This window comes from Centrocercus urophasianus, unplaced genomic scaffold, assembly GCF_019232065.1.
Source record: "Centrocercus urophasianus isolate 14NV4802_14NV808 unplaced genomic scaffold, USGS_Curo_1.0 seq_15, whole genome shotgun sequence".
Classification (NCBI taxonomy): domain Eukaryota; kingdom Metazoa; phylum Chordata; class Aves; order Galliformes; family Phasianidae; genus Centrocercus; species Centrocercus urophasianus.
The window spans coordinates 46,840,287-46,912,375 of record NW_024884697.1 but is presented as its reverse complement, the minus strand read 5'-3'; the positions used below and the strand labels follow the sequence as shown (position 1 = coordinate 46,912,375).

The following is a 72,089-nucleotide window of genomic DNA, read 5'->3' as shown; positions in this document are numbered from 1 at the left end:
CGGCTCCGTCAGCGGCACCTCGCGGCCCGCCGGCGGCTGCTCCGGCTCGCGGCCCCCCGGCTCCCGCTCCAGCGCCGGACTCTCGGCCTCGCGGCGCCTCACGGGTGACAGGCTAATGAACGGCACCCGGCGCGGCTCCGCCATCCTCCGCCGCCCCCCCGCCCTCTCACCGGCCCCCGCCTCGCGCGAACGGTGACACCGCTCTCCGCGTTCCCTCCTCCCGGCTCCTCCTTCTCCCCTCCCCCCTCCGCCGCCCGGTCTGAGCTGCCCCCCTACGTTCTCCTCGCCGCCTCCGCCATCTTGGCGCCCCCCCACATAAATAGAAGCAGGCCCGAGGCCGCGCACGCGCCCCGAGACCGCCGACACCGTCGTACCGCCCCGCGTCGCGGCTGTTATTGCTCAGCTTCCCCTCGACGTCAGCGCGCCCGACGGTGCCCGCCCTCGGTTGCCATGGCGATGTGCACGCTGCCGCCGTCGGAGCCTTAAAGGGGCCGCCCGCACGCGCCGCGCCGCGCGGGGCAATGGCGGCCGAACCGCTGCCGTCCCCCCCCCCCCCCCCCCCCCCCCGCCTCGCGCCGCACCGTTGGCGCCCGGGGATCACGCGCGCGGGAGGGGAGCGGCCGCCCTGAGGGAAAGCCCCGCCGAGGCGGGAAAGGAGAGGGGAGAGCAGGGGTAGCGCGGGACGGGGTGAGGTGCGATCTGCGCTGTCCGCGGAGGCGGCCCCCACCGCCGACGGGCCTGGGCCTGTGTAGGGCCCGAAATGGCTCCTTGAGGAGCTGACCTCCTTGAGGTCCTGCCCTGGTGGTCCTGTGAGGAAAGCGGGCTCTGCGGCCGTGTGAAGTGCTGATGGCAGTAGGCTGGTGAGAAGAACTGCTCTCTGCACACACGAAGAAGGCAGGGTGTGAGCAGCATGCTTCCAAGAGCTTGAGCTGCCTGCAAGCAGGGTGCCTCAGTCTGCCACCTCCTACCTGACAGACTGATGCTGGCACTGCTAGGCAGGGTATGCCGACAAAGAAAGCACTGTGGAATCTCAGGAAACCATGAGCATCCCCATAACATATTCACCTGCACTGGAGCGGGCAGGAGGAAGATGTTATCATCTTTTGTTCTTCCTTGGCTTCAGTGTTTCTGAGGCAGCTGTGTTCTCCTTTTAATTTAAAATGTACTCACGTTATGCAAGATGAGTGTAATTTGTGTATCTATTTTGATATTTACAACAAACCATTCCACACAGCCCATTACCCACTTTCCAATCTGCCTTCAGCACAGCTTTGTGATGTTTTCATCTCCCTGCATGTGAAGTTTTTTGACTTGTCTACTCTATGCTGCAGAGAACGTTCACAAAATTGGAATGCTGTTCCTGAACACTACAGTTTCACTAAAGGGAATGGAGAATGCTTCAGAATCTTACTTGCAGCAGGAAGTCATGGAGTGCCTGACTAGGTCTAGGGAACATTGCCCTGAAGTCCTTCTGAAAGGCTTTGTTGAATGCTGTAGTCAAAGAGATTTTTTTTGTCTTAAAACCTTTCATGTTCCAGTACAAGTAGGTCTACAAAGGTGGTAAAGGATCACAGAATCACAGAATCACCCGGGTTGGAAGGGACCTCAAGGATCATGTAGTTCCAAACCCCCTGCCTAGCAGGGCCAGCAAACATACACATTCAGATCAGGTTGCCCAGGACCCCGTCCAACCTGGCCTTAAACACATCCAAGGACGGGGCATCCACAACCTCCCTGGGCAGCCCGTTCCAGGGCCTAACCACTCTCCTTGTAAAGAACTTCCCCCTAACATCCAACCTAAATCTTCCCTCCTTCAACTTGGATCCATTTCCCTAAGTCCTGCTGTTGTCAGCCCTTTTGAAGAGTTTACTCCCTCCTGGGTGTAGGTTCCCTTCAGGTATTGATAGGCTGCAATGAGGATCCAGAGGGGAAGATATATAAGGAGTGATTGAGGTCCCTGGGTTTGCTCAGTGCAGAGCAGAGGAGCTGAAGGGCGGCCTAATGGCGGCTGCAGCACCTCATAGGGAGTGGAGGGGCAGCGCTGAGCTCTTCTCTGCGTGACAGCGACAGGGCCCAAGGGAATGGCATGGAGCTGCGTCAGGGGAGGGGCAGCTGGGGGTGAGGGACAGGGTCTGCACCAGGGGTAGAAGGCATGGAATGGGTCTGCCCAAGGCAGTTGGCATGGCCCTGAGCTGTTGGAGTTCAAGAAGAATGGTCTCAAACAATAGGGTTTGATTTTTGGGTCACCAGGAGTTGGTCTCGATGATCCTTATGAGTCCCTTCAGGATATTCTATGATTTGATGAGCTAGCAAGTGTGGCACAGGTATTCCTCACATACATTTCAACTTTCAACATCATAAAACTATTTGTAAATCCCACCTGTTTTTCTGTTGCAAATTTCGTACATTTATCAGATGAGGCACACAATAACTACTTCTGGACTCAGTTGTCACTAAGCTCCAGACCTGCAGATCCTGCTCTGCAGATTCTAGTCCTCATCAAAGTTTCTACACAGCCTGTACTATTAAGGCTTCTGATGGTAGAAGGAGACCTTTCCTTGTCGAAAGAGCAATTTAGTGCTGAGCAAACAGAAGTGTAACTGGGAAATACTGGGCTCTTTTGTGACTCTGCTGAATGCTTGTTTTCAAATACCATATGGGAGATGAGAGCTTGAAGTACAGTATAGTAACAGGAATATAACAATTTATGTTCATAGGTAATGTTTGCACATATTCTGGAAAGGGGTGAAGATAAGCTGTGCACTGGAGGAATCCAACTTGCAAGTTGACTCTGACTTTCAGTCCTGTAGATACATATTCAGATGTAATCAATGTAAGACGTACTCCACAAGAAAATGAAGCTTGCAAGTTATCTGGAACCAGTACTTGAAATTCTGTTGATTATTGTGTAGATACACTTGAAACGACATCTTCGTCAGATTTGTAACGTGCTTAAAAAAAAAAAAAGAGCAATAATTGATCTGATCTTCGATAGGGTTACAGAGGAAAATAGTGCTAGTTCTTGGAAGCAGTAGGCAGCCATTTATTCTAAGTTAAGACAATGCAGACTTTGATATAAGTAGCAGCCTTTCTCACATATAAGGTTTCTGTGGATACTTACTGTTGCATTTATATTCCCCCCTCTTCCTCCTCTCTTCTGGGAGATTAGCTAGATAAATAAATCCTCAGAGACCTGTTTCATCTAACATCTGAGCATCTTGGAGCACACCTCTTTTTTATGAGGCTGAACATTTGTTTATATGGCTAGACAAATAGTGGTTCTGGATGTCTGAATTTAAAGTGAAGTTACCAAAGCAAGCTTGCTGTAGATCTTAATATCTTGAACTAAATCATAAAGAATCTTGGCAGTAGATCCAAGTGTAGCAGGCGCTGGAATAAAGTACCAATCGGTGGATTACAGACTTGTGTACAGAAATGGGTATTGGCTTCAATGTGTAGTAATTGATGGTGGCAACACTGAAATATTGCAAAATTTGCACCAGATGAGTCCTATGAATGCTCACTTAGGGACAGAAAGAACACTATGCAAGTTTCCTGGACCTACTGAAATAATATGAGGCTGAAGGTGACATTTCCTGAATCACGTCATTATCTGTCACGTTACGAGATGTGGTGTCACCATTATGAGCTGGAGTCAAAACAGTATTCCATGGAGTGGCAATGTGAATTTCCATTGAAGAAAGAAGTTGAAGATGCAGCCCTCAGTGGGTAAAATGATGTGCTCTGTCTTTTGGGATGGAAAAGGGATGGTCCTTCTGGTTTTCCTAGAACCAGACAAGCCATCAATTCTGACCAGTATGTTGTAAGGCTGACTAAGCTGAAGGCTCAAACTTCCAGAATCAGAATCTTCCAGAATCTTTTTCTTGCAATACAATAACGCCAGGCCTCACACCACTTTGAAGACCATGGAGCACATTGCCACACCCACCGTATCATCTGGATTTGGTGCCTTCTAACCTCCGTCTGTTTGGGCCAGTGAAAGGTGGACTGCATGAGCAATGTTTTTGTAGCAATTACACTGCCATAACAGCTGTGATACAGTGGGTCACCTGCACTGATGCAGGTTTTCTATGAGCACAGCATGCAGGCTGTTGTTCATTGCAGTTGAAATAGCTAATAGTGGTGACTATATTGAAAAATAGCTTTTTTTATCTGAGAATTTGCTCTATCAAATAGTGCTATTGTGCTGTTTGTATCTGTTGCTGTTTCCATGAAAAAAAAAAAAAAAAGAAGCCTTACTTTTGGAACAACCTATATAAGTTTTCTTGCTTAAGTTTATGTGGCCTGGAGTGGCATCTTTAAGAGCTTCTACTTTGTTTAGGGTGAACACTGGATTCTCCAGTGAAGTAGGAGCGAGACAGAACTCAGCCACTCAAAATTCACCAAAGGACACCTCTGTTCATTTGGGGCTTTGTTTTTGTGACTGCATCTTCATTTTTCACAGGTTGTTTCTTCACCATCTCTTCCTGAAGTCTTGGTTTCTTATAGTCCAACCAGGCATCTTGTTGATTGCTGTGGTCCCTTCACTGAAACTGCTGCAACTTTCTTTGCTGTGTCAGGAGATGCTGCAGCTGCAGGTAGGATGACATTGGTGTAGCTTTTGCTAGAAACGCTTCTGCATCACAAGAATCCACTGCACCAGCAGTGTGGCTGGCCTTGCTGTTTTTACATGTAAGAAGGCTTTCTGAATTTGCATGTTTTTTTTTTTTTTCCACTTGTCTTTTCTACCTACATTTTTTCTAAGTTTTCTCCTGGCTAATCCAGAAAGCAATGCCACAACCAATGCAATATAAAACTTGATCAAGATTCTTTCAATAAATGCAGGAAAATGGATATAACACAGCCCAAGGAGTAATAAACCTCTTTGTTTCTCCAAAGGAAGCGTCAGTGTCATGCAAACCATTTGGAAAAAAGTGTTCTTCCTTTAAACAAAAATACAAAAATCTTGCAGAACATACCTCAAGCTTTCTTTCCTTTAGGAGAGAAATACTATTTAATTCTGCCAGGCAGGAATCAGTCATATGTGTTCAGAGTTGTTACCAGATACCACACTTTTAAAAGGTCCGAAGTTCTCTTATTTAGTGAGGAAGACAGTACTTTAGAAGGACAGTAGGCAGGTGGACGAATACCAGATGTTGAGGGTTAGGAAAAGCTCATTGGCTTCAGGTAATTAGGAAATGCTTTACAAGGGAATTTATCACAATTTCAAGGTAGAGGAATAGTGGTGAACTTTATCCCACACATTGGTGTATTGCACCCTATGAACTGGTCAAACCTTACTTCTTGGAGAATAAAAGTTTGAACCTATGAGACACTCAAAATCTTTCAAGAACTTTAAGAAAAGCTTTGAACAAACTTAGTCAAAAAATCAAATTTTCAATGGCAACGGGACATTTATTCTCCTTTTAAAGTAGCAACGGCTTACATTCAAAATGTTTTCAAAAGGCTACATTCAAACTGCTCCTGGAGCTAGAGATCTCACCCTGAAAATGCTCTTTTCCTTCAGGCTTGGCTTTAGATACATCCATTTCCTGCCATCAATCATGGTCTTTTAAAACTGTGTTGTGTACCAGGACAACACTGGCTGTCTATTAGGTAGATGACCTTCATCAATGACATCGACAGTGGGATTTAATGCACTCTTTGCACTTGTGGATTATGCCAAGCTGTGTGGTGTAACTGACACAGCCGAAGGATGGCTAATACCATCTGGAAAGATCCGGTCAGCCTTGAGCAGTGGGCCTAGCTGAACCTCATGAGGGTCAACGAAGCCAAGTGCAAGGTCTGCCCTTGGATCATGACAACCCTCGCTATGAGTACAAGCTGGGGGTTGTAAGGATCGAGTACAGCTGTGCCAAAAAGGACCTGGGGGTACTTGGTGGCTGGACAGGACCCAGCAATGTGCCCTCACAGTCCAGAAAGCCAACTGTGTCCTGGGCTGCATCAAAAGGAACATGGTCAGCAGAAGAGGAAGGTGATCCTGCCCCTCTGCTCTGCTCTTGTGAGATCTCAACCTAGGGTATCATGTCCAGATGTCCAGTCCTCAGTATAAGAGAGCGGAGTGCATCCAGAAGAGGGCCACGTAAATGATCCAAGGGATGGAACACCTCCGTGTGAGGACAGGCTGAGAGAGCTGGGGAAGAGAAGGCTCTGGGGAGACCTGGAAGTGGCCTTTCAGTATCTAAATGGGGGCAGAAAGAAGAAAAAAAGGGAACAGACTCTTTTTCAGGGTCACTTGTGAAAGGACAACGGGAAATGGTTTCAAAATAAAAGAGGGGAGATTTAGATTGGATGTAAGAAAAAAGTTTATGGTAAGTGTGGTGAGGCACTGGCACAGATTGCCCAGAGAGGTGGTGGATGCCCCATCCATGGAGACATCCAAGGTGAGGCTGGAGGGGCTCCAAGCACCTTGATCAAGCTCTTGATGTCCCTTTTCATTGCAACGAGGTTGGACCAGATGGCCTTTAAGGGTCTCTTCCAGCTCAAAAGATTCCGTGGTTCTCTGATGAAAACATAATGTTGGCATTTATCTCACCAGGGCAAGTCTTCAAGTTAGAAAAACAACAGGATTTACAGGACCTCATGTAAATAGCACTGTGGTTTTCCCAACCAGTCAAAGGGAGAGCCCTACCTACACTGATTGTCTGTAATGTTCACATGTAATTTCTCAAAGTGAACTGCAAACTGACACCGCTGCTGTATGATTTGTGATTTTTGTCATCTACAGAATATTGTAATAAAGTAGCTAGTTAAAAAAAAAAAAAAAAGATTGTTAACTTAGAGGAACTTAAGAAAAAATTGAAAGCCTCAAACGCTGAATTTATGTGGAATAGCAGCATGAACTATGTTAGGAAGAAAAAAGAGTGAGAGAAAACAAAAAGAACTGCATCAACTGCATCTTGGACGAGGAAGAGCAAACTCCTCCTGAAGGGGTGGTGAGATATTAAGTTTTCTAGTTAATGTTAAGCATCAGCTCTTAAGTGGGTTTTTTTTCAAGCAGAAGCTGGTAATTTCAGATAACAGTAGCAAAGTCAATTCTAGCTAGCATTGTAAGATGTAACAAGAGAAATGTTCTTATTTTTTTTAATGTAATAGTTAATAACTGTTTCTACTTCTGCTGTTAAAACTCCTTGCTAGAACAAGCAAGCACCTTTCATCTTCAAAAAATACCACTTTTAGAAAGATTTCCTTAATAGCAGTAAGTCTTTCATGATTCATACCTGCTCATTTCACGGTTTAAAAACACCCACATATTTACTGAGATTGAGAGGGATTATGTGCTCAGAGTTGTCTCATCCTCTCCCCCCCCCTCCTACCTCTCCACCCCCAGAGTTAAAGATGCTTGCTGAATGGGATACTTATCTGCAGTGAAAAGCCTGTTCCATCAGGCCAGCCCCCCTGGAGGCAGCGGAAGATTACCAGCCTGGCCGAAACTCTGGAGTCAGGTAATTGTTTTACCTTCTGTTATTGTCTGCTGGTTCTGTTCTTTCAGTAGTAATTAAAAACACACAAATATCTATGAGTCACTATTTTAAGTAGCTACAGCACCCACCTGTAAAGCAAAGAAAACTTGGCTTTTCATAGAATTCTCAGCTGGAATGGTGGTTTTACACTCAAAGCAGTAGTAACACTGTTTAATGAGGTAAAAGGCTCTGGAAGTAATTCCCAGCAATAGGAAAGCTAATGTGCCATAGATTTGCTCTTCCAAGAGCTGACCTCGGGTGAGACAAATATCCTCACAGTGCCCATAGAAGTGGACCCAGTCAGACCACAGGCAGCCTGGCCTTGCCCACTCACCAGCGTTGCATTTCCCTGTTTTCGTGAAATATTATTATTTTATTGATTATCAGAAAATGTTTCATTTATAAAACACTTATAAATATTGTAAAACATTGTTTTAAAAGTGCTGTCCATGTTCTGGAGACAACTATCAATCAATGTTCACTCTTCCAAAAACCAGAATGACACATTCGCTGTAGATCACAAAGCAACCTTCTAGGAATTGTTTGACATAGGCAGTAATATTTGGCTGTGACCCTGGAGGATTTTTCTTCTTCTCTAGTTTCTCCTTTGGCTTTCAGACTGATTTTACAAAAATTCTAACATCCTCACCACCTCTTTTGGTGCCTCTCAGCACTTTGGAAACTGCTTTGCCTTACATCAAATTCTACATCTAAATAAGTGCACATTATCGCAGCTGAGGATGATTGCATAAACAAATTACCACATTTTTAACATTCATACAAGCTAGAAGTATTCTTTGCATGCGTGGTTCAGCATTTTCATACTTCCATGATTTTATTTCCAAGCCAAATTGTATTCATCAAGCAAAGCACATATTCATCCGCGGGAATTAACGACATACCAAGCTTGCAGATTCAACACAAAGCTGCTTTTGAGTTGCCACAGCATTAAAAATAGCATCTGAAAAATTACTTGTGAAAAGTGATTTTCCATACATGAATAATTTAAACGGACAAATGGAATTTTATTAAAGTCTGTTTTCTTACCACCTCAAGCTGTATTTTGAGAAGATGTATGAAATTTAAAGACATTTTAGAATATTAGGACAACGGCAATAGCGGTGAGAAGTTTAAGATCAGAGCAGCAGCTACATACCAGAAATGCTTGTGAAAACAAGCTACATTTCAAATGTCATTTTCCTGGCCTAAACAGTATTCCTCCTTACATTGATAAGTAATTATACAGTCAGATGTAACTTATGCTGAGTACTTATCTGACTACTTTGTCACGGTTCTAAGAGATTTTAAAGTTACTTCTCAGAGTCGTACTCATTTGGAGTTCTCCATAGGACTTAGCATATTTCACAAATCAGAACAAACGCTGAATGTTCCCTGGAAGTAGGGCAAGGAAAGCAGCGTTCAGAGGTGGGGTGAGGGGAGGAGCAGATACGTGGACAGCTTTATGACTGTGCTGTAAGTCACATGGTAGCGGCTCAATGGAAAGGGAAAACACTTGATAGGCAAGGAGAACATGCAGAAATGAAAAGTGGATGCAGCAGCAGGACCTGCTTGAGAACAGCTATCGAGTGCAAAATCAAGTGCAAAATCATGTAAAACTGGCCTTGGAAATGGTTTTGCTCTAACCTGAAACCAGCTCTTCTGACTTTAAGTAGTGGGGAAAACCACGATAGTTTTATATAACTAAATTATTCCCTGTCTGTTAAGCAATGACTCAAGTTCAGAACTTGTGACCTCATGAATGAGTCAGACAAAAGTATGGTTTAACTTATAGAATACTATTACTATGGTAACCATCAATAACAGGAATATGACAGTTTAAGACCTGGTATAACAGATTTTGTAATCTAATTTTTCTGAAGTTTTCTTAGAAAAAGCTATCACATATAGATTGATAATAATGAGAAATGTTTAAGTCGTGTTAAATAAATTATTTGACGGACTTGAAAAAGACATTGTGCTTCATCACATAATGGCTAACCACATAATGGCCTCAACCTGAGTGTACACGTGCTGGTGAGAAGCAAGATTACCAGCAGCTTTGAAGCAGACATGCATAAAGATCCCACCGTTCCTAAGAAACAAAAAATCAGGTAACAAATTCAGAGCTGTAGCATTACAGTGTGGAATGTGACTGCTGGAACTGAAGCATGCTTCTTTTCTGGATGACTTAAGCCATCTCTACATTATTAGATGTATTATTAGAATGTTATTGCATACCGTGTAACTTTGCATTGCTGTGTGTGGTTTTTCACAGAACTGACCATTCAAAAGTTGCTTACTGTGATCAAGGAACAGATGGTGAGGTCCGAGGCTCATCACTCTTCTGTAGTTACAGGGCAGCTTAAGTGTGATTTGAGGACTCCAAAACAGGCATACAGCTCCTAGGTCCATACAAGTTCAGCTTGGAGATGATGACATAGGCACTATGCCACTTTTCAGTTAAAATTTAGCTGTATCTGAGAAGTGCTCAATCTATCCTGTACAGTATTTTGACAGGAAATATGCTAAGTTCCAGTTCTTGAAGATTTAGTTGTAAAAGCATTTTAAAGACCATTACTTACTTCACTATTATTTGTTATATGTAATTATCTTGAAAAATAATGTGGAACAGTTAAGCACAATAGTGTACAAATACGATCTAAAGAAGTTCTCTTTTTACTTGAAGAGTATGAGTTTTCTCAAAAGTCAAAGCTTTTACAAAAGATAAGACTTTTATTTTTGAATCCATAAATAGATGGTAGTATAATTCAACAATTAAGCAAGTCCTACAGGGAATTTAGGATCTGGCCATTGCCCAGAGATGTCAAATACCGGCTTTACCTGTTCAAAATGAAAACAAAACTTTAGTACCTACAAAACTCAGAAGGAAGACTTTTTTGTGGTTGAGTGCAAAGAAAACAAATAATATCTTTCAAATTCTGCAAGCAGCCTTAACCAATGGGACTCAGTATCTATCAGCTTTTCCAGAATGCTGTAAAATTAGTGTAATAAAGAATGAATGGGAAGATACGTGACTAATGGCATGGATCTTTTACAGGTTTAGCTGTGCAGCAGTTATACAAAAGCAATTTAAGCATTACTAATGTCATGTCACTCATTTAAAAGAATACAGTAATACAGTATCAGCAAAAAAGTGTGAATACAATTTTTGAGTACAATTTAGGAGAATAGTGAGCAGCAGTATGAAAGAACATATTTAATATCTCATCCAGTGATAAACTAAGCACCACAACACCACTTAAAAAAAGTGCCACAAAACCATTAAAAAAAAAAAAAAAAAAAAAAAAAAAGCAAGTTGACAAACTCTGCCAGTTTTCCAGGCTGGAAAACATCCTTAAAAAATTATTTTTACATTTTTTTTTTCAATCACTTGACCACTACCCCTATACAGCCTCCAGCCTACAATTGGTCAGTTAAAGACAGGGCTGATCTCCCTACCTGCAGTAGACATGCTCATTAACTACGTGTTTTCTCAAGATGCTTCTACATTTTTAGTCACTGCACTGAGATTAAGAGTTCCTCCACTCAATCACTTCAGCAGTTTCAAGGGTGGTCATCCTGAATTAGATAAAACATGTATTTGCTATATTCAAGGATACACGTACAAAAACTTGTACAAAGGTTACTTCTTACCGACAACATTGCTGGCAAATATTTTCATGGAAAGTCAAGTTATGGGATTCAATACAAGGATTAGCAGATGAAATTTACTACCATGTAGTATGAGGAAGTTGTGGTATAAACTGGCAGCAGCTCAGCACCACATGGCCTGCGCTCACTGCCTCCCAAGTGGGATAACTGGAAACAAAATAGAACTTGTGAGATGAGATAAAAGCTATTTACTAAGACAGAAAAGGAAAACGGAAACAAAAATGCAATTACAACTATATATATATATATATACATATATGTATAAGTTTTCATATATATAGCCACAGTGCAATTACTCTCTACCTGAAAACCCACACCTAGCAACAACACAACTACCTACCAACCAACTTCCCACTGACTGACGCCCAGCAATCCTCTATAACTATACTGCAGTAATAAAAAGCACAGCTGTCCTCCTTGTAGAATACTTGGATGTTACTGGCATGAGTGCTCAGGTATTATCAAGCTTATGATCATAATCTTTATTTATCAGGAATGGGTCAGCGCCCAATTGAAAGCAGTTACAATGTTTTTTCTCTGTCGTTGTTAATGCTATGATGGCTAATGCTGTACCTTTTTTCCACCCTCTATATCATATTTTCCATAATGAGATGGTTACTGAGAGTACAAAGAAATAGCTGTATTTTCCACATTCTTCCTTGTAATTCTAATGATGCAACCATTTCTTTTTGACTAAGTCACTCTTCAACTACTTTATCTGAAATACAGCTGTTTTCAATTTTATGTCCACTTGTTACTGACCCATTAAACTTACCATTTCCCTGACTCTGCGCACGCATTCTTCACTGCCTGCTAGTTCTATGTAGGTCCTTTTTGTTGTTATGGTTTTTTTGCACATCTCTCTTTGCTCCCAGCTTTCCTATTTAGTGACTCCTTAAATGCCTACATTTCAGGGAATTTGGAAATGGGCAGAGATCAAGTTCTGCTAACTACTAGAGAAACAACTTTAGATGTTTTCCACTCTCCTTCTGTATCAACTAAGGCAACTTCTATCACATTTTTGTTCTTGAACATACTTCTGTGGTAAACAAAACATCAATATTTCAGCACCTTTCTTCTGCATTTTAGTAGTACCTACACGTCTGTTCCATTACTAGGACTTTTGAGTGCTAGGACAATACCTTAATGTATTGTCCTGTTTTGTCACCATGCAAGGCAAAAGCCTGCAGTCCCCAGTTCCTTGCAACTTAAATGATAAGTATTATCAGTCAATAAAATGTACTGTGCTAAAAAACACATTCTTTAGCATATTAAATATGATTTTGTAACTATAGTGAACAAAGGCAACATTTTCAAAAACTCCACTGGTCACAGACAAAGAATTTTATGAGTCCCTGAGCCCTATGCAACAATGCCAACACACTTCCTTCAGAAGTTTCATCCAACATGTACAATGGTCTGCAATGGATTTGGATGCTCTTCAGCTCTCCTACAGGTTAAACTTCAATAAAGGGAGTAATTAGATGCATTTAGCATCTGTTACAAAGCCACTAACACGATTTTTTGAAGCTTTGTACCAAGACTTGAAGTAGTATTCCTGGTCTGTCTCCAAGTTAATTAAATTGGGAGGGAAGACAAAAATGCCTTTTCCAAGTGAAATGTGTTTTGTAACTGCTTTCAGGGAAAATACTTCATGCTCTTTTCACACCTTCTCTCTTGAATCAGTATATTGTTGCCATGACCCTTGTGAAAGCCTCTATTATTGTTGCTTATCTATCCTCTAGATTCCAAGTAAATGCAGATGACCACAATGATCAGTATATTTCCAGATACCTGAGCGATGATAACCACAGTTTTTGCTTTAAGTGGTAAAAGACACTGATGTTACATGGCCGAGAACCATGTATGCTTCATAGAAACCCAGCCTCCTAATTTTCAGCTTCAAAATCAGGGCCAAGGCGACTGGCTTGCCTTTGTATGACTACTGAACATACATTTAACAACCAGACATAGATCTATCCTTTTCCACAGCTAAATGAATATACTATTTGAATTCCTTCAGCATGAAGCAACACAGACCGACATTCAACTGTAAATTCAATTAAGAGCTTTAATCAAAGCACAGACAGCAGTGAATACCACATCCAGACTCCCCTCCCTCCAAAAAAAAAGATACAAAAATACTTCAAAAGTATTTTACAAATTTACAAATTGTAAATTTTACTTTTACAAATAATATACAAATGTTTTCCACTGCAAACCATATAATACATTTCTGTGTTACAGCTATTGTCTTCTTTTAGAATTGTGTCCAGAATTGTTCTCCTCAGAACACGTTAGAGTAATTACCTCAAAAGTATAATAGATTTATTTGCAACTAGGGTAGTAACAGCTGAAGAAAATTATTCTAAAGATTCAGCTCTGGTTCTTTTGAACATCAACAAAGCAAGATTAAACACTCAAGTCAGTCAAACCTCCATGCACTGAAATTGATGCTATCATCATGCTTTGTTACTAACCTAGAGAGCACATAAGCTAATTTGAATCTCAGCATTTGGGACTGATTAACCCTCATCTTCAGATTTAGTGTTAAGAGAGATAACAGCTCTTTAACAGCTCAGATATAAGAGACAATTTATCCAGAAAAGGACAGTGTTCAGAATGTATTTTTACCCTAAGCTGGTAGTATATAGAACTCTTTACATAGAAAAAAACATCAATAATAATGGTTTAATGAAACAAAAACAAGAAACAAACAAACAAAAAAATCCAATACAAAACCAAACAAAATAAAACCCCAAATTGCTGGCTGTTTTGCAGTCTCATTGAACGACACTGTTGTTCAGCTTGGTCAACCTGCTTCATGTCTGAAGGTCCTGCAAAGAAGGAAATACTCAGAATGCACAGGAGAAACCAAACCCCAAGTATTAAAGTCACCCAGAAAACAGTAACTGACCCTGCTCATTTTGTGGCACTGGCTTAGACAGGGACTCGGTTCTCCTTGGCCCACTTTTTCATGATGCGGATAATGTATTCCACTTGAGAATTACCAGTGCTTCTCAGGAGATGCAGTACTTCCCGCAGAGTCTCTCTACAAAGGTGAAAAGCAAAAATTTAAATGAAGGTAAGAATAAACTGATAAAATAAAGAAGCACTCATGTCCAAACTATTTTGTACAAGGTGGTTTGTAGGCAGAGAGATCCATTGATCTGCAGAGTAGAAACAGGCAAAAATGCACAATAGTTTAGATACCAAGGGAAGCAAAACAGTGTCTTGTATGCAGTTGCAACAGGGAGAGACTTTTCATATATAAATCCCTACTCTTACAAGATAGTTCTCCAGAACAAAACAAACCATTTTTCTTTAATGCTACTTACTTGCTAGTCTGGGTAAGGCAACATCTAGTTTAATGCTACCAAAGCACCTTACAACTTACTAATACATAAATAGCATGGAAACAAACTTACCAATAGAACAAACCAGTATGAAACTGCAGTTTGCTAGCTACTTTACAAGAACTTGTGTGCATAGAATAAAACAGGCAAGCTATGTATATTCTACTGCATCTATTGCAGCACTTGCCAAAAGGACACTTGAAGGGTGTACTGGTTAATGAGACTATTCCAGCACAGAAGGAAATACAAAGAATGTGTGGAAGCCAAGATACACATCTTCCAGTCATGTACAAAATGGCAACTTTGGCCAGGGGAGAATGGCCATCTGGCAACACAGTAGAATATTCACAAGGGAACAGTTCTTAAATACAGCCTCACTGCTCTCTTTCTTCCGTTCAGTGAAATGGACCAAAAGCAAAATTGTCAGTAAAGCTGATTGTTTCCTTTAAGCTTTCATCAAATAAGTTCTTTTGACTGTCAGTTTTCAGAAAGTAAAGTTTAGCAAATTTTTCAGTCTCTCACTTAGTCATTGTTTAGAGAAACCACATCCTTCCTCAAGTGCTGAGTAACTGCTCTCTGATTTCTGTTCTATGAATCTTAAACTTTCATGGGACAGTTTTCCATTCTTAGGCCATCAACACAAAATGAGGACTTTTCCCTCAGGACAAATACATTGCATTTATAACTTAGATCTTACTATCATAATGACCAGTATACTTTGGCTGCCTGCATTTAGCCATTCACTGATAAGACATTCTCTACCATATATTTTCTACCTGTTGTGGAAGATGCAATTCAAATTGAACACTTTATATGGATCCACTGGCCAGAGTTTCTATTCTCCAATAGGCCAGTAAGTATTTGAAATAAATAACTGCTCCCAAAACTAAGATTAAGATTTTAGCTTACAGCTAATTGGAATTAGGAAAATTGCAAAAAAAAAAAGAACACTTACTTTGCTTCTCGGCCAGCTAAGATCATTTGAAAGACACCAACACAAGCACCTCTCTTGCCTTCCCAGTATTCAGGATTACTGTCCAGTCTCTCCAGCACATCAAATGCTTTGGCTGCGTAGTAAAACTGACGCATCTGCACAAGAAGAGAATCACTGCACATTCCTGGCTATACGACCATCTTTCGGAAAAGGATTAAAACTTTTGAGTTCAGCTTTCTGAAATCAGCAGTAAGCCACAGAAGCAATGTGCATATATTCTTCCATTTTTCTTCTGGCAGCAAGTGACAGAACAGGTACATTTCAGTTCTATGTATGGAAATGGTTGGTATTAACATTACTGCTACATGTCTTTGAAAATATAGACAAATCGCACTGTGAATTTCTATTAATTGGTTATGATCAGCACTGTTCTTCTTTCGATCATATACATTTAACAAAAGCTAACAGAGTTTCTTACCCACTTTTACTTTTTCCCCCCAAATCAGCATTAACTTTAAAGTATGAGTTGCCCTATATACAGTAATATCTACTGTACCAAAGTCCTTGATACAACATCAACTCAAATTAGAATAACAGAATCATTAAGATTGAAAAAAACCTCTAAATTAATGAAGCCCAACCACCACTAGTCCAAAACAATCCTAATATTTTAAAACACAACCTGTTTTTCTCACACAGAGATGGTCACAGAGGTGGATCTGTATGTGTTTTGGGTTAAACTCAGAGCTAAATTTTACATTTCACTGTACAGTATGAATTAAGACTTGGTGATTCTATACAAAAAATTTTTCTTCAGCATAGGAAAACTGACTACGCACCATATCTTTTCTGCCTTAGACTCTCTACTTGTAAGTGGGAACAAGGAGCAAGAGCCTTATCTATGACTGAATATTTTTCAGTTTAGCAAGCCTGAGTAGCAATGTTGTTTGTGGCTAGCATCTTTCAAGAGGAGAACACAGAAGATAAACATCCTTTGGTGGCAGGAAGCCTGTCCTTTTTTCTCAGCAGATGCAGGCTGTGGGAGTTATATTGGGATACTTAGAGAAGTATAGGTACTGCACAATGAGTAATAATTCCTTTTTCTTCAGGCACATGGTAATGTTAACCACAGGTGACTGGCAAGCACTTAAATGAATGGGAATAAAGATAGTGAGTATAAACAGACATCTCAGCTCAGAATACACTGAACAGTGATCTCTCCAAAGTGGCATCTGATGTAGTTCCATTAAGCAGATACCAATTTAAAGTCCTATTTCTACCTCACATAAAAGCAAGAATTGCTTCAATTCTTCCAAATTCTCTGCTGCTTCCCATATGAATGGATAAAATGGTATATTCCATGAAAAATAAGTTAGAAATTAGCCAGAAGTCTTGCATACTAGATTCCTCAAGCAACTGCTATCAAAACAGACAGCAGTTGGGCATCTAGCTATATCTAGTCTCAGATAGCTGTTAGCCTTGCTAAACCATATTTTTTCAGCATTCTGTTGAATGAAGTCTTGCATGACTGCTTAAGTTACAGTTATGATGGAGTCTGCAGACCGACCTCCAGTATAATACAATATTTCAGAAACAACTGGAGAATGTTACATAAATTCAACAATATACTGCAATTGCCAATTAGTGGGAGAAGTGGATGCAGCTAATATTATAGAAAGACAAGTTATACTGCATTAATTACATAGCTTTTGAAATGAAATTCCTTGCTCATTTGTGGCCATGTGTAGCCATAAATACCCTGAAAAAATTTAGGCAATTTTTAAGAGCTTTAGGTAAATCCAAAGCATGGAGCTGCCTCTCCTATAGTACACAATATGGTTTTGAGAAGAATTTAGTAGAAGTAATCAACTGATAAAAGTGAGACTTAATATAGCCTAGAGACAAATTTTACGTAAGATATGATTTTCAGCTTGCTTTGATAAATTGCAGCCAGGGGAAATACGAGAGGTGACAGCCACCTGTTTGAGCAAAAAAAGAGCAGACTGTGCCTGACTAATCTGGTGGCCTTCTACGACAGAGTGACAGCACTGGTAGACAAAAGAAGGGAACTGACGTATCCCTGTCTTGATCTTTGACAAGGTTCCATACCACAAGGCCAAGTGCAAACTGCTGATGCTCAGAAGGTTAGAACATCATATGAAGAAAGGTTGAGGAAGATGGCTTACTTAGCCTGGAGAAGAGAAAGATCCATAGAACCTCACTGCGGCTTTGCAGTACTTGAGGGGAGCTTAGAAGCAGGAGGGAGACTGACTTTTTACATGGTCTGATAGTGATAGGACAAGGGGCAATGGCTTTTAACTAAAAGAGGGGAGATTTAGGTTAGGAGTTAGGCAGAAATTCTTTACTCAGAGTGGAAAGGCACTGGCACAAGCTGCCCAGAGAAGCTGAGGGTGTCCCATCCCTGGAAGCATTCAAGGCCAGGCTGGATGGTGTCCTGGGCAGCCTGAGCTGGTGGGTGGCAGCCCTGCCCACAACTAGCACAGCTAGGTTGGAACAAGATGATCATTAAGGTCCCTATCTAAGCCATTCTATGGTGAATGAAATGCTTAGAGAGTATCCTTTTCGTTTTAGAGGAACGCTTACAAGACCACAAAGTTGATTTTCTGATTTACAGTTATGAGTTGTTTAGGATTTTGAGAAATGTTACTTTGTCAAATGAAATAGCAAAAAAGAATGTTATAGAGAGCATGCAGGTATTGCTGCTCTTTGGAAAGCTTGGTTGAACTGAGTATTTTTTAAAGGTTTTCAACAAGACTCAGTTCACTGTCCTCTATGACGCCAAGTTTGGTCACTGTATTTCTAATAAGCCTACACTAACAGCAACTAACTCTTATTCGCTCACTTAAATTAGGAGTCTTCACTGAACAAATTCCTCAAGAATTGCACCCATTCTGCTTTTCTCACATCTGCCTTAAAGCAGTGAACTATTCTGTTTTCCAATCATAGATCATTTTTTCTTTCTTCTATGGCATCATTTACAACCCTCTCAAACCAGCAGGTCCCTACATTCATCCTGCAGACAAAGCTCACATTTTCTATTACGCATTTTGCAGAACAGGATCAAACTTGAATCCGAGCTAAGTCTCCTTGTGTAGAAACACCATCTGAAGAATTAGATATTAGGAATTGAGACAGAACTGTAATCAGCTTCCCATGTTCTCTTCACTACTAACACAGCATTTTATGAACTATAAAGTGTGGAATAAACTATTGTTATCAAGAGATCATGCAGTAGTTTGCTGGTATTTTAGTTACTGGATTATCTACCAAGAAGACCCATAGGTTAAAATGCTGACTAAGCCTTGCCAATTTATCTACATTAATAACCATACCCCTGTTATAAGTGGAAGTTCAATACTAATGACAAAGATGAGAAGAATTAATTAAAAAAAAAAAAAAAAAAGGTTGTTAATGCAATTGCCTAATTAACATGCTGTACACTAAATTCCAAAGCATCCAGATGCAGAATCATGGAAAAGCTCTGATCCAGCTTTTTTTTTTTTTTTTAAAAGAAGACTCACTTTGTAGCAATCATTTGCAATGAGCTGCAATAGGTTAAAGGATTCTGCTGAGGTCTCCATCTTCAGATAGAGCTTCCAGGCCAACTGTGGTTTCTTATTCATAATATCTGTAATAATGACAAAAACTTGGGATCATTAAAAGAACCTGCCATGCACAATACTCAGTGCAAAGGTGGAATAAATGTTTCTGAATTTCATTGTCAATGTAAATGCATTCCTTGCCCTGTAAGCATGAAGTTGGGAAGAGAAATGCATCCTTATCCTTTCCCTTCCTAGTGATAACAGCAATTCATCAGAGAACATTAATAATTATGGAGTATACATCTCACTTTGTATTTCACAGGTATGGCAACAAGCACAGCTCATATGATTTCAGAAGTGAATAAGCAATAAAACAAAGTATTATAGAAGGTTTTTATGCAGGACAATTAACTGGGCAATCAATTTAGATGTTGAAATTTAGTATTTTGTGTTCTTATGCACTTAAAGATTTTAACGTGCTGAAATAAGGTCTTTGATAATTGGTGCCCACCTCAATCTAAACAATGAATTCCCATGGTTCACGGAAAACCAAAGGACTGATAGAATAAAACAAAAGCTCCTATATCCTACAGGCATAATAAAATGTGTCATTATGATCTACTAGAAAAAAAAAGAGTCCAAATTCCTGAGATTTCATCCTAGTTTTAAATCTTAATTTATGACTGGGAATTTTCATTGGCTTTCAAGCTGTTCATACACAATTTGAAACAAAAGAAACCAAATCTTCCATCTCAGCCAGTGAAAATGTCTATTAGCACATTTGAATATAAAGAATTCTAAAAATTGATTTTATGAAGATAAGGACCACGCTGTTAATGTGAGGCTTACATTGTTACTTCTGGACACATCGAGTACTAGGAGAAAAGAAAAGGAAGTATTTCTTTCTTTTTTGTGTCCCATCAGCTACTCACAGAGTAGATGGTTGCTTGTACATGGAGAACTCTCTTGCTTTTTCAAAAGAGGGATTGTTCAGCTTTTCATATTTGTTCCCACTGTGCCAATACATATGTTGCAGTAGAATGAGCAGGAATCATCAACAATAAGCAGCCAATATAAAAACACAGGATGTTCTTATTTAGGAAGCAGTATAAAGTTTCATCAGCTCTGGATAACATAGGCAACAGCAAACAGCCAGGACCTAATTTCCACATACAAACCCATCTACCTGGAGAAATGGACTACTGTGCTCATTCAATGGCTTTTTACCTCCTCTTCAGGAAGAATTTGATGTAAATGGAGCAACAACCTCAAACAAAAAACCTTATTGTCTAGCTTCCAAAAAAAGATGCATCTTCAGTGCTTTCTTTCCTTTGGAGATATTTCAGGATTGAACTGTGTATGACTCAAGACCTAATCATGCTCTGACATAAATGAATTAGAATGCCCTGTAATCTCCTTTCAGCTTTTATCCAGAAGGATATAATAGTAATTTATAAACTCGACACAAAAAGATCAGTATACTCTGAATCAATGAATCAATGAACAGTTCCTTATGCAAAAAATTCTAGAAGCTGTTTGGAATGAAAAATGAAAAATTTAACATAGTTATGAAGAATATAGCACCTCTACTGAAACTTCAGGAGGAGTTCAGAACGCTGAGGCACACCTGAGAATAAACAGCAACTTTTATGAAATTGCCACAAAATTTATAATTGATATTATAGTGTTAATTCTACCTCTTGTAGAAAAGTTTGTGTATTCAGAGTACTGCACTTCCAGAGGAATGTCAAAGAACTACTGTAGCACAAAATCAAAAGGATGAACAGTCTACTGAACAAGCATGAATTCCCTTAGCCATGGGAGTACATGGAATTGTACAGACCCTTGTGTCTGACCCAGTATTGCTGCTCCTATTTTATGTTTTACTCTGAACATTTTAAAGTTTTAATGCAGTCTTTCAAGACAGGAAATCCTCACTCAAGCAACTGAGTAGACAATTGAGAAGAAAAATGTTTGCTGGTTAGGACAAAACTGCATGGACGGAACCATAACAGCATTGAAGCTGTAACTGCTTAGTGAAGCCAGACATATGAAAGGTGCAACAACCACCTACACTATAATGAGTGCACAGCTTTTCACTTTTAAAGTCCTGAATCCACCTACAACATTACATTCAATTAGGAAAGCGGATTGCCAAGACTGATGCAATAGAGGAGGATCTGTATTCTGTTGAGAGTAAAGTGACTCACAGCAGCGAGCCAGCCAGCTAAGGTAAACAAAATCATTCTTTATCTTCTCACTCTGGATCAAAAGGAACACCTGCAGGAAGAAGGAAAATAAAAGATTATATATATGCACGTACTTTTAAACAAACACAAAGCAGACCTGCCTAGTTTCAACATGCAGGTAAGGCTTAAGCCATGCAACAATGGCTTCATGAGAAGACTGAGTTTGCAACTGTAGTACAGCGGCATATTGCTATGTTGGGTAGGTGGAGGACTGAAATAGTGCAGTGCTTATCAAGGGACTGCTGCAGCTTCGAAATGCCAAGCTGTGCAGAGGGTGTGGACTACTCTGAACAAGTGCCAATAAGTGGCCATGAAACTCAGAGAGCACAAAGGAACACTGGGCCTGTGGGAAAAAGTATTTGGAACTTGTTTGTTTAGAAAGCAATGCATGCAATTTAATTAGCATCATCCTGAAATACCAGAAGTTTCACTGTATATACGAGTCTTTCTTCCCCATATGTGTCAGAGTTCATTTTAGGTGAGCAAGAAGCCTTTTCTTACCCTTTTGCTTTCAGTAAGGTTCTGAGGCAAAACATTAGTCTTTTGTAACTTACTTACATGCAAACACAGGCTTATTACATTCTGCATCTAAAGGGGTATGTGTGGCAGAAGTGATGCATTTTGAAATGTACTCTGGCTTTATGCACAGAAAAAAAAAACCCGACAACTATGTATGCCTTTTTGCAGGTGTATCTGGGACGATACTTGGGATGCTTCTGGCAAAAAAAAAATAAAAATCTTTAAAGGAACAGATGTAATATGTACTGAAATTGTGAGTTCCACAGAAATAAAGAGCTCTGTTGCGAAGAGACTCAAAGAGTTAGAAAAAATTAGAAAGGAGAAAACCAAAAAACAAAACAAAACTAAACCTGTATGATCCACTCCAGACTATCTGTTCTATTTTTTTCTGGTTTGTATTCTGATAGCCTTGGGGAAAACATAGCTTCCATTTTCATAATAGCTATTTGCTTCTGCATATTTTTGCTGTAATTAAGTTTCTACTGCACATAGACAAAAAAAAAATGCTCTGTGTAGAAGTTAATCTCTTCCAGCTGTATCTGGATGCTGCTGAATAAGATAGTGAGCACTTCCTCTTCTCCTCCCACATCTCCCCAAGGAAGAAAATGTGTTTTTTGTTGTTGCATGCTTTTTTTTTTTAAACACAAATTTCTAGGGACACCTAGCAGCTCTTAACTATACAGTGTCTTTTACTCAGAATGCTCTTGTCGGGAACAATAGAACTGCCTGAGATCCCAGACAAAGTGTAGGAAATCTAATTAAGAAGGCATTCTTTGATCAATTAGAGAGAGCTGCAAGCACTCTTGTGACGCACCGCAAGCTGCATGACTCTCCATACACCTCGTATTACAAGATTAGCAAGATAATCTTTTTTGAACAGTGTTCACTGTGAGTTTCAGTTCCTTTACGAATGTTCCACACAGTCTAATTACTGGCAACCAAAATTAAGGTGTAGATGGAAAAAAAAAAGAAGAAAAAAAGGAAGAAAACAGGAGTACGAGGGAAACATTGCTATTGTCATTTTTTAAAGAAAGTAAAAACATACCTCTTCAGCTTCACTAAAAAGGCCCATGGAAGCTTTGGCTTGGGCGTAGTTGAAGTTAAAAGTGTCATCATTGTAAAAGTAACTCTGGTAAAAAAAAGCCACACAAAAAGAAAGAAAAAAACTCAAATGGCGTAATAAGATTAAAAATAACATCCCACCCCAACTCTGAGTCAACAACAATCAAGAACAACAGGAAGGATAAAAGAAAAACCCACATTATGAACATACGACATTTATAAGCAGTGGGTAGAAAATTATGGACTGGATTTCCATCCTATATTTGTGACTACAAACACAGCTGGAACATTCCACAGTATTAACCATGAGATATCTGGAAAATACTCCATGCTCTAAATTGCAGTGGCAGCTTTTATGGGCGTAATTTTCACTTCGGTCATGTGAAGACATGCTGTGCTGCCATGGTCTCTTTCACCTCCCAAACACTTACTTCACCACGAGAGCACTAAATAAGTAGCTGACTCCCTAAAGGCTTAAGGAGATGAACAGTTTGTTTTTCCAAGACTACTCAAGAAGTTCAACAAGACATCCTGTGGATCTGGTTATGTGACAGATGCTAATCTGAAACACTGGATCACATGAAAGAGGTGGAGATGCCGTGCCAGGCTGTAGCCAGAGAGCATACGTTGTAATAGGGCTTTCCTAAGCTCAAGACTTGCTTACAGGGAACCCTTCTCTTAATGCAGTACTAAGCTGTTCTCTCCTGTGATATCAGACAGGACACACTTGGTTAATGAGAAATCAGGTTCATCTGGCTGCATCTCTTCTGAAACACTGCATAGGCCAAAGCAGGAAATAAATTTCTAGATACAGATTAGCCTGATGTTTGGATTTGACCCAAAGAGCTTAGATTTGATCATAGTCAGATGTCCAGATTAAAGTATAATTAAAATGACCAAAGTTAGCTGAGGATATTCTGCATTCGGTACTGTCACCACACTGCCTCACAGGCAGATCTGATACAGGTAAACTGGATCACAATACCATAGCAACAAGCAGGAATGAGACTGAGGATCTCTGCCAAGCAGAGGTACAGTGCTTGTGAAAGAACCTAGGAAAAAATGAGGATGGTTTATCCGGTGTCCATGGTTATCACAAGGAAAGCTTTCTGGGTACACAAAAGCAAATTGCTGGAAAAATAATGTTTTTCCTTATATAGCATCTATAAGAGAAACAGTATATTAGGAAGATTAGCTAACTTTGGTTTGCTCCCTCATTAAGAGTGAGGAGGAAGTGAAAAGCATAGCTAGGACTGTATAAAGATATGTAAAGCAAGGGACAAGACCCTTTGCCAGGGCTCTCTGTCTTCTGTCTTTATGCAGAGACGCTTGAGGAGCCTCATCCCTTCCCTGTCACAGGCAGTCACAAAGACCCAGCCCACCCACATAGATCTAGCCACCACCTTGAGAGAAGAGGTGAGAAGTTGTCAGCAGTTGCCAGATGTCTAGCTTTCACCTAAATAATCTATGCTAAGGTCCAAAGGAGCTGGCAAATACAGCAAGCTATGTGAATGCACGAGGATGAACCAATTGGGGGAATCTCAAACTAAGTCTGTGCAAACATTTCAGTACCCTTAGGATGAATTAACTGGTTTCACCAAATGAGAATTACAACACTTCACTGTATTTTTCCTCAATGATAGTTTTGTGTGAATCAGCACAAGTCTCAGGTTAAGCAAAGCTGGTAAGCAAGATGCTGGTTTTACTGCATGAATAGCTCCTTCTGTTCAAATACCCTCCATTGTATTTTTGAATTAAAACTGAAAAGAAGCTCTGTCAGCAACCAAACTCAAAAACTGTCATTCTATCTTGGCTGTATTAATGCCAGAGACCAGAACTGCTGCAAAAACAAGACTAGTAGAAATGGACCCGTTTTGCAAGATATTCAGGGCAGCTACACGGTTTTGGTTTTTTTTCAGTCATTGGACTTCACTCTTTTGTGGTCTTTTTACTGGCCTTCACTCTTTGTATTAAACTGTGCTCTGAGTGACATTTATTCCAGTGAGGCGCTCAGATACTCAGCTGAACAACGAAGCATTCGTTGTGGCCAGAACTCAGCTGAGCTTGAATTATCTTGTCTTCTCAGATGATCTTCAGTGCTACGTCATTCCCAGAGCAGCTGGTCATACATTTATAATAAGTGTCCTTTGAGACACTCTCATGCCTTAAGGTTTTTTAATCAATCATAGATGAAGGTGGTATTTCCCATAACTGTGATGCAAACATGTCTTCAGAGAGTGCACAGCTCTACATAAAGAGTAGCAGAGATTTTACTGAAGTTTATTTCTGTCAATCAGAAAACAAAAAGGTGACTGAAAAGCCACCTAATCCTGCTCTGTAAAATGGTACAAGAACTACTTGCATTCCCATGGCCTAACTAAATCTGACCAGTGGCTAGATTCTGCTAGAACTGATGAGTATCATCTACCCTCAAATGGACCGTGCAAGGAAAGCAGTAGTAGGCAGAAGGCATCTGTCCTTAGTCCTTGCTTTTTATCAGCACCATTATGCCTGAGTGCCAGTATCTATAAACCCTTCCAAGAACTTAACAGATACATTTTTTACTAGGCTTGATCATTTTGATACAATCTATAAACCCTTCCAAAACCTTGCAACTCAAGGATGAGCCATGACAATAAGTTTGATAAACCATATGCTTTAAGGGACAAAATTAATTTGCTTAGAAAAGATGTTGTGAGTTTACTGTAATTCCAGCAAGCCATATATTGTTTTCAATACAGATCAAATACAGGTTTCAAATCTACCTGGTTTATTCTAATCTTCATTTTGTATCACTTTGGTTTCTTACCAATCTTCATTATGACTAATTTCAGTTTCTTACATTTCTATAGCAAATAATACCTATCTTCTAAATCTCTTAAGACAGTATTTCAATTTCTAAGAATTCCCTGAATTCCTTTTCTTTCTGTATTGCAGAAGGGAGGGTCCCAAATATTTCAAATAAGAGTAAATTGTATACCACCATGCAACTAAATGCATCAATTGTTTTGCTATTGACCTTTCTTTTCTAGCTTAATATTTTGTTTAATTCTTATAACACATTCACTTTACAATCGTGAAAACTGAAGGAATGCTAAGAAAGGTTATCTTTGCCTAAAAATGTTTCAAAACAGGGATGTGGTTAAAAATAGGCATGGACAACACTGTTCCTGTATGTAGAATATACTGCTGTACACTCTTCTTCTCTGATGATTGATTCTGGCAAACTACTATTATGAATGGAAAAGTTCAGTTGCAAACAAAGATCCACTTACATATAACATGTAACAGTAGTTTTCATACTTTCAGTAGAACAGCTAATTTAAAACAAAAAAAAAACACCAAAAACACTGAATATTTTGTTCTTCCTTTTTTTCCCGTTCAGACTTTCTTTCCAACCTTTTCTATACCATTTTCCTTTATACCCTCACAAACAGAACTGCCTCACCAAATGCCCTCAGTTTAGTACTTCTCTTATCTCATGACTTTGTCCTATCCATTCATTGCCCTATTGCCCACTTTCACCCTCTTAATTTCTGTTTAGCGTCTTGCTCACTTCTGACACTTTCCTTTACAAATGCTAACCACGCTTTACTTTCCAATATTAATGATTACTCCTTTTGCCTCCCCAGATGCTAGTATACTCTCTTTTCTAAGCTTTCCCGTATACACTGACAGTGATGATTAATCTCATTTAACTTTGGCCTTTCCAGGTTAGAACTAGTTGTTAAAGAGCTGTGCATATCTTTGTGGTGACTCATTCCGTTTAAGATAACTATAAGAAATACACGAGATGAATTCTCCTCTTAAAGTTGTCATATGTCCATATTGGCTATATGCTGACACAAGATGATCAGTTTCAACTAGAAATCTAACTCTTAGATGGCCTAAGTTAAGCAAATCTCACTGATAGTTTCTACTGCTCCTTTTCTTCAATTAAATACACACTTCAATTTAGGGTAATAGGTATCTTTTCATCCCACTATAGTGGAGCCATTCCACTTGCTACAGCCACTTGGGATTTCCTCATTGACCTCGCCCCTGATATAGTTTAAAAACATCACACTTCTGTCATACTTCACCCATGCTTTGGCATGATTACAACCACACACGTAATCCTTAGGTCTCCCCTCCCTTAGAACATCATAGCTCTCTTCCCATCTAGTGCATTTCCCACATTGCTTCTTTTCAGATTCTCATTCCTCTTCTTATCAAATACAGATTTCTTACTACTCTTGTATACAATCACTGGAACAAGACTGCAATTTGGGGACATCTCATTGTGGCCTTCCAGTACTTGAAGGGAACATATAAACAGGAGCGAGAATGGCCGTTTACAAGAATGAATTGTGATAGGCCAAGGGGGAATGCTTTTAAATTGAGACAGGGAAGGTTTAGGTTAGATATGAGGAGGAAGTTTTTAACTCAGAGGGTGGTGATGCACTGGAACAGGTTGCCCAAGGAGGCTGTGGATGCCCCATACCTGGAGGCATTCAAGGCCAGGCTGGATGTGGCTCTGGGCAGCCTGGTCTGCTGGTTGGCGACCCTGCACATAGCAGGGGGTTGAAACTAGATGATCACTGTGGTCCTTTTCAACCCAGGCCATTCTGTCATTCTATGATCAGACTACAACCTATCTCTGGACCCTCACATCTGATTTATAAGTAAATAACTGTAAGTTACAGTCATTTCAATCCATTGAATGCAAGAGATGTGACAGCATTGCATTTTCGTAACTGTAAATTCCTCTCACTTTGAAAAATGCAATGCTACTTACAGGATGCCGCTCAAATTGTTTCTGTAAAAATAGCACTCTTAGCTTTCTGCTTTGGTAATACTGCCCTATCTTAACCCATCAGTGACTGCTTTCTCTTTAAAATTCAAGCTTTATTACTTCCACGATCCTTCTTGTCTTATCTTCCTTACACACTCATGCTCATCATACTTGCGTTCCAAGTTAACTAGTGACAAAAATCTCCATCACTCATTTGATAAATATTTAAACAAACATTTGTTTTTTAGTTCCACACTGATACAAATTAGTTAATTGCTATTTGTTAATATTTTGTTTAATTCTTAGTTAGATAGTTAATAGCTAACTTTCTCTTCTCTTGTGATGCCACCAGGAAGTCTGATACTGGTTAAATTGTAGGTTGAAACCATCTTGTCCACCATGCTGCACAATGCTACCTTATGAACTGCTCCCATACATTTGGATCCATTTCCTGTATTGACCAACTATGTAGCACTGTTCTGCATCTTCTTCTGTCTTATGCAGTATAGCATAATTCCACAGGTAGTGATTCTATGTATTATATTACTACCAGTGCTACATAATAATACTAACCTTGACTGAGTTGAGGTAAATCAGGACATTAGCAAACTGTCTAAGAAGAAAGAAGCAGGAGGCCATGCACTGTCTCCCTGGAATGGTATCTGAAATTCAAAAGAGAAACACAGATTAGTAGAATTTAAAAATTACGTGGTAATGGAGGTCGCTGCCAAGATTGCTGGCAGCTATGAAAGCAACTAACTTCTAAAAATAATGTAACTTGCCTTTTCAGGCAAAGCAGTACACTGGAGGTTAGAAAAGCTATTAGATCATCTTGTCAACTTTCTCTACAGCATACAATAACTATCACAGATTGTATTCAAAAGCACATTCTACAGAAATAAATTGCTTAAGCAATAGGACTTTTTCCATGACAAAATCCACGCAGCATTGTTTTACTACGAATTATTCTTACTTTTAGGAAACAACATTTGATCTGAGTTTGTTATTCTGACCTCATACTCTTTTGCTTTAGAATTACACTCTTCAGTTATCTCAGACAAAGCAGCTCTATATATTCTGATTTTAGTTCCAGTAAGAGAGCAAACTTCAGACACCAAGAACATTACCAAAAAAGTTTCAATACATGCACAAGTTAAAATACAGCAAGAATGTTATTTTTCACACAGTTGGGTTACTACATTGCTCACAAGTGATAATGTCATAAATAAGCTGGGCAGATAAGCGCAAATGAGTGCCAGTAGGATCTTTTTTTAAGAGTTTACTAGAACAATTTTTTTTTCCTTAGACTCAGCCAGTAGCAAGTGGTCAGAGATGGATGGATCCAAGTAGCAGCCACGAAGGGAATATTCCAAGGTTGTTAGAGAGCGTGCTGTTCTGTAGTGGTTGGTGAAGTGACAGAAACTAAAATCCTAAGATTACCAACAGCCCTGAAGTCATTGCTCTTTTAGGTAAGTTATCATCAATCCATCCACACTAGAAAATTCTACCTGAAGAACAATACTTTGACTGCAAGACAGCACTACACATAGCATTCCACTAGAATTCCACTGTAAATTTTGCTTTCTGAGGTAAGGTACTAATTATTGCTAGAAAGCATTATAGAAGATCTCAAAATGTATTGCAAAGGAAAACAAAATATTCTTATTTTTTATCTTGTTGCACGAGGAGATACTGGGCTTGCATGTCTTGTCATTTCCATGAAGAGATGGTAATCCCTATCAGTGATGGCTGAACGACATCCTTCAGTTCTCCAATTTAAGGAAATCATTCAGTTATTTAAACAGTGTTCATTTGGCAGCAGAAATTGGCCCATAAACTTATCAGCCCTTTTTCACGTGCAGGCATAAACACTGTGATAAATATATGCCTGGACAGAACATTAAGATAAACACTTTTTTCTCAGTGCCTCTCTAATTTTTTTCTCTTTGTAATGAGAATGAAAGTAACTCAAGAATCCACTTTTTCCTGTCACACTCAATTTTTGAGGCTCAAAATCTCAGTAATTTAAATAAAATCCAAGAAAATGCAAATGAACATTGAAAGACTTAGAACTGCAAATATATTTTCCACTAATAAGGAGTTAATAGAACCATGCATTTTTTTCCCCATGTATGGGAGATGTCTAAGTTTTAGTATCTAGTCTCATATCCACACTGTGGCAAGAAATTCTATTTTCTCAGCACACTATCCCCCATATACTTGTAATGAAAAAAAAACAAACAAAACCCAAACAAGTAAAAGACTACACCAAGCCCAGACGAAACACTTCCTTCTTTCCACTTAACAGCAGAGGTGCCTGCCTTGGTCATAAGAGGACCACAGAAAACAAATGGGGTGCTATTCTCCATTGTGTCGGCAGTGTAAATATGGTAGTTGGTAAGACTTATGTTCAGCACCACAAACACTGTATTTAATGACAATTTTAATGCTCATTTACTTTCACTGATATCCCTCTCTCACATTTTTCTCCTTAAATTATTTCAGAAATACGATCCTGGTTCTGTTTTCTATCAAGTTGAGACACTACAATTAGATCACTTAGAGCATGGGAATTACCTGCAAAAATCTAGTTACATCCCCTTCCATTATGGCAATTCTATTTCAGGAGTCACTCAGGATTACAAATTCTTTATTAAATAGTAAAACAGAGCTGCTGTTCTGGGTGTTATTTATTGTATCTAACAGTCAAGTACTGACTGCTATGCTTTAAGTGCTTCCTGATTTTTTGCTTTTGGATGTCCCCACTCCTCTTCTATTACATAACTTCTCATAAATCTAAGAATTTTATCTCACACTGGAAAGGACTCTGCTTGCTCTGTTTGTCAAATTTCTGTGTCACAAATGTAATTAAAAATAACAGATTCAATTGCTGACTTCAAATGACCTTGCAAACACATAACACTGTATTCTTCATAAACTAACTTTTTACTGCTTTTCTCTTCATCTAGTCATAGAATTTCTACAGTTAACAAGAGCAAGTCAGAAACACAGGAAGTTGTTTTGAGAAAATATTCCACAAAGAATCATAAAATTGCCAAGGTTGGAAAAGACCTCTAAGATCATCCAGCCCAGCCCAACTGCCCACCTATCACAAATATTTTCCACTAAACCATGTTCCTCAGTACAACATCCAAATGTTCCTTGAACATCTCCAGGATTGTTGACTCCACTACCTCTCTGGGCAGCCCATTCCAGTGCATGACCACTCCTTTGGAGAATTAGTGTTTCCTGACTTGAATCTCCCCTGGCACAAATGTCCAGGCCATTCCCTCTAGTCCTACTGCTAGCTACATGGGAGAAAAGGCCAACCCCTGCCTCACCACAAACCTTTGCTTCAGTACATGCACTGTTTGATAACCCAAGCAAAAAGTCGAGAGCCTTGCAGGTCCACTTCCAAGGAAAGAAAAAGCACAGGATTTCCTCACTGTAATCAGCACAACCTTCTTTTCCTCTGTAGTCTGCAAAGCAACTAAGTAACTTGATGAAGATCTCAAACAGACTATCTGGTGGTTCTAACTCTTTGCTAGATCGGCAGTGGGAAGCGCTGAAGCGTGACTTACATGCTTGAATAGCCTGGCTGGCTAGAAGCCCAAGTGTACAAACAGGTGAGAATTCTGTTCTCCATTTCAAAATGCTGCTAGACAAAGGCAGCATATTAAGAATGACCAAAATATACAACGTAATGGTTAATATGCTAAGCAACATAAGATCATAAAAATGATCATATTGGATGGATTCCAAAGTCTGTCTCGTTCGGAAGCTTGTGTAGTAGGAATACATGGCTATAGAAAGAATATGTTCTGATTTCACATACAAGATATGATTTGGTAAACAGTGCTACTTCCTTTGAAGCTTTTCCCAACTTCCAACAATCTGCTCTGACAGACTTCTTAACTGCAACCGAAAATTTTGCAACAGCCGATGTACTTTTCCTTTATGATGTTCCTCATACCTTTTAGTTCTTGCACGATTCGATACCTAAGAAGTTGCCTTACGTGAAAAAGCAATTTGTGCTGCTTGTTTTTAACTATCTTGCTGATGATTTATTTCACTGCTCTTCAAGCTTTGGATGGCAGAGTAACTAATTCTTCTCCATACACCTTCGCTATGGATTTACAATGTTCTGTATCACGAGTGTAATAAACTCAGTCATCACTTCTGCAGGCTCTGTATCCTCTCAGTTTATCTCCTCTTGTTCAACAATCTGTCCCCTTTCTTTTATCCTTGTTGGGCTTATGTATACTTTCTTGTTCTACCATACTGATTGGAAATGTAAGAATCAGAATTGCAGACAATATTCAAGAAATGGAACTACAACTGTGTACAATTACACAGTAATTACTTCTATTTTGTTCTCTCTTTCCTCATCAGTTCCTAAGAACTCTTCAGTTTTTTCTAGTGCTTCTTACAATTTTGAAAACATAGTTAAAGCTCTTATCCCCAATAAGTAATACTTAGCATTTATCAAAGCTAAATTTAATTTGCATATTACTACCCAGCTTCATATATTCTTCCACAGCTTTCATCATTGTGGAAGCTCCTGCTATGAGTAATTTTGTACCACTGGCAAACCTAGACATGTCTTTGTCTCCTACAGCTAATTAATTATGAATATGAACTCTTTATTTAGGAAGAAAAAAGGTTCTTTCAAGTGTTCTTACCAGCTTTGTTTTATCCTTTTCACTACTGCTTCTCATTTGAAACAGAAAACTTGCAGTGAAATGTTATGTAGCTTCCCTGCTTGAAATTTAGTACTGGAGAAATACTTGAGGTTTTTGTTAGCAAATGGATTTTGAATTTGATTATACTCAGATTACTATAACAGAATTGAATTTTGATCATAATATTTCAAATCAAGTTCTATGCAATAATCTCTGCATTGCTCAGGAATCACCTGTTCATTTGTGTGCTCTCTCTCTAAGAAAGAAGAAAAGTTGTCATTCCAAATTTTTCTTCTGTTTCATGCTATGTCATTTACCAGGCTAGCACAGGCAGAATAGAATTTGAACTATTATTTAATTATCTAGCTAAATAAAATCTCTAACTTCTTTAACATGCCAGCCACTGCTGCCATCTACTCTGGTCAGCACTATGCATCTCATATTATCTGAGCATAAACAGGTTTATACTACTCACCGATAAAGAAAACACGTTTACTTTATTTCAGACAAGGTTTCTTTATTGCTTAGAAACATTTCTTCACTGGCATCATCTATTTTGTAATGCCCTACTGCAAATTAAATGTGAACAATATGCTATATGTTACCTCCTTCCTATCGTGTTTAAAAAATTATTTTAGGTTTACAAGCTCTTCTAAAAACAGGCATTCCACTTTACTCATCTATTTTAAAAACATTTAATATTTGTAAAAAAACCCACATATTTGATTTTCATGTGTATGCTTTCTGCTATCTCAGTTGAACTCTTACAGTTTGTTGTCCTCTGTGCAGCATTCATTTGAGGATACAAAACCCACACTATTTTGTGTTTAAAGGAGGAATTATTTGAACTATGTGCTCTTTTCTGCCAGCTTTTTTTTCCATGAGACACATTTAGTTGTGTTGCTGTCCTGTTTCTACAAAGAAGACTACGAATATAAGACAAGGTGCTAAGGAATCTCTAAGTGAAGACTGGCAGTTTGAAGTATAGCCTCTTTTCCAGTTGAATTCTGGCCAAAGTTTTGGAATAAATGGAGCCTTCTAATTTAAACTTGTAATTTTTATTTTAAACCATAAATTAAACTTCCACATTATAGCAACAAAATGCCTACCACTAGTCAAGCTAATGGTCAGCATTTAGATGAGGATATGAAATACAAACATATACCATAAGAGGGATTACATAATAGAGAAAGGGCATTTCAAACGTACCACATTCACTGGCTGATTCACCCACCAACTGGAAGAACTGCTGAGCAATTTTCAGATGATCTCTCTAGGAGAGGAAAAAAAATTCAACTAGGTGAAATGAAGAACAACATGCAGGCAAACTGGGGTTGAAGTAAAACCAGAAAAGGTAAATTATGCCACTGTATAGGTCTAGATACACTGGAATACTGTAAAAGCAAACAGAATTTGGAAGCACGACAGGGAAGTCAGCTTTAGCTTGATTTACTTTCAGGACTAGTAACAGAAACTTGCAGTTTATTCATTATGGCTTAAGAACTGTATGGAGTAATATGAAGAGACTCAGAGATCCTGCAATGTAAATGTGAGATGACTTTCACTCCGTTCCAGTCCCTACAGATCTGTTCATATCCTACTGTTGAAGATGCTGGAGAACCTTGTGGATTTAACTCACCGAATCCATTTCTTGTCCAAGAGCTGCATTTACCACTCCTTTGAGGATATACTCCTGGAAAAGAAGAGTAAAGAGGATCAAAAAAGGCAATGTGAAGATTTCAGGAGACCTAGAGCAGTGTTCTCGCACATATTTTTCTTTCTAAAGTTAACTCTATCCCAAACCAGTTTAACTGATAGCTGGTTATTACCAGAGCAAGTGTTTCGGTACAGCATCACAGTCACCTCCCAAAAATCTATACTACTTGTTAGCTAGTCACTTCTGCTAAATATTCGGGCTGCAAAGAAGTAGAGTGTTTCCTGATAAGACTTAATATTCAAAGATTATGTACCAGAAGTTACACCATAACATAACATAGTATTATGCCCTCTTCACCACCATTTGGCTAATAATCAAGTGCAATTGTTCCACTAATGCAAGGATCCAATGCCTAGTACACACACACAGGTTAACCAGCACCCATGCTCCAAAAGGCAGTGTTTCTCATCAGGGTAAAAATGTCAAGAGATTTGTGCTCATACTGTTCTACTGAAATTAGGAACCAGAACAGAGTAATCTCTACTCTGAGCTACACAGGCAGTTCTATTCTCACTGAGCAAGATTTTCTTAGCATGTAACAGATTCATTTGTCTTGTTTAAATCTTATAATCCAGCGTTCTAGCTATAAATGTGTTGTAGTAGGTTCTCCTGATAAACTTGGATAGATCCTTCAGATATAAACACAGGAAAGGAGGAAAAAAAAAGGACTGTAAAGATGAACAAAATGTAAGGAAACAATCTGACGGCTAAGTAATCATTTCAGTATATCAACTCCTACAGATGCAAAATTAAATCCTATAGACTCCATGACAAAGAAGAAATTTGATAAGAACTATAGGTGAACTATAGAACTATATGTGTAGTTTTGCAGTCTTAATGGGGAGTTCCTTCCGAGTGTGGATAAGAAAATGGAGAAAAAAATCCACAAAGATTCTCAATTTAAAATGTATCAAGTGGGTGATATCGTGGTATACATATAAGCTTGTATATGGGGAAAATGCAGGGAGAAAATAGGGGCCAGAGAAGCAATATTGGTATAAAACTGTTTAAGGAGGGCATATATAGCTGCTTAAGTATTAAGTATACTGAAAAATGCAAGAACTAGAAAGCAAAAAGAAACAGCAGAAGGCACACCTCAGCACAGAATTACCAGATCTGTTTTTAATGTTTCCCCCCCTTCCTCTCTCCATCCATCCCTCACACACACTCGTGAAAGGTCTCTTGCATGCCCAGTTATGTGATCTTTGGAAACTCAACTGCGAAGAGGAATAAATCAGAGACTAGAGATGCTGGAACAGCCACAAAAGAAAATGACAGTAGGAGTCAAGGGATATTTCAGTTTTCACTCATGGCAGCCAAAGTGAGATGGGATTAGAAGAGACCTACTATTTAATTGAAACGTTGAATCGAATCTGGCTCATTTTTATTGAAATGGCTTCAGGACAAACCACATGAGTGTCTGAGCTAGCAGATCTTGAGGGATGGTGATAACCACCACCGAGGGAGAAGTGACAAACAGCTGTAGTTGGAAGAGAGCTTTCATCTATACAGTAATGGTCAGCTCCCTAGAATCAAATCTGCACAAAGAGTTGCATTTTCAATCGACCCTGGGCAGTATAGTACTAAACGTGCTGGGTACTCATGTATGTATATATAATATTCTATGGATGACTCTTAAATCTATCACTGATAAAAGGATAAAACATGAGAGTTTTAAGGGTGGGAATGGAGCAAGATATCTGCAGGATACCGGTTTTGTATGTGGCAGAATTCACACTGATTTATAGCCTGTCTATGTACCATGACATCATTTTCCAATTACCTGTGGAGCTGTAGGTTCCAAGTCTTTAATCAGGTTATAAGCTTCCTGCACATCATCTGAAATACCAGATGTTAGAATGCATGACAAATCATGGCATGTTGTATTAGAACAAATCACTCATCCTCTACAACATTCCCCTATAGTCACAGATGAAGAAATAAAGCATTTAGACAGGAAGAGAAAGGTACCTATAAATCACTGTGAATTTATATCACAATGGTGATGGTTTCCTAGAACTCGAATAACAAACATGGTGTGAGTAATAGCTTCTTTATTACTACAGTTTTCCTACTAGAGATGACTCGGTTCCTTGTTCATAATCTAGTGGCTGACTTTCCAACAGTACAAGGTCAAGATAATAAATCCATTACTTTCTTGTTGTATCTCTTTTCATATTTATTTATTCCATATGCAGGATAAGGTAAGATGTTTCTGAAGAGAAACTTCATTTTTTCTTATCAATATTTCAAAATCTGTCCAGCACCTCTTACCTGATCCTACTTCTAACAAGCAAAAACACCACTAGCATAGAAGTTTAAATGTAAAGTTTGGATTCAATAGGCAACTTTGGATCTTCCTGAGAAATAGTAACTGAAAATATCCTAAATCTTATGAAGATGCCCTTTGAACTGACAAAACGTTGTTAATACAGCATTATACCAGCTGCTTATAAGAATAAACCTTACCAAACAAAGCTTCCTTTTGAACAGTACATACCATCCAGACAGCACGGTGACAGTACTCCAGGGTGACTTAAGGCAATATGCATTGGAGATCTCGAGCTCCAATTCATCCCTGACCAACAACTCTGCTTTTCTACCCATTCCCTAGAGCAGCCACATAGTAAGCCCGTACATACTATACAAAAGCAATCACTTTTTATAAAAAAACTAGAAATAGGTTTTTGGGTTTTCTTCTTTGACTAGTGTAGCTCATCAGTGTTGGCACAAAGCAAGAGACAAGATCGCCATTTGAGTTTGTCAGCAGGGCATGAGGGGAGAAAGGAACTACAGCAGCCCTGCTTTCTGATCAGTGTGGACCATCAACACAGAATTCTGCTCTTCGGGCTCTGAAGAAGTTCCCTAACAAATATAGGAAATTCAGATTGGCATTCCTGGCCCAATACCCTAAAACTCACTACCTTAAACAGAAGAAAATGGGAAGCACATTTGTGCTTCAGTCTCTCCACTTCAAAGCACGCCTTTATCAGAAACCTTGTAAGTTTTGGAGAGATGGTTCAAATCATTGGGAGTGTTCTTGACTGATCCTGCTGCACTATGCAGATTTTTAAATGAAGACATAGCATAAGCACATTTTTATCCTAACTCTATAGCATTCCTTTATCAGTATGCATGTTATTTGAATAACAAAGAACGGAACTTGACTGAAATTATTGCAAGTTTGGCAGCACAGGAGTAAATGGACTGTTTTTTAACTGACACAAATTTGCTTTGCTTCTGTATAAGTAGAGATCAAGTTGAAGCATAACTTCTTCAATAATGTTGTTAATAATAATATTATTGATAATAATACTAGTACTGCTTTCAATCATATTGATTACCATAATAATGGACACAATGTTTGCCAGGAGCAGCAAATGCAGAGTTACAAATGTCAAGCATACCGACTGAACCAATGGATACCAACTTGTATGGATAAGGAAATAGGAGCACACGCTTGACTTCAGCAAGGTCTTTTGACACAGTCCCTATAATATTGTCACAGCCAATTTCTATCTCACCAGTTTAGCCATCTCTACAAATCCAAGAACCCCCAGTTCTATGTGGATTTATAGATTTATTTGAAGGCATACAATTACAGCCCTTCTCTACAAGCTGTGGGAATTTGTTTACATCACTATTTCTCAGAGATACTGAAAAGCAAATATATTACACAGTGCTGCAAAATAAAAAGCATTTTTGGGAGTGATCAGTTGAGAGCAGATAAATAAAAATCATCCCTGAAGCAATGAGAGAGCCAGAGGAAGGCATATTTACCTTGCCGGAGATAGTAAATCACAAGATTCAGTCTTGCCTCAGGAATAACATCAACCAGAGGAGGCAGCACCTGCAAAGCTCCTTCTCCCCCTCGGAACACCACCTGCAAATAAAAGCAGCATATTGATAACTGTTTATTATAATCTTCGTTATGATTCTTTAATTCCTATGTTAACAGTAAGAAGAGGTCAACAGTACTGTCTTTAGTGTAATTCCTGCTTTAATGTAACAATAAAATTATATGTATGACAACCTTTGTTCTAAAGAACATTTAAGTACATAATTCATCAGCAGAGATTGACTGATCTCAGGTTTTAGCAGCTGAAAGCTGTGACACATTACATACCAAATGTTTTAAAGAATATGGCCCAGAACAAAAGTGAGAACAAGTACAAAATTAGTTTCCTTATGATTATGCATTTGAGAAAAAAATAGGATAAGTATTATAGAATTGTTTAGAATACAATTAGATCTATAAAGGATTCAGTGCTTTATACTTCAGTGTTACATGACAGTTCCTCCAGAAAAAAAAAATACAAATCTAATATCCTGACTCGATAGACTTCTGGCAAAAAGACCAACATTCACAATAAAGAATTTTAACTTATAAAGTCCAATCTGAAATCACTGTTAGGTTTTGTGATCAACGACTGCCTGATAAATAATGGCTATTAACAATTGTTCAGCAAAGTAATAATACCATTGTAGGAGCATTAACAGGTACTCAGTGACTCTTCTACTGCAGAATGCATAAATATTTTGGCTTGTGTTGGTATCTTTTTCCCCATGCACTGCTTGTCAAGTACTGTTTTGATAAAGACCATTTTCCTGAGTTATCTTAATTCCACTGACATCGTAGTCAATTGTAGACAACACTGAGCTGACAGTTCAAGGTCATGCATTCTGGTTTGTTTCTATACTACCCTAGTTGACTAGTCTCTACAAAATATCTTGCTAGGTTATTCTTACAGGCTATGAATTATTTTAATATGCCTTTTGTGTAAAAGCAACAACATTATTATTTTTGTGATACAGTCTCACACTGTCAAAGAAAATGCCAGGGTAAAAAAAAGCACCAGCAATAAACTTGATGGCACATTGATTATACAGGCCAGTTTTCTGGAATAGGACTTATAGGGCAGCAGAGATTCAGATGTTTGCAGATCCCAAAATATTCCCTTTCATAAGTCTTCAAAAAAAAGTTCTACAAACAACTGCAGACCCCATGAAACTCAAGAAGCACATTACTTACCAGATTATGTTTAATGAGCTCCTTCCCAAACTCAAAAGATGATGAGGCACTGTCCGTCAAGTTCTTGAGTTCTGCCTGGAATTACATATACGCAGAAAGTTTAATAATAACACACAAAAAAGCACAGAGACATCAATGCAGGTTCATATTTGTCCCAAAACTGACAGAAACATCTCCACCAGTGCTGGGTCAATGGAAAGTTGTGCCTTCCCACGTTTATATGACGATTTTTGCAAATTGAATAATCCACAGACATAAGGTCAAAAGTGGACCAGGAAAACAGTAAAACCACTGTGCGTGCACCCATGTGTACAGATGGCTTAACGCTAGAATAACTGAAGTAGGTTAAACTCCTAAGAGGACACAGTGATGTGGTACTAGGCCATTATCAACACGATTAACTGACTACGAAAGATAACAAGGAAAAGAAATGCCTGAGGGATGTCTTGAACTAAATGAAGGCAAACTGAAGGGCTGTCAAATAGATACCTCAGCAGCCCTTCCGTTGTATAGTCGGAAATGGTTACAAGCCTTGAGGTTAAGAGCAATGGTGCTGTCAGGAACTTGCTGAAGATAAACAGCTAGCACTTCTTGTGATACATCATAGTAATCTAGTTTATAATAGCATAGAGCCACATACACATTCAGAGCCAAGTACTCCCTGCAGAAAGGAAAAAAGAGCATTTAAGACAACATTTCAATCCAACAGATAGTTATATTACAGAATATTAAAATCAGTGATGAAGCCCTATATCTTCAACAAATATCTTCAACAAACACATCAAATTTGGGATTTCTAAATACTTGTTAGGTATCTTTATACCTCTAGTTCGTGATATAAGTTGCACAGATCCATTAACAGACATGCATGAGTTTTTTTCAATGGCAGCTATTCCAACACAATAACTGACAAAATGGTTGGCTAGCAAGTCTTTAAAAATGTGGTAATTCACACTGAGGAAATCCATAGAAAATAAGAACTTTCGTCCTGGCAGAATAGGATTTTCTGTGCAATACGTGTGAAAACATTTATATGCATTTAAAACTTTGAAAACATTTCAACAGATTCAACATGTTCTATTATCTTAGAAATACTATTTATTTATTTATTAAAGAAAACTAAACAGGCTACTGCAAGCTATGAAAACAGAAGAACGAGGCACAGAAATAAGACAGATATTTGTGGTAACAGTAAGTAAAAAGACAATTGTTACAAAGGTTACTCGCTTAGCTTTCCATGATTGCTTCTACAGATTTAGAATTTCAAGAACTCTTTCCTGAGCATTAAATTACATATGGACATTATGAAGGACACTCAGCTTTCTCTAATGCACTCAAGAAGAGACAGTGCCAAAAGACAGCTACGTATTATGGGGTTGCAATTTCTATTCTACCAAACTGCTTTTCCAGCCGCTTAAGAATTCATTTTGTTCCTTTTCAAATTATGAACTAAGAAGTAGAATATGATAGAAAAAACATAATACTTAAAGAAATGCAAAGAGCTTTCTAAATAACCACTGAGAGCTGATCCGCTTCTTAGAAAGGGTAACAGGTGAAGCAGAAATCAGTGATCAAAAGCAAGGCTCACCAGACTGATCATCAGAATTGTAATTCAATTACAACAATATCAGAGACACCAAAGTAAGGTTTAGAGTAGAAATGCCCACCGATTTTCAAGAAGAATGCATTTGTAGATATCAATAGCTTCTTGGTAGTGGGACCGCATGTAGTGGATAGATGCCAAGCTAAGCTGATCCTCTGTAATGTCTTGCAGATTTTGGTGAGAGCTCATCAGTTTCTTCTCATCACTGAACTAGAACAGAAAGTGAGACATTGTCAGAAGAGTTCAATGAGAAATACATTTTAAGTTAATATGCTGGATTAGTTTTGTCCTTGCTGGCAAGCAGCAAGTGATTCATTTTTAACATCTGGATGTTACTTCAAAGTTAATTTGAACAGTGAAGAAAGCCAAACATTAAGACCAGTTGTAAACAGATTAATTAAGCATGAGTTTTCCTTTAAGTTGTGATTCAGACACAATTATACATCATGTGCCTTGCTGGATAAGAGAGCTTAATTAATCAATTAAGTTATTTCACAAATATAATTCTGCAATGCAGGATTTAGTTTACTATTCAAGTTGGCACTTTTTTTTCTATTAACAAAAGAAATCTTATTTCTCGGGGATAGCAGAAAAATGGAAGTCCTGCCAACACTCAAGCACTAACTTCCACAACACTTCTTTACAACACTAGCAAATTCTCCTTCTTTCAAAATTCCTGTTAAAGCACTGATTTTTAAAATTGCTGTCGAGCACAGAACAAATGCACTAGGCTACAAGAAAGCAACAGAGTTCAACAATCAGCTTGTACTTGTGTAAGTAATAAAGTTGAGGCTATCCAGCAATTATTTTACTCAAAACAGTTATTCCAGTGCTTTTTATCAAGGACATCTTTTAAGTACCGGTGTAGAAACATTTTAAGATTACTCTTCTAAACCAACAGAAATTTAAGGAAGAGAATCTAGCATCAAAGCTAGCATGCAGGACTTGTATTTTATTTTGCCCAAAACTCAGTAGCACAATACTGGCTGGGTATCATACAGGAAGGATGGTACAAAAGCAAATGGAAGGGAAGACAGCCACAGGTGGTAACTGAAACAGTCATTTAACTGTTGTTGAAATTTAATTAAGTCTGATGCCATAAACATGATTACTTTTTGGACAGTGAATGACTTATGAGGATCAGAAATACCTTATGAGCCTTCTTGCTCAAACTGCTAAGCACAACTGCAAATTAGGAAACTTTGGTAACTTCAAAGAAAAAGAAAACAGTGGTGTATGCATTTCTGATTCTGTTCAAAGTCTCAGGTCCTTCATAATAAAAAATACCACCAGGTTCTTATTGTACAACTTGCATGAAGCTGGTTGGTAAGGCTTTTTGTAGATACTTGCTGAGGGCATCCATTCCAAGATCTGGTTTTTACACTTGCTTTCTCCACCACAGTTTATTACAGGAGAGTGGTTGCAGAAAATCTTTATTCTCCTTCCAACACAGACATTTTAATTATTTGCCCAGATTGCCAGAACACATTACAAATTACCAAATTGAAAAGAAAACAAAGCAAAGCACGAGTGAAGAAAGGACATTGTACCTTATGTGCCAGGTGAAAGAGTAAACGGTTCTGAAGACGACTCTTAGGTGCTGAAAGGAAAATTCAGTAAGTATTTCTGCAAAGAACAATTCAGGACATCCAGCTTTTATTTTAACATGCATACGCATGCATTTTTCATTAACTAGCCCAAATACAGTTCTTCACTGTACTTCACTTCAGCAATTTTAATTGGTTTTAAAGCCTTCCTGCTTCCCATCTTCATTCCCTGTCCATTTCTTTTGAAATCCCTGCTGAAAATATTTTTTGATTGGCCTCTTCCTTCCATGAGTCTTAAAACTGAATAACTGCACTACCATTTCTCTGCTGGTCCTTCTTGTTAAAGTGTGGTTTTTTTTCTGATGCCATGCAGGACCTCTCTCACAGAATTAAAAAAAAGCAGTGACAAGCTCATAATCGAGGTTCTTTTCACAGTGTGCAATATTTGAAGTAAATTGTGATTCATATTTCTAGGAATCTTGTCAACTTTCAGTATACTGCAAATTCCAGTGCTGCTACCATTTGTTTATGTGATGATATCATACATAGTTCTAATATTTCTTCAGTCCAGAGGAAAAAAAGGCACATTAATGCACTCAGATGCGCATTAATGTACTCCTGTACAGGGAGCAGATAAGATTCAAACAAAGACATGAAGAGAGAAGAGTGTCTTTCTAAAGCCACTCAAGTCCTCTAAACTTCTGGCTCTAACATGATTAGGAATTGCATTGAACACATTTCACATGCACAAACTGTTAACTGCAGAGATTTAAGTGACTACAGAGAGCCTTGTTCACTGAGATTGAGGAAGGTTCTTAGTCAACAAGCTATTAACTTCTTTTGGGAGCAATCTTCCAAAAAGCCTTTCCTTGTTTCCTGTGTTTTCTTCAGCCTACTCAGCTAATGAGCACTCTCATTTTTGCTCAGACCAACCAGTTGGCAACCCAGGATTTACATGGAATTTTTACAAAGAACAGAATTACTTACTGTGTTTACAGGGCCAAGAAAATGCAGAGTTAGCAAAGCAGTGGCCTGTAACACAACACTACAATTCTTCTGACATCCTAAACCATGAAAGAGAGCTCAAACCACCAAAACCTCTTTCTCTTCCCTCTCAAAGATGGAAATTTCTAGCAATAAATTAGATTTATTTTAAATGGCAATTTAGGGACAGATTTCCATACTTCTTACTTTTTCTCTACTCTTATAATAAGGAAACTGTAATGCCAAAAACGAACCAGGCCACTGTCATCAGACGGGCACTGTAAAACTCTGTGTACTCTCAACAGCCGTGTCTAGAAAAAAAAAAAGACAGCACATTTTCTCTCTAAAGACTTTCTAGAATAGAAGAGTACCAAAAGGAAAAGGTGGAACAAGAGTTCTCACAAAACCAAAATATCTCGCCAAGTATTACTATCCAAGGATCAAGTAGGTAGAAAGCTACATGGTCTTCAGTCTAGGATCTACTAAGGAATTCTCATTGACCTAATAAAACAAAGGAAAGCCTTTCTGATCTGCAATCAATACTGTGTTGTTATTGACATCGCAGTCATGGACTGCTGCACATGGACCCCACATGTGCTTTCATGCAAAACTTCAACCAACAGCAACCACTCTTTGCAATTCAAAACATTCGGTCATCAAAGACTCCAGAAATACAAGCAGGACAATTTGTGGGATTTACACTGAAAATAACATATTGTATAACCACAGTCCAGCGAACAAAGACACCAACGTTCCTTTTTTTGCATAGGTTTTATATTTTTTTTAGTAGGCTTTAGCATGAATTCCTCTGTAAGTGACTTGCAAGCAGTATTCCCTCGAGAACCTAAACTGAGGAATTATTGTTTCACTGGTCAACCAATGACGGTAGTGCTGCACTCACACATCTGGCATTTGATCTGACATTGAAATTGCTATTCACTAGCTGGCAAGAGCTGGAGGGTTAGTCCACGTTATTCTATGCCTAAAACCAGGCAAAAGGTAAAACCCAAGTTCTGATAGTTTGCTTAGACATATGGAATAGGAAAAAACCTCCCGCTTCGTAAGATACAGTATTACCTGAGAGAATCCATCTTTTATTCTTTAAAATACAACCTTTTTACATGATGTCAGGCAAGGAAGAGGAGGGTCAAAAACAACAACAAAAAATGTCGCCCTGTTGACATTATAAGCAGAACTGTGGAAACATTCAATAACAGCACTTTTTCCCTGCGCTGAATTTGTTTTTTGAGAGACCTATGAACAAAGTCAGATTAATTTCCAGATACAATCAAATAATAAATATTAAATAAAGCTGCTGTTAATCACTGGGGCAGGAAGGGGTGAAAGTGCCTCATCATCAAAGAACCGTCTTTTGAGAAACGCTAGACTTGCTCTTTTACTACTCTCTGTCATCAAATGTCATTGTCATTGACCTATCAATGCCACAAGAAAGCACAAATTTCTTTTCCTGTCCTATTTTTTCAAGAAAACCGCTTTCTTTTTTGTTTTGTTTGTCTATTTGTATCAGCATTTAGAAATCTAGGGATGACAGTGCTGCACTGTGATAAACCAGACCCTGCTCCTGTGTCTAGTACTGGCCTTGTACGAAAGAAATCACTGAGACAGTCGGACTGGACATATCTCTTTCCACCTAAGAAATGCAACAATATCTCTATACTAGAATTTTTGTAATTATCAGTGCTGATGTTTCAGGGACTATAGACATATTGACATGGATCTATAGAGCACTTCACATGCTAACAGGTGTAGAATACATCTGAAACTGCCACAGCTGGGAGGGGTAAAGTTGGCACAGGGATGAGAAGGCTTCATCCAGGTAACACAGAAAATATGACCAAAGAAATCCCTATTATGCTGTCCCTAAGAAACAACGCCCTGCTCACCTGAACACAGCTGAATGAAGCCCTCTGTGCCTCAGAACCACAGTCTTTCTGGTGGAGGGAAAGTGCAATGGTAAGGGAAAAATGTCAGGAAAAAACAGAGTCCAACACTGAGGTTCATGCTTATACGCACTTAAATAGCTCAACTGTTGAGAATTTTCTCACAAAACCTGCAGAGATAATTCACTGAAATTTTCACTTTCCTCAAATACTTTTATTCTTTCTTATACTTAAAAGTCAGTTCAACTGTGTTCAGTTCTGTGCAGTACACACGCGCTTCATTTCAGGCATGCTGGAGCACAGTAACTTGAAGATGACTGAAACAAAAACAGTTATTTCTGTTATGTGGATTCCACTATGCTTTAAAAAGCAAATAAAAAATCCAGCACACAAACCAAATGCAAGCAACAAAACACCACCAAACCAAAATACGGCTAGTAGTTTTTAAAGTTTAAAGATCTATAATTTGATACTTTCTTGTGTGCACTTTGAAAGTTCAAACCCAGCTGTTTTAAAAACAGTGGCTAAAATGCAATGAAAATGAACTTCTGTGCTCAAGAAATACGGTACAAGCAGACAGCAAATAATTTTGCATGTAGGGAAAGATGCGGCCTAAAAGAAAAGAAAATCCAGCAATGTTGCCATGCTCTCTTGTAACTGCACATTTTCATTGGCGATAACTCTCTGACACCTGGCAAACATTTGTGCAGGAATAAGCAAAATTGGTTTGGAAAATGCTACCATTCTTATTAATTCATCTCTGTTTTGCTTTTGTGCAATATTGCTCCTTCCTGCATAGGCTGAAATGAGAAGTATCTGTTCAGTTAAACCACATTCTGAGCTGACACATGAAGCGCTGTGAAGAAGCAAATTAATTATAAAGTGCTGCCCAGCAAAAAATAGAAGGAAAAAAACCTCTAATGACAAGTTAATACAACCCTATCTGTGCATGAAGCTTAATTGTAAATCTCCACATTTAAAATATAGAGACTGGTTGTTTGGTTTTTTTTTGTTTGTTTTTTTGCAGCCTCACTTATGTGCAAATCACATTTGCTGGCATGTATTTTGTGGTTTAGAAGAATACTGTTGGTTCTTGTATTTTTCTTAATGCAGTGCTAGCTAAAGGCTTCTGAGAGCACTGTGCAGGCTTCTGAACACCAGGTTTCGTTGCCAGCATTTCTGTGCAAATGTGGCAGGTTCAGTTTCTGATCCTTGTCATTTATTTCTTGAAGGCACAGGACTGGGAACGCAACTTAAGACTACTTGGTTTGATAATGAAAAATTAACACATGTATTATTATTTATTAAGCTAAGATGAAGACTTGGCTGCATTCTTACAAAGCAAGATGGGCTGATATACACTAAGGAAAATATATGTTCAGCCCTGTGCATTAAAGCACTGAGGCAGAAGGAATAAACAACGCATCACTTGGAAGCTTTGATATGGGATGACTATGGAACAACAGTTGCTGACTTAAGGAACACTACTTTCGCCACAGATCCAGGAAACATAACATCCCCAGGTGGCCGAGAGGGCCAATGCCTTTCTGGCCTGCATTAGTAATAGTGCAGCCAGCAGGAGCAGAGAGGTGATCATCCCCCTGTACTCAGCTCTAGTGAGCCCACACCTCGAGTACTGTGTCCAGTTTTGGGCCCCTCACTACATGAAAGACATTGAGGCCCTGGAGCGTGTCCAGAGAAGGGCAACAAAACTGGTGAGGGGTCTGGAGCACAAACCTTATGAGGAGCGGCTGAGGGGAGACCTCACTGCACTCTACAACTGCCTGAAGGGAGGTTGTGATGAGGAGGGGTTTGGCCTCTTCTCCCGGGCATCAAACAGGACCTGAGGAAATGGCCACAAGTTGTGCCAGAGGAGGTTTAGGCTGGACATGAGGAAAAACTTTTTCTCTCAGAAAGTGGTCAGGCACTGGAATGGCTGCCCAGGGAGGTGGTGGAGTCGCCGTTCCTGGCAGTGTTCAAGAGGCGTCGGGATGAGGAGCCGTGAGATACGGTTTAGTGCTTGTGGTAGCAGTGGGAATGGGAGACGGTTGGACGGTTGGACTAGATAGATGATCTTGTAAGTCCTTTCCAACCTTGTAATTCTGTGATTCTGTAAGAGGACAGCAGGAAAAAGAGGCCAGAAATATCTGAAAGAAATTTGGCAGAAAGCCTAGAGGAGATAAAGTACATCTATCATAAAGAATCTTCAAAAAAAGGACTCTCCTCTACTGACTTTTTATTCCACTTCTTAGGTTATGTTTGCAGTAATTCTGGTTTATGACACTTTTGATGCACAGACTTATTATTTCCTGAGAGAATATCCAATTAAGTTTTATTTAAGTAATGACAAGCTTCACATCTATTAAAAAATGAAGTCTTGCTCCAGAATAGAATGCAAATGATCTTTTACGAAATGCAATAATTACCTCATGGCCTTTAACTCTCATTTCCTGATTTTAAAACATTCTTCATATTTTTTCCTCAGTTAATAATTTTCTTAAGCAATGGTAACAGCAAATGACAAGAAGGAATTTCTATTTAATTTCCAGATATTTATAGTTTTGTGCAGACAAGCTATTCCAGAAAGCTAGCTGACATTCACATTCCCTTTCATGCAGAGACTCCAACGCCATAGGAATTTGGAATTATAAATGAAAATAAATTATTTCTCCTTCATTTGTTTTAGTGCTGTACAGCTTTCAGGGGCATGACAACTGCAGCAATAATCAATACACATCAAACAGTATGCAAAAAAGTCTGGCAGTGTATTCCCAAAATAGCAATGGTAAGCAGCCCAACGCTAATGGTGTCTATCACTCTTACGGCAGAGTTAAAGGCAGTAGTGGATAAATGGTGGCATTCCACAGACTTCACTCTCTTGTGCTTACAGCTCAATGAAGTATTTTGCTGCTTACGGGTCATTGCAAAACCACGGAAGAAATCATAAGGTGCTGTAGGTTCCTCTATTAATGTACTGAGAAAAATCGTCACTGATGCTATTGAAAGACACCAAAATAAACCAAAAGAGGATACATTTTGAGCGAAGATAAGATGATTCAAATTCAGTGTAGGAAAGGCCGAAATGATGGATGTGGAAAGGAGAATCTACCACACTTCTTTCTCCATTGAAAGCTCCCAAGTGCTTCAGAGGCTGTGACTGCCTCCCCACCAAGCTTAAGCAGCTAGGAATCATCAGTATTAAATATTCACAACGAAGGCCTAGCATCTCAGTATAAAATCAGGCATGCTGCCTTACTTGCACAATTACATAAAGATCAGGAAGTAACATTACTGCTTAGCTATTTTCTGTTTTGTCCCTCAGCTGCATTCCCAATGTCATGCACTCCTTTCTTAATGTTCTTGCCTTTTTTTTCTGGCACTTGAGCACTGTTCACCACACCACCTACCCAACCCCTTGTCATGCTACCAAGAAATGATCTGAGGAGCAGGGAAGAATTAACCTTCCCTCAGTTTCAGCTCACAGCTCTAAAGATGCATGCCCAGCTGTGTATCTGTCATCTCTAGGATGGATAACTCTAATTTACCCTATGTGAAGCTGATGACAATGAGCAGTCTCCAACTGGTACAGGATGCAGCCACTTGCTTCCTCTGCGGTTTGGGTATAGTGACACCTCAGATCTATTGCCCAATTATTTTTAGATTTCAAGTTCATGTCCTAGATTGTAATCTCCTAAACTCAAGCTTATACTACTTTAAGGATTACATTATCACCTGTGAATACTAGAATTTTACACACTTCTTGAACAATATGTATCACTAATCAAGAATATGGAGTACACATTTCTGCAGGAAACCTTCTGCAGTTGGAAACAAAACGTTTTTAGCTGTGGGAATCAAGTTCAGGATGATTGTTCAGGGAATTTTAAAGGGTTACCAGAATCTAATTATCTCTAAAAAATACTGCAAAACTGTCCTCTTTGGAGGTGTTCTAACACAGTAGTAGAAAACGCACAGTAATTTTCTCCCTTTCCTATTTTCATCCTAGGGTTAAAGAAATAAAGAATGAAACAAACAAACAAAAAGATTCCGTAAGTCTTATCCTAAGAAAGTGAGAGTCAAAAGCTGACTGAGAACATCACTGCTATTAATTGTACTTAGGAAGCACTGAGATTCATGGTGATGAGAAACAATATAAGTCACTAAGTTAAACAGAAAGTGATGGGTAACAAAATCAAACTGAAGAAACATTTTTAGGCAGTAAAAAAGTGCCTTGGAATCTAACTTCCATTCTTCTTCTTTAGATTCCATGCATGTTCAAATTAACATGAAAACTTAATAATGTGGTGCAGCAAAGTGCACACCTTATAACCAGATCCCTAATATCTAACTAAAAAGGCAGTAAGACCATCTACTAAGTCACTCAAACTGCTGAATTCTCTCATGTTATTTATTGATTATTTCACTATCCTTATTAGCTTCATCTGCAATGGCTCAGAGATATGCAGTCAGCCAAAAGAATAGTAAATTTTTGCTGCTGGTCAGCATATGCTAGGTTTTGTTTTTAGAAATTTGTAAGAGAAATTATTTTCCAAATGCTTCTTTCAGTTTCAGCTGTTCCACCTGCCCCAGGTATTTTTAGAGAGCAAATCATATTATAAATTTTGCCCTGAACGAAAAGAAGAAAGAAAAAAAAAAAAAAAAGAGAAAAAAAGAAAAAAAACTCTTTGTTCAAAAGCATCCTTTATTACTCTGAAAAAAAAGCATCATATACTTTTCTGGAAATCATTTTAGGTGTTCAAGTCAACAAACAGTTCATTTCATCAGTCTGAGACATACATCTCACCTTTCAAGGCTGCCTGTTCAGCTTGTGTATACATTCCCAGAAAGAAGTAGGTACACGCAAGGTTCACCCAAACATCAGGATTGCAAGATGGTTGTTTGGTCAAGGCCTCATATTCCTGGAAAAGAAGTGTTTTTTCTGGTGGTTTTTTTCCTTCATTTAATAGCATACAAATTATTCAGCTCACCCAATTTATTGCCAAGTTCATCACCACTCTTACAACTGAACTATTACATTTTAACTTAAGATACATTCAGCAGCTTCTTTCTGTTTATGAAAGTGAAAGAATCAATGGGGATAAGCAGTACTAAAAATCATCACTGCAGGAATTCTGTCAATGCTTTAACAGTTACAAAATCATTGAGATAACAGGCTTTTCCTCTGTCTTTTCCAATGCTTTCCTAACTCACTGAGTCAGAGGAAGTCATAAAAATCATGGAAATCTCTTTATAATTACTTATTGGAGTGTTAAATATCCTGTTATAAATCTGCATGTAGTGTCTTTGTATAGATTAAAACAGTGGACTCCAAAGAGACAGTATATGCAAGGCAACCCAAAGAGGTGTATCAAGAAATTCTTTTATTTTATTTTAAGCTTTTATTTTATTTACCAGTGGCACAAAAATATAAAAGTGTTTATTACAACTTTAGCGTGTATAGTTTATAAATAAATATTCATATGTTGCAGGTGTGTGCTCAAAAAATTCTACTGATAGAGATGCACTATTCAAATGTTTTGAGATGCTGCACTAAAATACAAGCCCAGAAGTCAGTCTTGGTCACGTTCAAGTCTGCCATATACACAAAAATATAACTATAGCAAGTATTACTAAATTGTGCCTAACTTCACTGTTTCTCATGTTAAGATTTACACCCAAGCTACCAAAATCCACTGAACACCATATTCTGATATTTTGCACACTTCCACATTCATTACATAACCTTTAATAATAATAATACATAAAGTATTCTCTCTTGTTATTTGTGGAGGGAAAAAAGTAAAACCCAACAGACAAAACTTTCAATCTGTTCTTTTAATGAAGCAAGAAACTCTGCAGCTATATTCAGCAGCAATATTCCTGAAGATATACATCTTTGCTCTGCACAACACTAGCTAATTAAAACATAAGCATGGAGGAGATCCCTCAATGCCATTTTTTCCTCTTCAAGGCTCTATTAAATTACTCAGAAGGACCTTCCTAGTGAACGTGCTCCCTGCTTGCGTTCCTCCTCCTTGTCCCATGTCCATCCTCCAGCATAAGGCAAAAGCAGGCCAGGTTAAGCAAGACTCTCACAGGACTTGTTCAATGAACACTATCCCTCAACCAGCAGAAGCCTCTCATCTCTCTCAACATACCCCATTGCTAACTCTGTATTCTTCCTCCAACCGTATGAACTGAAATTTCTCCCTTCCTGGTGAATTTACCACATTGCACCATGGAAGTCTTCTTCCCGTGGGGAAAGGCACAGATATAGGTATCAATCACAAGAGAAACTATGTCCAAAGGGCAGCAAATTCCAAGAACAGACACATGCTGACAACAACAAAGTTTATAGTTGCTAGTAAAAATATTTTTTTCTCCTGCCACATGAAAGCAAATTGCACTCTCAACTACAGAAGCTATTGGTAATGTATGCTTTTGAAAGCCAGCCCAGTCTTGCTAGTATTCTAGTGACTAACTGTCCTCAAAAACTGTCCTTTTAAAAAATAATAAATTGATTGATTAAAAAAAAAAAACCAACAAAAAACAACAAGCAACCAACAACAACAAAGAAAACATTTACATATAGGCTGATGTTCCCTACTGAGGCCAGTTCAGTCTTGACACAGGCCCGTGATGGAGCTACTGTTCTTTTTTGGGACCATCTGGAATCCTTAAAAATTCATTCAAATTAAGTGCACCCAAAGGTCTCTTTCGGTTATGGCTTCAGGCAGATTAATTAGAAAGCACAAAGTGCATAAACACAAGTCATATTCTGGCCTGGCCATTCAGGACGTGCAATAAATAAGGAGTGCTGTAGCATTACTAATGTGAATCTGTTAATACACAGTAAATAAAAATGAGGACTGTTAGCCCGTCCTACCACATAGTTCTGGGCCATGAGCCCAAGCTACGTGGGGCTGTTGCCCCTTTACTCAGTAAAAGGCATTCGGCATTACAGTCTCTCAAAGACTTTTCACAAGAGCTTTTCCCCTTCCTCACCCAAAACAAAACCCGCAAGAAACCCATAAAAAAAAATAATAAAAAAAAGCAAAATACAAGTCTTTCCAATAGCCACCCACCCTGTGGCACACTTTTGCCAACCAAGGGCTTGACAGCTTCATGCTTTTTCACTCTCCTCCACCTCTCATCCTATCTAAAGGCATACACACAGCCTTCCAAAGAAGCAGGTTGATAGGTTGATTGCCTAAGGCTACAGACACCTACTGACTGCACCTACCAACAACACTGAGGGCACTGAATAGAATCCTGCTGACCTCATTACTTGTCAAGATTCTCCAAGCTCATAAACAAAGGTTCTGCAAAGATGCCAAATGGGCCAATGTATAGGGCTGCCTCACAAGTGTTCAAAGGAAGCATGGAGATACTTGATTCCTGACTACAGTCATGACAAAGAAGCACAGAAAACTGAGAACCAAAATTCCATATTTTTCTTTCTAGCTTCAGCTGTCAGAAGCTGGAGCATTTATATATTCTCATGCTCTCAAGACTAGATATTGCTCATGCACGAACCACTACCCTGGTATAGCTCTGTTCCTTTCACGCTTCACTATTTAATTCAGGCACATCAGGGTAGGTAGGAGGTCCTCACCCTTACCCAAGAGGTAAGCAGCTCCCGATTCTCTGCTGAAAGGAAGGCAACAGGCAGGAGAGCCTGCCAGAATCCCTGGGTGATGAGTGATGGCAGACGGACAGATGTGGGGGGGTTGAAGTTGGTAAAAGAGGAAGAAATCTCCACAAAACTAATTAGATCCTCCCATCAACTTGGGGAGTCCCAATTGCCATACAGTGCCAAGAAGACACTTATCTGCCTACTGTTAATAGAAATTGATTTATAAGTGAGTAGGAAGCCCTCAGGGACTGCCACTGTGACTGCTGGAAGGTTTCAGAGTGGTGCCATTTGTAAAGTAGTACACAGCAGCCGTGATGATCCCAGACCAATGTTGGTGGTATATCCTTTGAGAAAGGCACCTACCTACTAAGAAGTGTGAATCTAGTCAGGGTAGAGCTCTGCCTAGAGACTGTTGGTACGTCTACAGTAAGAGAACTTGAATGTGCTGATTATATTGCTGTAATTCACCCTAAAGATACTCTTGGATTTGCAGGTCTATCTGATTTTCACTTTTTCCCCCACCTCTCCTTGTGGATGACAATGGCTACTTCACCTCAGTTGCCAAGACTCTCCAAGAGGTGGCATGCAGCCAGCGTGACCTAACTCACCATGAAAATCTCATCATAAATGAAAGGATTACAGAGCAGAATTTCATCAGGTGTGAAGAATACCAACCACAAATTAGGAATATAATGACAGAGACAACAGATACATTGCCACTTGCAGGCACTTAGGACTGCGAGTTATTTAGACTTTGTGTAATGTCATTCTGTTTAATTCTGGAGAATTTTCTACCCACAGTATTTCATTTATCATGGTCTCAGCATGTCCCAAAGAGATCTAGAGATTATAGAGAATCAAGGAATTTGTCCTTGAGAATACATCAACAACACTTCTATAATATAGCAGTGAAGATAGATGCTGCATGTACTTCATCCTTGGCACTGATAACTGAAAAGGAATTCAACCTACATAGAATAGTCAATGCTTTCCCTTGACCACTGCAATGTTTGGAATTATACAGTGTTCTGACCCAAAAGAAACTAGACTGAGATACACAGGCTCATTTCCCACATGCTACCAGAGCAACAAAGGTATCAGGATTCATTACTCTGCCAAAAAATCAGTCTTAAAGTGGGAAACTGTGATCTCTCACTTTAAAAGGTGTCTATACATGGTTTGTGTTTTTTTTGTTTGTTTGTTTTTTGGTTTTTTTTGTGTATTTATTTTTTCCCTACCAGGGCAAACAGACAGAAAAACAGACTGGGTTGTAGATTTTAAAAGCCTGAATCAACAGCATCATCTAGTGGTGAACTGAATACAACTGACAAAATCTAGTCTCTATATAAACAACACTGCTATTCTTTTGCTGAAACTCTAAAAACCTACTCTGGCCATATAAGCACCTAGTGGACATTCCAAAGAGCAAAGCTTATTTCATAATTAATCCTGACCTATTATTTTATTCAAACATTTTTTCTTCTTTTTAAACTTTCACTCCTTATTAACACCTCGACATCCAGATATAAATTTAGTGAAGCAACTCTTACATTCATAATCTTTAAATGACACAACTCTGAATGTGAATATTAAAGTACCACTATGTTCTAAACTGCTGTTCTCCACTTTGTGCGATGTGTATTGTCAAGCTGAATGACACCGAACAGCTCTAACTTCTCCCAACAGATGTCTGTTATTTTTTAGGCGAGGGGAATATGTCTTTTGAACTTGGAGGCCTGAGAAATTCTGTTTCTGCCTCACATCATTTTTGTGCCTTACTCTAATGCTGTAGCTGAGACAGCTAGGGAGCACACAGCAGAGACAACAGAAAGAGACAGCCCTGTGAATCCCAGGCAGTTTTATCTCCCTCAGAATAGAAAACTGAAACAGAATAATGAAGTCTTCTGGGAGCTGTAGTTCATTCTTCTCTTCTGGGATTAGGTTTCCAGAACTACTGACAATCTGTGGAACTGCAGCATTAACTCTTTTAACTCCCAGCACCCTACATGATGTTATGATGTGGAATATCAATTACAAAAATCATAAAACCACGACAGTGCTCCATGGTCTTCAAACTGGTATGGGACCTGGCATCACTGTGATGCAAGAGGAAGGTTGTCTTCCTCTTTGGCCTGACTCTAAGTTCAAGCCTTCAGCTTAGTCAGCTTTGCAGTGTAGCATTCAGAGTTGATTTGTTCAAGTTTGTTCAAGTTCCAGGAAATTCAGAAGGATCATCTCTTTCCTATCCCAAAAGACAGTGCACATCACTTTGCCTGCTGAGGGCTGCATTTTGGAACTTGTTTGATGGGGAATTCATATGTTGCCACTCCATGAACTGTTTTGACTCTGACTCGCAGTGTCACAGTGGTGACACCATGTCTCATCACCAGTAGTGATGTGATCCAGGAAACTGTCACCAACAGCCTCATATTGTTCAGTAGGTCCTGACAAACATTCATGTGGTGCTTTTTCTCTTCCTAGCGTTCATGGAACCCACCTGGAAGAAACTTTCTGGTATTCCAACATTGCCACCATTGTTTCCAACACACTGAAGTTGATATTCAGCTCCATACACAATTCCCTGGTTGTGATCCACTGATTCACGTTGTTGAGCTAATTGAGACTCTCTTCGTTTTGTGGTGTGAGATCTGTGTGTGGTTATCTGGAACATGTCTTGTCTTTCATGTCACAGTTGCCACTGCTGCACCACCCACTGCCTTGCTGTGCTCGTATCCACTGTTTGATCTTCATAAATGCTCAGCAAGCATCATTAAATGCCAATAGGTGCCATTTTTTTCTGCATGAGGAATTCAATGACACGCCTTTTCTTCACAAGCACTTCCATGCCAGACATCTTTTTGTTAGACTACCTCTATGCTGCCATCCATCTCACAGTGACAAAATCTAACAGAATAGTGGCAGGAAGGTTCAACCTCTACTGCCATACCACCTCCATCTGCCTCTAACATTGTGGGCCAACATAATAAAATGGGAGGCATTACTTTCAGAGTAGACTCTGTATATATATTTTTAAAAAAAGATAATTCCTCCCAGAGCAGGCAAGTTAAAAGGCTGAATTTTTTTCTCAGACCACAACTGCACTTCACAGCAAGTTGTGATGGAGTTCTCCTCTCAGACGATACTGACCAAAACTAATAAGCCTTAAATGGTGTAATAGAGCATTCTAAGGATCCAGCAATTCACATCAGTAGGAATGCAGCAATGCAAAAAACACTACTCAGGCAGACTGAGTTTTTTCCAAATCTTCACTTGCTCATCTGCAGCCTTTTGAATATCACCAAACAAGTCTCCACATTACTCTCTGATCAAGAGTGCACACTGATTCCATCCCTCGGAATTACACAGCAAAATCTTGTTCAGATTTCTACAGTAGAATATGTTAGCACAATTAAGAAAAGAAATCCAGTGACACTGGCAATGAACTGATTGGCAACAAGCGGAGTTTCACAGGAGGCACAAATGGACACAAGAGAAAAACTTACATACACAAAAAGTGACACAACCACACACACACACAAAAAAAAGTGACACAACAGCACTGTATGGTGCAAATATTGCTAACTTAGGCATACTTGAATAATCAGTGTGCCTCTTAGTGACTTAAAACATTTGGAGAATGTCTTATTGCAGGGAATTACCCAACATAAGACAACACACTGAAAAATAGTAAATACATTAAATGGTCAAGGTCATCAACCTCTAAACAGGGTCAAAAAGCATGTATATTATGTATTAGGAACACAATGAAAACTAAAGCATAATGAAATCTGAAAAACTAAAAATCTGACACTGTGGAAAGTTAACTGCAAGAATGGAATGGAAAAACTTCTCAGGAAGAGCAGTGCAGCAGTGGCACAGGCTGCCCAGGGAGGTGGTGGAGTCACCGTCCCTGGAGGTATTCCAGAACTGTGTGGATGTGGCACTGAGGAATGTGGTCAGTGGGCATGGTGGGGATGGGCTGGCGGTTGGACTAGGTATCTTAGTGGTCTTTTCCAACCTTAATGATTTTGTCATTATCATGTCTCTAATTGGACTGGCTGGCAGAAGCGTTCCCTATCACAGAACTCCTTCCCACTGTTGCTATCCCTGTGGCAGAGCCCCAGTTCCCCATCTCACCTCCAGAGCTCTCTTGTAGTCACCCAGATGGAAGGCAGAGTACCCGATCCAGAGCTCAGCATCCTCCTGCTGCTCACCCGCGTTTCGCTGAAACTTCGGAGGGAAGAGCGAATGTGAGACCGCTGTCAGCAGTCACGCACAGTTTATAAACACCAGTAAAGCAACACCATGCCCATTAATACCGCGGGCAGTCTGACGGCTGTGGATGCCGTTGGGTGAAGCCGCTCTCGGTTCCCAGGGAAGCAGCAGGCCCGGGCCCGCTCCCGTTACCTCCAGCAAGGCGATGGCGCCGGTGAAGTCCCTCCCGGCCAGCAGCTCCTCCAGCTGGGGCACTTTCTTCCCTTTCCTCCTCCGTCTGTCTCCCTGCGGCGGGGTGCTTCCCACAGCCGGTTTGGCCCGGGAGAGCATCTGGGCAGAGAGCAGAGCGGAGCCGGCTCAGAGCGGGGCCCCGGAGCGGGGCCGCTCCACCCGGAGCGGAAGGAGCGGGAAAGGAGCGCCTGCTCGACCCGCGGCCCGCGCCCCCCGCCCGGCCCCTCTCACCATCCTGCCGCCGGGCCCGCGCTCCCCGCGCCGCCGATGGCGCCGTTGCCGCGGTAACCGTGGGACGGCGGAAGAAGGCGCGGAGCCCAGCGATGCGGCCAATAGGCGCCGCGCGCAGACGGGCGCCGTCCCCCGGAAGGGCTGAGCCTTGGCTCCGCTGAGCACCCGTGGGCTCCAATCATCGCACGCGAGAGGAGGCGCTTTTGGAGTGTCACTTGGTTGTTCAGTTCTTGGTTGTTCCCGCGCCCGGCTGACGAGGTGCGGGACGCGGCCAGAGAAGTGCGCTGGCCTTCTGGTTCCCATATTGGTTTCTCACCAAATCACTTTGATTCCTACCTTTTCCCCACCGCTGGTCCTTCTCCACAACATCCCATAATGCACGAGTGTCCAACCTTTTGGCTCACCTGGGCCACAATGAGTGAAGAGTTGCTTTGGGCCGTATAGGTGGATAGCATGCAGCTGTTTCCTTGCTGCTGAGCAATAGGTGCGCACCCACAGGCAGCCCACGGGTTGGGCATGCCTGCCATAACAACTCTTGTGCAATCCCCACATGTTCTTCCATGACATCCCATGATGAGTTTCATATGCTTTTAGTCCGTAGGTGCTCCAGAGAACTTCTCCCATGGATCTGGATGGGCTGATGACTCTCCCAGGGCAGCCTGGGAGGAGCTAAGTTAAGGTGGTGGGTTATTGGGGTTGTTCACTGGTTCGTCTGTGCTTCTTCGGTTTTGTGCTGATGAACCTTTCATCACATAACCTTACACCAGCCTTTCCCCAATGGTGGTGCGAGAGGCTGATGTCTCCTTCTCTGTGATGCTTGTATGAGGGCTGATCCAAAAGTGACTCTTCCTATTTTATTATGTTGACCCACGACATCAGAGGCAAATGATCATGGTATGGCAGTAGAGGCTGAACCTTCCCACCAAAATTCCATTGCATTTTGTTGCCGTGCGATGAAAGACAGTAGAGGTGCAGTCTGACAAAATGTTGTCTGACGTGGAAGCATGTATGAAGCAAAGGTGTGTTACTGAATTCCCCCACACAGAAAAAATGGCACTTACTGATATTTATCAATGAATGCTGAACATTTATGGAGACCAAACAGTGCATGTGAGCATAGCAAGGCAGCGAGTCGTGCATTTCATCAGCAATATGAAAGACAAGCCAAGTTGGGGTGGACATGCAGATTTTTATGACCACAGCATAGAGGCTCTTGTTCATCTCTGGTGAAAGTGCATCACTAATGGTGCATTTACACAATGCATGCAGCATGGGCAACAAACAGGAGGAGCAAGAAGCCATGGTGTGACCGGAGTACTGTGACTTAGTCATCATTACTGAAAAGATTCTCATGACTGGAGTGCTACAATGGATGGCTCTTTAGGAGGTATAGGTAAGGAGGGAAAGGTGGTGGGATGACTCTCTATGTGTTTTGATGTTGTAGATCTCAATGCTGGGAATGATAATATTGAGTACTTATGGGTGAGGATCAGAGGGAAGGCCAACAAGGCCGGCATCCTGGTGGAAGTCTGTTACAGACCTCCCAACCAGGATGAAGAGACAGATGAAGCATCCTATAAGCAGCTGTCCAAAGAAGGACTTCAAAGCTGGTGAAGAATCTGGATAAAATGTCTTAAAAGGAGCGGCTGAGGGAACTGGGATTGTGCAGTCTGGAGAAGAGGAGGCTCAGGGAAGACCTTTTCACTCCCTACAGTGAAGGAGGTTGTAACAAGGTGGGGTTGGCCTATTATCCCAGGTAACTAGCAATAGGCAAGAGATATTGATTTAAAGTTGTACCGGGGAGGTTCAGGTTGGATAATTGGAAAAATTTGTTGTCAGAAAGAGTGATGATGCATTTCCCAGGGAGCTGGTGGAATCACTATCCCTGGAGGTGTTTCAGAACTATGTGGATGTGGTTTAGTGGGTATGGTGGGGATAGGTTGATGGTTGAACTGGATGATGGGCTCTTACCCAACCTTAAGAATTTATGATTCTATGGCAGTGACTATGTTGAAAAATAGTGTTGTAGCTGAGAATTTGCTCTATCATATAGTGTCATTGTGCTCTTTATATCTGTTGTAGTTTCCGTGCAAATAAATAGAAGGCCTTACTTTCAAAGCAACCTTTGTAGATAGGAAAGGATGAAGGAATCAGAAAAAGATACTTTTCTGTTGCTAAAATTCTCCCACCTGATCAGTTTCACCAGTCAGGGAGACAGTGAGGAACACTGGTGTCCCAAGGTGGGACACCAGCATAGATGGAGCTTTGGACTCACCCAGAAGGTCTTTTCATGTCCTCCAATCAGTAATCACTCTTTGCTGGATTGCTGCTTGTAGTGTACTGCTGTCAGGATGCTGCATAGTCAGCAGATGATACTGCGTATGTGTTTATAGTTTCCTGGTAAACATAGCCTCTCCATCTAGATTACTCTAAACACAAACATGAAGAGTATAATATTAAATGTTAGATAAGCATGTTGTGTACATTTTAACAGCATATAATAGCCCATCCCTCTGGCAAATCCTGGGTAATTTTCAAGTACAGTTGTGACCTTGTTTCTTGTAGCAACTCTGACATTGCAGTTTGCTGCAAAGAGAACAAATCCCTTCTACTTAGAGAAGAACTCCACACAATAGAATTTCCAAAACATTAATTTTTATGCTGTCTTAATTGCACCACTAGCAATTCCAGTAAGGAGAAGCAATACATTACTCTGATGTTGACAACTACCCTGAAAACACCTGTCCACGGGAGATTTAATGAAGCACCTGTACTCTTGGCATTTCTGTTCCCTTGAGAATAAAAAATATTTTGCATTTCCTCAGATAGAGAGAGGGCTTTTGTTGCCATTTGTTTGTTTTGTTACAAATAAATAGGCCTATTTGTAACATTATTCAGCAATAAAGAATAAACTGCTCAGTTCCCCAGAGGATGCAACCCATGTTCACATTCTCCTGGTCACTTCAAGCCAGCTTGGCCCTGGAACAACACAGTGTTGCAGGTGTCCCTGAGAGGTTACACTGCAACCAGGAACCTTGGGAGCACAACAGAACTGTGACAATGTGCCTTGCTTATGAATGTGCTTTCATACAAGAAAGGGAAGTAATCTACACTCCAATAGAGGATTTATCTCCAAGCAATTAATTTCAAGTTAGTCAATCAAAGTGATAAGGAGTGTGTGCCAGTGATTTGGCCTCCTTTACCAGCTCCACCCTCCCTCCCTCCCTCCCTTCCTTCACACAGAATCACACAGAATTGTAGGGGTTGGATCCAGAGATCATCGAGTCCAACCCCCCTGCCAAAGCAGGTTCCCTACAGCAGGTCGCACAGGTAGGCATCCAGGCAGGTCTTGAACATCTCCAGAGAAGGAGACTCCACCACCTCCCTGGGCAGCCTGTTCCAGTGCTCCGTCACCTCACCGTAAAGAAGTTCGTGTGCACATTTGTGCAGAACTTCCTATGCTGCAGTTTCCGGCCATTTCCCCTTGTCCTGTCTCCACTCACCACTGAAAAGAGTCCAGCCTCGCCATTCTGCCCCCCACACCTTAGATATTTATAGACCTGGATCAGGTCCCCTCTCAGTCTTCTTTTCTCAAGGCTGAACAGACCCAGTTCACTCAGCCTTTCCTCATAGGAGAGATGCTCCAGGCCCCTCACCATCTTTGTGGCCCTCCGCTGGACTCTTTCCAAGAGATCCCTGTCTTTTTTGTACTGGGGAGCCCAGAACTGGACGCAGTACTCCAGATGAGGCCTTACCAGGGCAGAGTAGAGGGGGAAGGATCACCTCCCTCGACCTGCTGGCCACGCTCTTTTTAATGCACCCCAGTATGCCATTGGCCCTCTTGGCCACAAGGGCACACTGCTGGCTCATGGCCAACCTGTCGTCCACCAGGACACCCAGGTCCCTCTCCGCAGAGCTCCCCTCCAGCAGCTCATCCCCCAACCTGTACTGGTGCATGGAATTATTCCTCCCCAGATGCAAGACTCTACACTTGCTTTTGTTAAACCTCATCCGTTTTTTTTTTGCCCAGCTCTCCAGCCTGTCCAGGTCTCGCTGAATGGCAGCACAGCCTTCAGGCCTGTCAGCCAATCCTCCCAACTTCGTATCATCAGCAAACTTGCTGAGGGTGGCCACTATCCCCTCATCAGGGTCATTGATGAAGATATTGAACAAGACCGGACCCAGCACAGACCCCTGAGGAACACCGCTGGTTACAGGCCTCCAACCGGACTCTGCACCACCACCAACAACCCTCTGTGCTCTGCCAGTCAGCCAGTTCTCAACCCCCCTCACTGTCCACTCATCTATCCCACACTTCCTCAGCTTTGTTATAAGGATGTCGTGGGGGACAGTATCAAATGCCTTGCTGAAATCAAGGTAGACTACATCCACTGCTCTCCCCCCATCCACCCAGCCAGAGACAACATCATAGAAGGCTACTAGGTTGGTCAAGCACAACCTCCCCCTGGTGAACCTGTGCTGACTACTGATAACCTCCTCTTCTTCCAGATGTCTGGAGATGACATCCAGCACAAGCTGTTCCATCACCTTTCCAGGGACAGAGGTGAGGCTGACTGGCCTTCCTTCCTTCCTTTCTTCCTTCCTTCCTTCCTTCCTTCCTGCCTTCCTTCCTGCCTTCCTTCCTGCCTTCCTCCCTTCCTCCCTTCCTCCCTTCCTCCCTTCCTGCCTTCCTTCCTTCTTCCCTTCCTTCCTCTCTTCCTCTTTTCCTCTCTTCCTCTCTCTTTCTTTCAGTAAGCCATTACGTTTGTTAGGAGAAAATTCATTTTCTATAAATAGATACAAAAGTATTTGTCTCTTCAGCGTTTGGATTTTGTCTTTTTTTAATGTTGTTCAGTTTTTATATATAAACTAATACAATACATGTATCTGTTCTCTTATCAGTTGTGTAGGAGTTTCTGTTATGGGACAGAAAATAATTGTTCTGCAGGCCAGAAAGCTTAGCATGTGTAAGAGCCTCCTTATCAAAACCCTATGAAATCACAAAAACCATATAGATTGACAGCAGTACTGTAAGATTCCTTCTTCCTCTTGGATCTGAAACGATGCTTCAGAAGTGCTTCATTCCTAACTAAAAGAAAATAATAACTTTTGTGAATACCTCACTGCACCTTTCAGTACTGCCAGGGAATATTCTGACTCTGCACAGACAGCTAGGAGAAATTAAGATTTAAGGTTTTAAGGGCTTTTTAGCATACAGATGCCTAAGAAAACTGATTAAAGAAACAGAAGAAGTGGAAATGTCACTGCGGGAGGAATTTTATGTGAAATGCAAAATCAGATAGGAGACCTTCTAACCTTAACTGTGCTTTAGTTAAGGCAGTTCTTAGCCTATACACATACCTTGTTTACTTTTGTTGCCTCAAAACAAACAAAAAAAAAAGTATATTCCACATTGGTGAGCTCCAGCTGAACTTCAACTTACCTGCAACTTTAGAAGGTAAACTTCTTTTTCTAATTGAACATAATTGTCTGTTTATCAGTTAGAAAAGTGGAGACATTTATACATAAAGTAGAATGTAGGTTACATTTAATAGCACAGATCATTCTTAGCTGCTTCTGCATGACTCAGACATGGTTTTTCTGGAGTGTTCTCGGCAGGTGAAGCTGTGACTCTGTCAGATCATTCTCTCATATGTGAGGTCTACGCAGTACATGACTTCACATCCAGCCTTGCTGACTTACACAATGAGGTGTATATGGCAGATGATAGCCAAATCGCTGCTGATTTTCCAGTCTAATCATAACCAGCTTTCAATCAGAGTAACAGACTTTGACATCAGACAGATTCCTGGTTTGAACTGCACATTTCTACAGGTAGGCTATGGGTTGAACACATAAAAATCGAATTATCCCCTAACTTCTCGAGATGCTATCTGTACATAACATGTGAACAACAGAAATAGGGAGTGAAATGCTAGAATTTGGCATTGTGACATTTGGTGTGGGCTCTCTGCATATGGGAGTGGTCTAAAATCTGTTCAAAGCAGTCTAAGTCTCTATATAAATTTAGTAAATTGTGGAGGAGGACTGATGTAATTTAGTCCTGTATTCTCACCAGCACCAAACTGACCTACGTCTTTCTAGAAAGTCTGGTGTAGATATTACTGTGAAGGTGCAGATCAAAGTGAGTAGAGAGATTATGATCTTTTCCTCATATGAAATGCCAAAGTGACACTTTATAATTTCAAAGCTAAGTTGAGAAGTTCAGCTACTCTATTAACAATGCCGGAAAACTGCTGCAATTATTACCATCACCATTCTATTAGCTAGGGACATTATCTTGGAGACTGTGAGCTGTAGGATGATTAATGACCATGTTTATTCCCACACAGAGAGGGAATTGGCCTATACTGACAGCAGCAAAAGGGAAGTCATACATCTGTGACTAAACACCAAGATAAGCATGAGAGACTGTAATGGCTTTAAATAAAAGAAATTCAGAGAGTAGAAAGTGTGGTTTAAGGAAAGAAGAGGAAGGAGGGAAGGAAAGCTAAAATGGGCAGAAAGGAAATACAAGAAATGGGAAAAAGTCATCATATAAACTAAGCAAGAGGCTGTAAAGTGATCTTTTCTCTAGTAACAATCACGTTTCAGTTTCCACAATGTCGGGCTAAAATCATGATTTTTCAATAATGATGTGTCACAATGTTCTGCCTCTTGTACCACTGAAGGTGCATCTGACAGCCTCACAGAAGAAGTGATTTGCAGAAGTGAAAGAAATGAAATATTCCCCTGCTGAAACTACAAAGGCAAATCCTTGATATGAGTAAATGGGAAATGATTCCCATAAAGCAAAGATCTTGAAGAATATTTGCTTATTTTTTTTTAAATGGAGTCAGCTACATCTGAGCCTTAATCTGCCCTGTGTAGACTGCCAATGATGAGAGAAGGTGAAAACATCTAAGCTGATATCAAAGACCAGTCTGCAGAGAGCTGACATATCATGTATGCATTTAATACTCTTGTCAAGCCACTATTGTCCACTTCAAGGCAGCAAACAACAGTCTTGTGAAACAAAGACCCTGAACAATTAAGCAGAAATGTCTAATTTCTACACTGGTGTCTGACGATGATTGAATGGCTTTGTGGGAGCTGCAGCTTCAGAAACTTCTTGAAACTTCCAGCACATCATTAAGATTCAGTCAAGTTAGTAAATGTAACTTCAAGCTGCTCTTGTATTGGATTTCAGCATCAGCAGTTTTGGAAGTTTATGTGGTATGAGAGGCAAGACAATCAGCAAATTTTGCAAATCCAAACTGCCCCCACAAGACAGTCTCAGAGCTGAAAATGCAATGCATGCTTTGCTGGACCCACATAAACTTACCTGAGTCAGAATGCCATATCATTGCGATTACTATGGACTGGAGAATGCAGTTGTATTGGTCCAGGACTTGGGCTGAAATATCTGCACAATATTCCACTGCCAAATGGATTTGTAAGCATGCACTTATATGGAAGATCTCATAACTGCATCCCGTCACACACTGTAGACCTGGTTAACATTTAAAAAAAAAAAGGACTTGAGGAGACTGAAGTACATGTCCAAGACACAAATTATTACACGAGCCTCTTACTTTGTCAGGCAAAACAGGACAGATGTGTGCACTTTACAGATAGCTCCCATTTGTCTATTGACCGAGCTGTATTCTGCTGAGTCTGAAACAGTGTCTAACTCTTATAATAAACTATGTCCTGTCTGTCTGGAAACAAAATTCTGCATTGAGGGTCAGCTCTGTGGTTCCATTTGGCTGCCTACTCCAGTACAGTGAATATTAGGATATTAGAAAATTGTTTGATTCTGTTGAACTGTAGATTTTAAATCTGTCCTCCATCTCATTGCTGCATTTTTGAGGCTTCAGCTAGCATGGTAAAATGGTCCCAGGCAGTAGCCTTGATGCCAAGAGCTGCCTTTAGCTGCATTGATGTTCTTGTACTTGCCTTCCTCGCCAAGCTATCATCTCTGTGTTGCTCATCACCCTCCATTATGCTAAGGTTAGCTGATGAAACCTTATATCCTATATCAAAGACACTGTAATCCATAATCACCACCCTGACTACAGAATAGGAGCCTGAAGCCTCTCTGAAACAGTTTTGTTAAACTTAATACTTACTACTATATATTTTTTTAACTTCACTTGAAACAACTAATTCACCTTATTAACTTACTGCCCCTACAACTGCAGTAAATACTGAATAGCTCTCCAAGTGCCATCTACTGATGTTTTTTTACAGGCTCAGGTCGACTGTCAAGTCAAAGTCAAGTTGAACTTTTCACAAGGTGCACCATTTTTTTATGGGTAGTGGGAAATTCCCTCAGCCTGTCTTTATCTGACAGGGTTTGGTCTCTGAATGACTCAGCAGAGATCCTTTGTTTTCTGCTTTCAAATAAAAGCATGCTTTCTCTGTGTTTAATGTGTTTGATGTCTTATATTAGCTGATATCACAGAACATTTTCCTCTGCCTGATACCAAAACTGAATACCAAAATTTAGAGGTTGTCCGCTTGAGTTAATGCCAGTTGTAGCTGTATCTCTGCACAAGATCTGATTTTTCTTCTCCCTTGCTATTGATTGGAATAATTCAGATTTGAAGCGACAAAAGTCTGATTCACTTGGGCCTTGTACTCACCGTACAGACATGGTCAATCCTTTAGAGAAAGAGTATAAAACCAGAAGTTGAGAGGGAAGACTTCTTACTATTTGTTTAAGTAGCAGACAAGTCACGTGGCTGAGTAATATTCGTTTCAAACTGTATGAATTGGGAAAGGGTTAAAAGGAAGAACCTTTCTTCAGTGGAGCTACATGTTTATGATCCATCACACATTTAGCTTCATATTCTGGTATGCGGTGACACAGAGCAATGGGAAAATGGGGCCACCACCCAAAGTCCTGTAATGCCAGTTACAACTGCTGTTATTCTTGTCTGTAGATTTCCCCTAACTAGTTTGTTAATTTCTGACAAGAACAACAGTGCTTTGCAGCTGGAGTGTAATTCCACTCTAATCTATAGCAACAGCTATGAACTCCAAGGACAGAATGATAAGCTTGTGATAAACCATGGAAATGGCAATATGATAAGGACTTCTACTTTATCAAGATTTGTTGTAGATCAGGATCATGCTGATTTACCAGGATAACGCAACATGTGACCCACATATTTGCTGTTTATCAGGAGGTAGCTTCAGTCCCAAAGAGTAATATTTCTGTGTTTGTTTTTTTTTTTAAGGTGTTCTTTGTAGACAACAAGAAAAAAAAATCATTCCAATAAGTCAATACAGCTGCTCTACAGCTATGTTTCTCATCATTTACATTACTTTCTTTGAAATCTGGGTAGTAGAAAAATTGACAATTGTTGGAAAGATAGAAAAAAAATGTCCTGGGTATTCTCTGTAACATTCAAAATTAAAGATGATATCCTTCTTCTAGACAGACTAGACTTATAGCATGCTGATACTAAATAAACATAGATGGTACTGTTTTGTTTTCTTTTTTTGTCTCTGATCACTTCTTTTTCCTACTTGAACCTCTAGCAAAATTGAAAACAAACAAAATTTTTTTTTTTTTAATTTTCTCCAACACGATCTTGTAAATCTTTTTAAAGTGAGGCTAAAAGCTGCTAAAGCTGCAGACAATCAAAATAATTTAGACGGGCAATAGTGGTCAGCAAATGATCATAACAATCATAATTAAGCGAATCTAAGATTATAAATAATTGCAGGAAAGTTTGAAAACATCAATTTTAAAGGAGGCTGTCAAGATATTTTATTCTGCGAATGAACGCAATTTACCACAATACATGTTTCTTCACAAAATTGTTGAAAAATGCTATGTTGGTTGTCTTTGGGGTGAGAAAAAATAGGAAGATGAGTTGACAATCTGTTTACTTTATTTTTGGTCATGCTAGGACTACTGGTGCCAACTTCTGTACTAATAGTTAAACTGTCTGGTGGCAGCTGATACTTTCATGTAGCTTTTTGCTTGAGTTTTCTGAGATTTCCATTCCATATCTTTTATTTTCTCCTCTCTGAGTCATCAAGTGGAAATAATGATTCATAATTAAGCAAAAATTGAATTAGCCTACGTGCCAGTGAGAAGGTCCAAAAAAATAAGCTTGACAAAAGTATCGGAGTTACACATTCCGAATAAAATTGCACTTTTACTGTATGAACTCATTAGAGAAAGGGACTCGAGAGTACCCTGGCTGACCTACCATTGCCATTTTTCAGTACTCTTGTACTTTATACAGAATAGACGCTATTTAAATAATGGAAAGTCTATCACATCAACCACTGAAAAAGGACTAGAAAGATCTTACAAAGATCGAGGGAGCTCAAGGAACAACTCTGTGGATATTTTTGCTCTTCTGGTTTCTATTCCTCTGAGTATCTTTGAGCATTCAAGAAGATTGAGAATAGATTTCAGTCAGGAAGTTGGTGCTGATTATCTGCTTCAAATGCAGCCTGTTAAAATCTAGTTGTCTATTATCCAATGAAACAGAGGTCAGAACAAACAAAGCACCATAGATTCAGGAACCAATCACTAAGTTCCGTGATACAGTTCTTTGTAATGTTAATTTGAGCTGGTATTTCTAATCTAACACCCACACATCTCTTATGTTTTGTAATTATGCAATATGCACATGGGTACAATTGTTACTGGTGAGAGGCTGAATAGTGTTTATTTATTCAAATAAATACAGGACCTTGCTATTGAATGTTAATTGTTCTTGTGCTTCTGAAGACAGAGTCTGTGATAAGCTTCAGGATGATTCAAGAGGAGACCTCCATCACCTGTTAATAATGCTGGGATTACAAAGATGAGGTGCTCAAACTGATGTACATACAACTGACTTATTGTATAGGTACTTGCACAAAGTAAACATATTTAGTGCCAGAGTGCTTTTCACCTTTCTGACAAGATAATAACAATACTGATGCCTAGATGCCACAGAATAATGGAATAATTCATCAGGGAAGTCAGATGCAGTTACTTAGTACTTTATTCCTTAAAAACTGGTTAAGATAGAATAAATAGTTCTAGAAGATGTGCTTTAATGAAGTTTTAGTTTACACTTTCTGGATTAACCTGGGGGCTTTCAGGAGAGATTATCTTCCCCTCTTATTCCCTAGGATTAAAGATCCCTCAGGCACAGACAACAACTAACACCAAAGTACAGAAGATTTTGCTTTTATTTGTAGCAGGCCCATCAAACTTTGTGCTTTACATATAAGACTCAGTTGTCTGTTTCCTGTCCACCCTAATGATCTACAGTATCAGAAACTCTCACATTTACAGCACAGTGCCACACCTTTTCTTTGTCTTTTTTTACCTCATGGAACAGAAGCTATCAATCAGTCTGCCAAGTACTTTGGGATCATGTAACAGGGGAAAGTGTGGTGTTCAACTGTGTGCTGAGGAGCACGTGGCTCACCCCAGCTGCACTCTCCTGCAGCACTCCCTTGTGCTCCATGCCACCTGAAAATGAAGGCATCCTCACATGGTGGAACTTGACACTGAGAGATTACGCGCACACACTGGGCAATTAAGAAACTGAGAAGTTAACAGTTCATTTAACTTCTGACTTGGACCTATGGCACTGTGAAGGCAAGGAGCAAGAGAAGATGTAAAAAGCGATGCTGTTCTAAGGTTATAGCTGATTTTACCTTTTGTTTTTAAGGAACATTTTAAAGCTGCTATGAAAACTGAACAAATACATGACGAGACAGGTAGAGAAACCTCACTGCTATTACATACTTATTTCTACTTGCATTAATTACATGAGTTAACTGTTTCTCTCGGAGAGATGAAGAGTATAAAAATGCAGTGATCTTGTTCTACTCAAGTTAAAGACAAAACTTCTATTGACTTATGTGGGTTAAGCTTCTGGTACTTTGTAAATACCTATAAAATGGGCCAGTGGTAAGCAGATGGTCTCAACGTGAAGAGCTATATTCTATTCTCCATATGTGGCTCTGTTCACGTACGGTCCAGATCTTTACGTGAATAATGATTTAGAATTACTCTACTAGAAATGCTAGATTAGAAGCTGCTGTGTTCAAGGTCTACTCTTAAATGATGTTTTGTGGTTTTCCCTGTTGTTAGGTGTAGGAAACATTAATGCAACAGTAATTTGCTATTAAAAAAATGATTGTGTAGGAAGTCAATGGAAATACATTTTAAGTGTACTCATCATCTTTTAAAACAGGCTTGGAAAGAAACCATGAAGCTGCAGCTCTGTTGTTTTGTGTCAAAAGCAATGGCAATTGATTTTTTTTTTTTTTTTTTCTCTCCTTGTTTTAAAATTATCAGGAAGGTAGTAAAAGTAGACAAGTAAACTGATATATTATCTGACAGCCTCAGATCTCAGAAAAGCAGAAACTGCTGTAGGTGTGAACAAAGAGCCCAAATTTGCACCAATCACACTCAGTACTTTATTTAAATTTGCCTGTTGATTCCTTTTGTCTTGGACTTCTCTTCCGTGCACAGCCCAATCCATAAGACTTGTAGTATTTATTTTTTTGCCTTCCCTTTATTCTATGTACCTTTCTCAGTATGAATGCTTAGGAAATCCTAAGAGACCTACTCATGAAAATTGCCCCAGTGTTCTTTAGAGGGTGCCTCTTAGTGATGCCATTCACAATATGGATTTTGATCCCACAGGTCTCAGATGGGCCTGTGCTGCCTGGGAGCAGACCTTGGTCTCTAGTGTGCAATGCTCTGTAAGTACTAATGGACAAGCTTTGTGCTAAGTCTACTCTATAAATGGAAATGAAGGCTTCAGTCTGGAGGACTATGAAGCAGACATTTCTGCCAACAATAAAAGTGCTCTGATGGTAAAAGCTATAAGAATGAAATTGATAGCCTATCACAGGAGAAAATAAATCCTTGATTTATGAGCCCAGCCAGCAAAGATGGTATAGCAACATAACTAGAGATGCCGGGCAATGCAAACATGAAGTAATCAACTGTTTTCCTTTAGGTTTTAATGCACCTTTTATTTTATTTCCATTTTAAAGAGTCTTTTTTACAGTCCATTTGTTCCCTCCCCTTAGTTCTCTCAGCTCATTACCGTGATGAAATGTTAGTGCCCTTATCAGGCAAAGTTTCAGGTAATGCTTCAGTTTTACTGCTTCAGCCTTTCCATGAGCAAACATTCACATCAACCTTTAGCCTCTCTGCTTTCCTGAGTTTTGCTGTTGTTAGTTTTTCACAAACCAAAGTGCCACCTAGGATACCAGAGGGATGGGCAGAAGTGAAGGAAGGAAAGGGGACGGGGAAGTGCCTGAGAAGGATTGTACATTCTGTCCTTGAATCTACAGTGCAGAAATCTTTTTTGTGCTTGAATCTACAGTGCAGAAATCTTTTTTGTGCTTGCCAGAAATAAAGTCTGTGTGAGGTATCTGGAAGAAGAGAAAGGCTTGACGAGGAAAAGAAAAGAGAGAACACACACAATGGATCTAAATTGAACAATAATGAAGCAACGGATGTTGGGTCTGGCCCTTTGGCTTTTTTTCCTCTTTATGCAGCTGGTGCAGCATGTTGGTTCAAGTAGGTGTAGCGACAACAATTACATGATCAATGTGATGCTCATGCCTGACTCGGACTTCCCATCAACTTCTGAAAATTTGACATCAGCTGTGGAGGAAGCCTTGTCAACAATACAAAATGAATTAGAGACAGAAGGTAAGGCAATGGGTGTTGGTGATCTCTCCACCACAGTGGTTTCTTCTCATTTTTTGCCATATCTTTCTACTCATCTGGCCTTCATCAAACTGCTTCTCAGACAGGCTTGTTGGTTCTCTGTTCACCTTATATAGATCTTACAGAAATAATGGTTTCTCTGTGAGAAAAGAAGTGCTCTGAAGATAGAAAGAGATAGTTTTGCTTTTATAGTAACTGGGCAGAATCTTTCTGCATGCTTTTTAGTTGGTATTGAGAACGTGGAAATTGCTAAACTGGATCAGTGATCCATCTAGTGAAGAAACTGAGATGCCCTTGTTTGAAAACTTAGAACTCATTCATCCGATTTCACAATTGATTATGATGGGAAAAGTGAGACCCTCTCTTCTGCTGGCCAGATTAGCTTCTACTCTCTGAGAATAATTTCATAATAATAATTTCATCTGTTGATCACATTATGTCTAAAAATGTGAAGAGTCCACCGCTCTCATCGTCACTATCTAGAGTACCTTGGGACAAAGGTTCCAAAGAAACGATTCACATTCTGCCCCCTAGTTGAAGGAGTTTTTGTTGAATTTTGTTGAAAAGCAGTGTCTCAAACAAAGACCAACACCAAAAATGCTTTGTACTGAGAGCACTTGCACCCAGCAATCAACACCAGGGCATATTCTTCATCTCATCCTAAATAGTGGGATCCAGGTAGGTGAGTTTCCTGGTGGAAAAGGATAGCAGACATCTTTGCACAAGACAACTCACATGTGTTGGAAGAAGAGGGATACGGTGTATTAGTGATTATCTCCAGCTCTTGAGGCTGTTCACTTTTACGTTGCGTTGCAGGAGTAAAGGTTACAGTCAATGCCTCCTTCCACCACTTCAGATCATCTCTATATGTCTCACAAGGCTGTCGCACCAGCACCTGTGAAGGTGTAGAGCTCATCAAGCAAATTTTTGTGAGTATTTGGTTTCTCTAGGTTATTTTCCTAAAAAGAAAAGACTTT

General features: G+C 39.7%; 3 protein-coding genes across 3 annotated transcripts in view; 1 reads left to right on the top strand and 2 right to left on the bottom strand.

Annotated features, from left to right (window-relative positions):
- Positions 1-144, bottom strand: part of UBN2 (ubinuclein 2) — a 57,760-nt gene extending 57,616 nt beyond the window's left edge. The window contains exon 1 of the mRNA XM_042816398.1: positions 19-144. Coding sequence (XP_042672332.1) covers positions 19-144 — 126 coding nt within the window. The remainder of the gene's footprint in view (positions 1-18) is intronic.
- A 13,063-nt stretch (positions 145-13,207) lies between these two features.
- Positions 13,208-57,450, bottom strand: TTC26 (tetratricopeptide repeat domain 26). The gene is made up of 19 exons (XM_042816025.1): positions 57,393-57,450; positions 57,123-57,260; positions 56,853-56,945; positions 49,884-49,998; positions 42,198-42,247; positions 40,712-40,857; positions 39,534-39,705; positions 39,045-39,119; positions 37,793-37,895; positions 35,796-35,851; positions 33,935-33,988; positions 33,505-33,568; positions 28,187-28,275; positions 22,823-22,906; positions 21,220-21,289; positions 18,989-19,095; positions 15,468-15,601; positions 14,074-14,208; positions 13,208-13,993 (listed from the first exon to the last, which is right to left on the bottom strand). Exons 1-18 carry the CDS (start codon positions 57,393-57,395, stop codon positions 14,097-14,099), a joined length of 1,665 nt encoding a protein of 554 aa, XP_042671959.1. The 5' UTR covers positions 57,396-57,450; the 3' UTR covers positions 13,208-13,993; positions 14,074-14,096.
- Positions 57,451-70,578: 13,128 nt separating this feature from the next.
- The window catches only part of GUCY2C (guanylate cyclase 2C), a 43,107-nt gene continuing 41,596 nt past the window's right edge, over positions 70,579-72,089 (top strand). The window contains exons 1-2 of the mRNA XM_042815687.1: positions 70,579-71,094; positions 71,929-72,041. Of these exons, the coding sequence (XP_042671621.1) occupies positions 70,884-71,094; positions 71,929-72,041 (324 nt within the window). The 5' untranslated portion in view covers positions 70,579-70,883. The remainder of the gene's footprint in view (positions 71,095-71,928; positions 72,042-72,089) is intronic.

Excerpts from the sequence above, each read along its gene's own strand:
- TTC26 (XM_042816025.1), bottom strand. Across the intron at positions 39,120-39,533 it reads ACAACGGAAGGGCTGCTGAG|GCAGAACTCAAGAACTTGAC; the intron begins GTATCTATTTGA and ends ATGTAATTCCAG. Across the intron at positions 37,896-39,044 it reads AGCTCATTAAACATAATCTG|GTGGTGTTCCGAGGGGGAGA; the intron begins GTAAGTAATGTG and ends TTTTATTTGCAG.